General features: G+C 32.1%; 6 protein-coding genes across 6 annotated transcripts in view; 4 read left to right on the forward strand and 2 right to left on the reverse strand.

Moving 5' to 3' along the window:
• Positions 1 to 1,533, forward strand: part of LOC134680799 (toll-like receptor 2) — a 2,497-nt gene extending 964 nt beyond the window's left edge. The window contains exon 1 of the mRNA XM_063540033.1: positions 1 to 1,533. This exon is cut by the window's left edge and continues 964 nt beyond it. Within this exon, the coding sequence (XP_063396103.1) occupies positions 1 to 1,222 (1,222 nt within the window). The 3' untranslated portion in view covers positions 1,223 to 1,533.
• A 4,083-nt stretch (positions 1,534 to 5,616) lies between these two features.
• Positions 5,617 to 7,303, forward strand: LOC134681818 (leucine-rich repeat-containing G-protein coupled receptor 5-like). Its single transcript, XM_063541456.1, has one exon. It carries the CDS (start codon positions 5,621 to 5,623, stop codon positions 7,163 to 7,165), a length of 1,545 nt encoding a protein of 514 aa, XP_063397526.1. The 5' UTR covers positions 5,617 to 5,620; the 3' UTR covers positions 7,166 to 7,303.
• An 8,928-nt stretch (positions 7,304 to 16,231) lies between these two features.
• LOC134681819 (toll-like receptor 13) lies at positions 16,232 to 18,548 on the forward strand. Its single transcript, XM_063541457.1, has one exon. The coding sequence runs from the start codon at positions 16,241 to 16,243 to the stop codon at positions 18,377 to 18,379; it is 2,139 nt and encodes a 712-aa protein (XP_063397527.1). The 5' UTR covers positions 16,232 to 16,240; the 3' UTR covers positions 18,380 to 18,548.
• A 5,774-nt stretch (positions 18,549 to 24,322) lies between these two features.
• LOC134681820 (uncharacterized) lies at positions 24,323 to 25,312 on the reverse strand. Its single transcript, XM_063541458.1, has 2 exons — positions 24,973 to 25,312; positions 24,323 to 24,446 (listed from the first exon to the last, which is right to left on the reverse strand). The coding sequence occupies exons 1-2, from the start codon at positions 25,259 to 25,261 to the stop codon at positions 24,367 to 24,369; spliced, it is 369 nt and encodes a 122-aa protein (XP_063397528.1). The 5' UTR covers positions 25,262 to 25,312; the 3' UTR covers positions 24,323 to 24,366.
• Positions 25,313 to 30,627: 5,315 nt separating this feature from the next.
• LOC134727567 (uncharacterized) lies at positions 30,628 to 41,244 on the reverse strand. The gene is made up of 7 exons (XM_063591947.1): positions 41,229 to 41,244; positions 39,809 to 39,901; positions 38,714 to 38,860; positions 33,179 to 33,367; positions 32,543 to 32,689; positions 31,381 to 31,442; positions 30,628 to 30,747 (listed from the first exon to the last, which is right to left on the reverse strand). The coding sequence occupies exons 1-7, from the start codon at positions 41,242 to 41,244 to the stop codon at positions 30,628 to 30,630; spliced, it is 774 nt and encodes a 257-aa protein (XP_063448017.1).
• A 4,168-nt stretch (positions 41,245 to 45,412) lies between these two features.
• Positions 45,413 to 59,366, forward strand: LOC134681821 (ketohexokinase-like). Its single transcript, XM_063541459.1, has 8 exons — positions 45,413 to 45,625; positions 51,126 to 51,238; positions 54,315 to 54,431; positions 55,032 to 55,169; positions 56,273 to 56,345; positions 57,294 to 57,420; positions 57,988 to 58,102; positions 58,680 to 59,366. The coding sequence occupies exons 2-8, from the start codon at positions 51,150 to 51,152 to the stop codon at positions 58,945 to 58,947; spliced, it is 927 nt and encodes a 308-aa protein (XP_063397529.1). The 5' UTR covers positions 45,413 to 45,625; positions 51,126 to 51,149; the 3' UTR covers positions 58,948 to 59,366.
• Positions 59,367 to 59,573: the final 207 nt, after the last annotated feature.

Consider the following 59,573-nt stretch of genomic DNA (forward strand, 5'->3'; position numbering starts at 1 on the left):
GCAGATACTACATCTGTACCGGAATAACTTTCGATATAGTAAGAAAAAATATAAGGAAGAACGATTTAATCCGCAAACGATTTTTCAAACTATACCAAATTTGAAAGAAGTGGATTTATCTCATAACTATTTAAATGAGTATGCAATTGTACGAGAACTATTTGCATCAACACGGAATATTCATAAACTTACTTTAGCTTCGTCAGATATAACGACAATTCCAGAAGAATTATTACGAAATATGCCTAACATCGAATCGTTGAATTTACAAGGAAATGAGATAGAAAGATGGAACGAATCCCTCTTCGATAATTTGTCATCCATACGCGAACTGTATCTTGATGGGAACAATATTCACGTTATTAACGAAACGTCGTTTCCATCGAATCTATTAAAATCTTTAAAAGTACTAGAATTATCCGGTAATCAATATCGATGTACATGTGAAATGAAATGGTTTTTAGACAAAATTCGATCAACGAATTTTTCAACAAAAATGCGGGAAAATTGGCCGAGTCGTTACACTTGCTACTATCCGGAACATCTACGATTAACCCTTCTTGCAGATTATTTTCCAACAATTGCAGAGTGTAATTCTTTTAGCATTGTCTACCTGATAATAATAACGGCATGTTCGTCTGTTTTGATTTTGCTTTTCTTTGTCATAATGACATTCCAATGTCAGATAAATTTTAAGAATGCACTGTATTTATTTCGTTTAAAGCAACGAATGAAACGTGGGTACTTCAGTCTTGAATCGGCAGATGATTACGAGTTTGACGCGTTCGTTGTTTATTGCGATGCCGATCGCCTATGGGTCCATGGCGTTTTGCTTAAACATCTAGAAAGTTCCAACCTTAATGTTTGTGTTCATCATAGGGATTTTGATGTCGGAGAGCCAGTCCTTAACAATATTGGAAAATATATGGAGAAGAGTTGGAAGATTATCGTTGTTTTGTCTAATAACTTTGCTAAAAGCGAATGGTGTCAATGGGAGATTGATCTTGTTCAAGAGCGGAGGCGCCGACAGGGAAAAGAGGTTTTGATATTAATCATGTACCAACAGATTGATTCAAAACACATGATTACTCCACTAAAGACATTACTGGACACAACGCCATATTTGTCTTGTAAGGAAGGGTTTGGGGAGTCTTTGTTCTGGACTGCCGTTGTTAAAGACATAAACAAACCTTTGGATATACCTCCAATATCTATTTTCTAAATAATAGAATCGATGCAATATGTTTCTGTTTTTTTTCCTTTTATTACAGCCCAGCAATTTTGCTTTTTTGTACATACAACCGCAAATTAACATATTTCACGGATCTAACGGAAAGATCTTAACGGCATTATTAATCTGAGAAAAACATGACACAGCGCAGGGACTTTCTATACTATATAGAAGGTCCCTGCAAAAAAAAACCCAACGCAACGATATAATGCAGGACCATATTGGTTCTAAAAACTGTTTGTTTTATGTTATGTATTAAACTATTTAAAATATGACAAATTTTGATACAGACAAAGAAAATATTCAAAAAAACTAAAGTTCTACATTGTTAAATTGATAACATGTAAGAACAAGTTGCTTTCTTTAAAAAAAAAAAAAGAAATGTAATCGTAAACCCAAATGCTTGTTTGGCATTACATTTTAGATAATTGTTTAATAAAAATGATTTTTTTTATATTACTTTTGTTGTATAAGAATAAGAAACTGACAGTGATTGTACAAACACAACCGCATACGTTTAAATTAAAGTCGAACGATCTCGAAGCGTATGCAACGTGCCCTAAACGTGTCTCAAACTTATCTGTAGCGCGTTAAACGCGCTTGTAGCGTACAGGTATACGATAGACACACGCTTGAGCTGAATGAAAATTTATATGCTGCTTAAAAATATCCTCGAGTTGTAGCGTTCACCAAGCGTATTACTTTGTATTTCGACGTACTTCAAACTTATGCAACGCGCGTTTAACGATTGCTTAGCGTTCCTCTGGCGTGTAACTAGAGTAAACTGACTGTCAATTTTCTCTACATACGTTTGGCGCACGTCGGTCTTTACGCCAATGTGTGACGCCGGCATTATGCCCCAAAAAAAATTCATGGGGTAAAAGCGTTTACCAAAGCGTATACCTTTGCATTTCGGAGTACAAAAACGCGCGTTTAACGCTTGCCTAACGTTCCTCTGGCGCGCAACTTACGTATACGGACTCTGTTAGTTTTCTGTTTTAACTGATTGTGTTACATTGTCATTTCGGGGCCATTTTATAGCCGACTATGCGGTATGGCCTTTGCTCATTGTTGAAGGCCGTACGGCGACCCATGTTGATGATAGTTTAATTGTAATTGATGTTCTATTTTGGTCTCTTATAGATAGTTGTCTCATTGAAATTTTACCACATTTTTTTAAATATTTGATATTTTATCCCGGGGAGGGGGGGGGAGTACTTTCTATATTTTTTAGTGGTATGAGTGTGTTGCAAAACAGTGTTGCTTTTTCATGCCCTGTTGGTTTGCACAGGGTCCCTTTTTCGTGCCAGCTAGTTAGAACAGGGTCGCTTTTTCATGCGGTGTTTTTTTCAAACAAAGTGAAAGTGTTTAAATGTTGGTTAGAACAGGGTATGATCTGGCAAGTGCTGTCGGCACCGTTATACCCGACAGGATAGATTCTACCCCCGCGGGATTTTAACGCTTACCCTGTTGAGTCTGGTAAAATTGCATGCATGATTGATTTTAAGGTTATCAGTCGTAATTAAAGCGGCACGTTTAGTTCATTTTTCTGTCGCTTAAAGTGTTAATTCTTATATTTGCATGGTCAAACGTATTTTTTGCATGAACCCCCTGAGGGGTTCATGCTTATATATTGACGAGTTTTGTATTTGTCTATGGGCCACTCGATATCTCTCGGCCGGACGTCAGAATAAATTTCTCGGAACGTCTCGAAAGTTTTCGGTCATATATACAGGTCTTAACAGGTCGTTATCAAGTCTTTGCTGAGTTCCCTTGATGGCCCTTGACGATGCAATTATATTTGTTTTAAAACGACCACTGTACATTGTGTGTATCTAGGTCAATTATATCGTGGTAGTGTATGTTGTCTCGATAACATGTTAACTAATTATGTTTGAGGATTGAACCACGGGATACTGTGTATTTCATCATAGACTTACGAGAGAGAACATTCTGGTTAAAATATTAATATTAGATCAGAAAACAGAAAGATAATATTATTATCAAATTTAGTTAATTCAATTCGATTCAAAGAAATATATATACAATATATACTGTATTTATGTTTCTGAAAATTAACAATGATTGAAATCAGAATGTTTTCCGAGTTGCAATTAAGAAATAAGTATTTTAAATGACAAGATACTCTATATTTTTATAAGTCTCTTCACAAGAGGTCCCAACCAATTGCATGCCACAGGTTTCATCGCAAACAACATCTACCATGTGAACAAAATGTAAAGATATGATAGATAAAATAAATGCATCCAGAATTCTAGATTATAAAGCAAACTGAGTGCATAAAAGAGGACGAAAGATACCAAATGGACAGTCAAACTCATATATCTAAAACAAAATGACAAAGCCATGGCTAAAAATGAAGAAGACAAAAAGACAAACAATAGTACACATGACACAACATAGAAAACTAAAGAATAAACAACACGAACCCTACCAAAAACTAGGGGTGATCTCAAGTGATCCGGAAGGGTAAGCAGATCCTGCTCCACATGTTGCACCCGTCGTGTTGCTTATGTGATAATTTATATTGCGATAGGTTTGTGCAATTTGCATAAATCATCCGGTTAGTAGAAATTAGGATTTTCCATAGGGTTATAATTGGAAAAATTATGTACATTAATAAGTAATAAATAAAATAGTCGAGCTTTAAAATAACTATTTAAATAGACGCTGTAAATATAAATACTTTTAACTGGCTCCTTCTATTCACAGTCAATTATTTCAATTCAAATGCAAACACAAACTCAGGAACAATCTTTAGGTGACCCGGCAGTCAGCGGTCTTAGGTTCATGTATTGCGTTTCTTTTTCTAAAGAAAGCAACTTTTTTTTTAAATCTATGTAAGATTAAAATTTCAGTTTTAGTTAGGTTTTTTTTCATTCATATTAACTACCTACTTATCAGTCAGTCACATTTGATGACGAAAAGGATCCAGAGGTTAAGTGACCTCCTTGTTTTAATAAAAGTAAATCATGTCGCATGCAATACTTAAACAAAGAAAAGAACTTTAAATTTGAAATCAGAATGTTTTCCGAGTTGCAATTAAGAAATAAGTATTTTAAATGACAAGATAAAGTAAACCAACTAAATTTCGCGAGCGATTTATTTCGCGACTTTCGTGAGTAGAAAAATAACGCGAAATTAAATCGTCGCGAAATTAAATAATTAGATCTTTCCCTATCAAACTACATTAAGTTAATAAAAAAATCCGGAAATTAAATCGCCGTGAAGTTGACTAGTTGGGTATAAACGTGAAATAAAGTATCCGCAAAAATAAGTTGGTTTACAGTACTCTATATTTTTATAAATCTCTTCACAAGAGGTCCAAACCAATTCGTGCCACAGGTTTCATCGCAAACAACATCTACCATGTGAACAAAATATAAAGATATGATAGATAAAATAAATGCATCCAGAATTCTAGATTATAAAGCAAACTGAGTGCATAAAAGAGGGACGAAAGATACCAAATGGACAGTCAAACTCATAAATCTAAAACAAACTGACACAGCCATGGCTAAAAATGAAGAAGACAAAAAGACAAACAATAGTACACATGACACAACATAGAAAACTAAAGAATAAACAACACGAACCCTACCATAACTAGGGGTGATCTCAAGTGCTCCGGAAGGGTAAGCAGATCCTGCTCCACATGTTGCACCCGTCGTGTTGCTTATGTGATAATTTATATTGCGATAGGTTTGTGCAATTTGCATAAATCATCCGGTTAGTAGAAATTAGGATTTTCCAAAGGGTTATAATCGGGAAAATTATGTATTAAACTACATACCTAAGTAATAAATAAAATAGTCGAGCTTTAAAATAACTATTTAAATAGAAGCTGTAATTATATACATTTAACTGGCTTCTTCTATTCACAGTCAATTATTTCAATTCAAATGCAAACACAAACTCAGCAACAATCTTTTGGTGACCCGGCAGTCAGCGGTCTTAGGTTCATGTATTGCGTTTCATTTTCTAAAGAACAATCACACTTTTGCATTGCGGTGTCAGATATTTTGTATTGTGTCGTCAACATTTTACGGGAACCTGTGTGATATCCAGTAATGACGGACAAATAGCGATAAGTTTTCTTGGGTTGTTATACAGACATTTATTTACATGCATTGTTTGGGTTTGGTGAAATATTCAAGTGCTAGACGAGTGTCAAATGAATATTCAAATGAATATGTTGCCATGATATAGATGGTACGCAAGTAAATATCTCAAAGCGTTGAAGGATATACGTAATTATCAAGTGGTAAATTTTCACCATTCAATTTGATAAATATGTATATATATATATAAACTAAAGTGTTAAGGAAGTATTTAAGATAATAATACCCCAGGAAATTTTGTTTTTAGATGTCTTTTCATTGTAATATGACACTTTGCAGTGTAAAAATGTCAAATTTACAACTAAAACTTGTTTACAGTTTATTCAGTTTTATCGTTGGCTATATTGCCTTCTGCTGTGCAAACAAAATACCATGTGGACAATGTAAGTGTACAGAAGTTAGAGCAAAATGCTTTGGTTTGAACTTTATACCGAAGTTGCCACCAACAATCAATATATTGATATTAAATAATAATATTCTTACGCTGATCAATCGCCGTAGTTTTAGGAATATTTCGTCAATCAACCTCACGACATTATGTTTTGATAATAATTCAATTGAGATTATTCAAGCTGATGCATTTCATGATTTTAAGTACATTGCTGAGCTAAATATAACAGGAGAGAGGTTTTTGAATAAAACATCGTTAAAATTTTCGTTCCTCAGTTTGACTATTACAACCATTCAAAAGTTGGGATTAGAGAACAACAATTGGAATGAACTTCCGAATGACATGTTTAAATATTTATCAGGAGCTAACTTGACTGTGTCGCTTAGATACAATTTATTCAATACACTAAATTCAAGTGTTTTCTCACCCATTTGTAATCTAAAGAAATTGCAAGTTACATACAACGAAATTGTGAATGTCGACGTAATAGGTCTTAGGACAACTGAGTACCTGGATCTATCGAATAATAACATTTACTCGATACCAAACTTTTGCAAAACCAGCGATGAATCTTTTGTTCCGCATCTGCAATATTTGTCACTTGCATACAATGCCATAAGGACAATTAACAAAGAGTCTTTCAAATGCCTAAACAGTTTAAAGGACCTTATAATGGATGGGAATCGTTTTCGAAGACTGGATAATAATATTTTCGCATTACTACATAATTTGAGAAAACTTGCCATGGGAGTTAATCAACAGCTGAAACAGATTGCTCCATACGCATTTAATAGTTCTTCATTACAGGTGCTCCATTTGTACTCGAATCATTTCCAATATAGTGAAAGCAAATTTAAGAAAAAGCGTTTTAATCCGCGAACAATTTTTCAAACTATACCAAATTTAACAGAATTAGATTTATCTCAAAACTATATGAATGATTATGATATAGTACAAGAACTTTTTTCATCTACACGGAATATTCAAAAACTTACTTTAATTTCGTCATTTATATCAGCAATCCCCGAAGAAATATTGCGATCAATGCCGAACATCAAATCATTGAATTTACAAGGAAATGAGATAGAACTATGGGACAAATCACTGTTCGAAAATTTGCCTTCCTTGCGTGAATTGTATCTAGGTGGAAACAATATCCACGTTATAAACGAAACGTCGTTTCCAGCAAGCTTGTTAAAATCTTTAGAAGTACTAGAATTATCTGGTAATCAATATCGATGTACGTGTGAAATTAAATGGTTTTTAGACACAATTCGAATGACAAATTTATCCACCAAAATGCAGAAAAAATGGCCGAGTCGTTATACTTGCTACTTTCCGGAACATCTACGATTCACCCGTCTCGCAGATTACTTTCCAACAATTGCTGAGTGTAATTAATTAAGCATTGTCTATTTGATTATAATAACTGGATGTTCGTGTGTTTTGATTTTGCTTTTCTGTGTCATAATGACTTTCAAATGTCAGATAAATTTCAAGAATGCACTGTACTTGTTCCGTTTAAAACAACGTATAAAACATGGGTACTGTCGTCTTGAATCGTCTGATGATTTTGAGTATGACGCGTTCGTTGTTTATTGCGATGCCGATCGCTTATGGGTCCATGGAGTTCTACTTAAACAACTAGAACATTGTAACCTTAATATTTGTGTGCATCTAAGAGATTTCGATGCTGGGGACACAATCATCAACAATATCGGTAACTATTTGGCGAAAAGTTGGAAGATCATAGTTGTTTTGTCCAATAACTTTGCTAAAAGCGAATGGTGTCAATGGGAGATTGACCTTGTACAAGAGCGGAGGCGCCGACAGGGAAAAGAGGTTTTGGTTTTAGTTATGTACCAACAGATTGATTCAAAACACATGATAACTCCACTAAAGGCATTACTCGACACAACGCCTTATTTGTCATACAAGGAAGGTTTTGGCGAGAAGTTGTTCTGGACTGCTGTAGTTAAAGACATACACAAACCATTGAATATTCCACCAACGTCTATTTTCTAAAAAAAAAAAGAAGTTTTTTTTTGTATATTTGTTGGATTTCAATTGTGTTGTATGTCTGTGATGCTGTTAACACGGGTTTGACTTATTGCCATATTATCTAATAATGTCTGTTTGAGATGCTTACACTTGTTGTCAATAAAAGGGAACTATAAACAACTGTCATAAAAGTGGGATATTTACCTAGATTTAAACCGAAGGACACACGTAATGAAATAAAATAAAGACCAGTTTACATGTGAACATCAGAGAAACAATGCATATCTTTAAACAGTCAATCAAATACTTCAATGGTATGAAAAGTAGTGAATAATTACATTGTAAAAGGAATTTCATTACTTTCAAAGAAGCTAAGTTACACATTTATTTCAATTATTTTGGAATTTGTAATTAGTAACATAGAGTTACTTTAGCAATTTAAAAAATCCCAGATCTGCTCATTTCATTAAAATTGTTTATGAGAGGCGTATTTGTTTGAAATACCTTTTTATTCCAGTTGGTTTCCGTTCGGTTGTATTGTCATTCAAAAGTATCCTTTCAGTACTCTTTTTAAATCTGTAATATTCGCTGTTCTACCATTAGCCCAGAAAGATTTCAATGAAAATTAAAGATGAATGAAATTTTCTGCAGTGTCTGGTATTTCTTTATTGCCTTCATTTCTTTGCTTTAAGAAATCTAACATAGATATAGCATGTATAGGAAGATGTGGTGTGAGTGCCAATGAGACAACTCTCCATCCAAATAACAATTTAAAAATTAAACCATTATAGGTTAAAGTACGGCTTTCAACACGGAGCCTTGGCTCACACCGAACAACAAGATATAAAGGGCCCCAAAAATACTAGTGTAAAACCATTCAAACGGGAAAACCAACGGTCTAATCTATATAAACAAAACGAGAAACGAGAAACACGTATATATTACATAAACAAACGACAACTACTGTACATCAGATTCCTGACTTAGGACAGGTGCAAATATTTGCAGCGGGATTAAACGTTTTAATGGGCCCAAACCTTCTCCCTTTTTCTGAAACAATAGCATAACATCACAACATAGAAAAACATACGATAAAATATCAATTGGCAGACTTAACTCAATCAAAAAACGTATGATTACACAATGAACGAATAAATTTGATCTGCGATATCTGAATACAATTGCACAGTTAATTAAATATTAGAGACAAACATTCATGACCAAAAGGCTAACAAACAAATTCAAACACACTGAGAAATATTTAACCAATCAATGTTCACTTTAGAAAAAAACCGTTTTTTATAATCTTGAAGTTTATACAAATGTTGTAAGAATAAGTGAAAAATTGAAGATATTACAAATAATCCAAGCTGGTATAGACAAGATCCATATAAATAAAAAATGACAAAAAAGCATTATAAACAGTATCAACAGGTACATGTATTTGTGTACAATTTTATTGTGAAACAAAACAACAATGAAATATATAATAACAAAAACAATAATATTTCTTAATATACTAAAAACTACATTAGATCATCTTTGAAGATCAACTTTTGTGGTTTACATCCGAGTCAAACATGAGTTATCTTCCTTGACTTTAGACCACATTGTAGATGTCTGTATTGATCGCTTAAAATATTGCAAACGGCAATGAATTAAGAGTTTGTATTTTCAAATTGTCATAAAAAATATTTACCATGTAGTCAATGACAAAAATTAGTTTTCAGACAATCCCTTTCTGTATAAGGCTTTATTCCATCAAAATAAAAAAAAATCGTATCTGGACATCAATCTAATGTTTTGTATGCAAATTTGTCAAAGACAGTATGTCGGTTTTGATCAGATTTTGAAATTACTTTTCCACCCTACCACACCCTAATAAAAGGAGTAAAACTGTAAAAGAGAAATAGCTTTCTCATCTTGAAAATTGCAGACCAGAATTAAAAAAACATGCGCTGTTAAATAGATTGAATCTTAATAAAGATTACATATTAAAAAACTTTTGAATTTAAGAATTAGGACCTCTACATAACCTTTTAAGTGTATAAAACCAAAATTATACACCCAGAACATGACTAAGTGTATTGTAATATATAAGATTGTATTACTTGTGCAAACTAAAGTTTCAAATGGGTGACATCATTGGTAACACATATTTTGTTCTCAAGCTTTGCTATACAATAACAGACTTATTGTCTGTATGCTTGTATAAGTGTCTCTCTTAGAAGAAACATTGCAGTTTTCAGATGGATGCATGGTTTAGTTTAAATATGTAATTAAGAAATATAAGATTAATGCCTCTATACAAAAATTGGAATTATTCCAACAATATATGGGTTGTTGGATTTGTTCCAACTTTTTCAACAGGCTTTACACGAGAAAAGGATGTCAAAAGTTTATAATAAAAGCAGCATATTTCAAAGAATTCTTAAGATATATAAAGCTGTAGATATATATGCTAATTACACTTGAACTATGTGCGCAAAAACAGTTTTATCTCCTTGTGTCGATGCCGATGGTTGATGAACATTAAATAATCCATCCTCTTATTCAATATTGGAATATCAATTTTCCTTAGAATAAACGACTTTTGTTCAGTATAATAAGAGTTAAAACTAAATAGTAGCTCAAGGTACCATACTTCTTAATCAGTAATGAACCATTATTTTATTGCACAAACATCTAAAATATTGATTACAATTTACCGAGAGTATAGACGATGATTTACAGAATATAGAAAAATAGGCATAAAAAATAGAGCTCACAGATAAGGTGAAATCTTAAGAATACGGGAAAACAAGTAAACGAATTAAGGTTAGGGAACACGCCATTAAGAGTTAAAAATACACTTCACCTCCATTCCTTAATCCAGACCATTGATTTAGTAAAATAAACTTTTGATATTATACAAATATAGCCTTTGTATGAGGTCGATACAAGGATATATTGACCTGAAAGAAGTATATTGACTGAGGACGAAGTCCGAGGTCGATATACTTCTTTGGGTCGATATATCCTGTATTGACCTCATGCAAAGTCTATATTTGTTATATTATTAATTTCCGACCATATTTTTATCAAAATCGTCATTTAGGTTTGTAAGAATTTTACAGATATTACATTGTTTCATTGACAATAACAACAAATTAGTTGTTATTTCATTTACTTTTTTTTTTTTTTTTACATCTTATGTATTTGAAGATTTTTATCGTCAAATAATCGATCACAGATATCATGTGTTTCAAACCGTTAAACAATATCATGAAATTCATTACATGACGTCACAAAGTATATCGGTTTTTAGATATTCTAAAAATAACCGTGCGATATGCCTTTTGCTATCCGCCGTTTTCTTGCTACCTTCGAAAATATAGTTTAACATGTGACTATCCCTAAACGAATCAAATTTCTTAAAATATACGAATTAAAAATATACATATATACTGCATGTAAAACTTTCAAATAAATCAATAACGCAAATGTCGCAAATTGAAATAAATATAATTTAGGCGAAAAGACTTTAGAATTTAAAAAAAAAGAAATATCACATAAGTCATATTACAGACCATAACATTACTTCATCAGAGGATAGAATTATTGTATGTTCTTTGTTTTGTTTTACAACCGAAGTCAATTCTTTTCTATAATCACAGTCTTGTTACCACCAATGTATATCACTGATTGTCCTGGCTAAGATTAATATTAGATTTCTGCACGAGTTTTCTATGTTCCTTGTTCTGTTTTACAAGCGAAGTCAATTCTAGCCTATTATCCTAGACTTATTACCGCCCATGTATATCAGTGATTGTCCTGCATTATATTAGTTTTAGATTTCTTCAGACTAATTCCTTTGTTCTTTAGAACAATCCTTAGTTGGAATTTAGGTTTCTTTTTCATTGGTTCGTTAAAGTCATTTTCAAGTTCAAAATTATCATTCATGTCTGATTTAAGTTTCGGCTTTGTGCTTTTCTTTGTTCTGAGCGTTTCCATTTGTTTAATAGCATTGTTGATCATCTGTAGAAATATTTGGTCATGTTTTGCTGGACTAGTCTGTTCAAGTAGTGTCTGTGTTTCGTCTTGTTCAAGCAATGCAAGTTTTGTGGATAATGACTGATGTGTGGATATCATTTTAAATTTCAATGGTTGCTTGTGAAATGATCCCAATATTAAAATCTGTGAATCTCCCTGATAATCATCGGTAACAGGTTCACTATACTTTGAAAAAAATGCTTTACTTACAGTAACATTTTTAAAATCTTTATCAGTAACCACCGTCTCGTGCATGACTTTGACCTTCTTACAAAACCTTTTTAGAATGTATTGACCAGGCTCTATTTTGTCGATTAGAATACATATAACCTTGTTTGACTTTAACAGGACATAGGCAGGTTGATTTCGCTCAGATTCAAGTGAACTCTTCGGATCATTAAAATGTGTTGGCATATTTTCTGGTAATAATCGTTGATCACTGCCATCAGTCATTAAGATTTGAATATCAGTCACCGTGGACGATGTTTTATTGGAACTTCCAGTAAGAACAGTAAGTCCTTGGCAGTATCTTACAACAGATGGATAAAAATTTCTTAGATCAAGGAACTGATTTGGAGTGCTGGTTGTGCTTGTATCTGAATCTGAAGGTTCTGTACTGACATTGTTAAACATGCCATCTTCAGATAGTTCGGTTGATAAAGAGATGACTGATGTCTGGCTGTTTGTTTGGGATATAGAGGTTGTAGATAAAGAAATAACAGACTTTTGACTATCAGTGTATTCAGTCGAAGTGCATAACTCATGAGACTGTGATGATTCTACTGACTGTACGGATGGTGTCTGGTTTTGAGACATTATCTTTTCTGTTGGGTTCCCTGTTCCACTCATTCTTTGGTCAACCGATGAGCTACTCTTCCCACTGACTGATGTTTTGGTCAGCTGTTGTTGATTTATTGAAGAACTGTAATTGTGCAAGATGTACACTCAAATTTCCTTTCTTAAATCAGCTTCTGAGTTCTGAAAATAAACATGATATTTGCAGAGATTATACATATGGTGCTACACTTTAATTTCATTGTGCTAAATATTCACTTGGGGTGTAATTTGTATTTGATAATGATGGAAAACTATTTCTTTTATCGACAGAACTGTGGAATAATTTGAGTAAATATTGCAGAAACGTGTAAAACAAGAAATAGTCTGAAACTAGGACAAATATGTGGGAACGTTTTTCTCTGTACAATTTGTTTTACTAGAGGGGTCAAAAGTATCTATATATATATATATATTGTTTTTACATGTTTAGACCATGAACATATGATATATCTTAAAAAAATTGTTTCCGTGATTTGCATTATATTTCCTCAAAATAAATTGTGTTTTAATTTGCAAAAATACCGTTGACAAATGATAAATAGTTTTTATTTGTTCCATTTTCGCTGAACTCAACTTATATACTCATGTCGTTTACATTATTATTTTCAGAGAGACCATCTGAATCCGGACTACGTGTGCATGATTTTTTCGCTGTGTTGAAGATGATCAATTGTTGATCTTGCACTATTTTCTGCTCTCTAGTCGGGCTATTGTCTCTCTTACACATTCCTTGATTCCATTTTCAATTTTAATCATTTATTTTAAAATTCGGGTTTCCCCGTCTGATATTTGTAATGCTTATTAAACAAATAGTTCCACAACACTACTTACTTAGGGGGCAAACATCAATTTGGTGCTTGTACGGGTTTGGATTTATAGTGCTTTATTAAGTTCGAGATTTTAGTGTATTAGTGTCAGGTTTACACACGTGATCGCAATGACGACGACACGAACTTGTTCAGATTTGTCTACAGTTACTGCTACGTTTATTCATTCTATGTACCTTTATTATTATATTTTTTGAATACTAGAATTAAATCTGCACAATTAAATATTAATTTGTATTGCAAAATAAAATAAGAAGAAACTGCGACAAATTAATGCTATTTATGTTTGTCTTAATTAAAACCAATTGAATAAGCATATGATTTCTTTTTAAGTTCGGGCAAGCAGGACTAGGAAAAATGTATCACTTGTTGACAGTCTATGGCTTTTGGTATTCGTGTCAAGTAGATATGTCCGGGTTTGTTTTAAATAAATTCAATTTCAGAGATGAGAGAAATTTTCCGAAAAAAAGAGACATATCAGGTGTTCAAACAGTGTTTTTCTCATTGTTACTAAAAAAACCTTTATTCCACTTCAAATTGAATGATGAATTTATTCTATTTACTTCCGTGAGAAATATACGTTATTAAAATTTTCTGTAAGCATCGGTCAACTTAATTTCCTTATACAAAACATTTCTAGGCGAAAAAATTCTGTGACATTTGTACATCTTTTGTTTAAGCTATCCTTTATACATAACCATCCTGAACAATCGATAATTATAGTTTTAGTTCATATCAGTTAAAAATATACTATGATCTTTAATAGTATCCTTCAATTCTAGTGAATACAAGAAATTAAATTCCGAATTTGAATGCAAAACGTTCACATGCATAAAAATACAATATATAAAATTGAGAAAGAAAATGGGGAATGTGTCAAAGCGACAACAACCCGACCATAGATAAGACAACAACCGAAGGCCACCAATGGGTCTTTAATGTAGCGGGAATTCCCGCACCCGTAGGTGTCCTTCAACTGGCCCCTAAACAATATGTAGACTAGTACAGTGATAATGGACGTCATTCTATTATCCGAATTATACACAAGAAACTAAAATTAAAATGACTTCAAGACTAACAAAGGCCAGAGGCTCCTGACTTGGGACAGGCGCAAAATTGCGGCGGGGGTAAACATGCTTATGAGATCTCAACCCTCCCCTTTACCTCTAGCCAATGTAGAAAAAGTAAACGCATAACAATACGCACATTAAAATTCAGTTCAAGGGAAGTCCGAGTCCGATGTCAAAAGATGTAACCAAAGAAAATAAATAGAATTACAATAATACATAAATAACAACAGACTATTAGCAGTTAACTGACATGCCAGCTCTAGCCCTCAATTGAACTGATTGAAAGATTATGTCGTCATCATATGAATATTAGGCACAATCCGTTAAGTATCATACTATCATAAAATATATGAGAAGAACATAACCCGTGTCAATCTAATACGTTGTTACATACACGAGCGGATCGTACAAGTTGAGATATATAAACACCATAAGATGGTGACAAGGGAACGTCACCATCTAAAAATGGATAATTTACGATAGAAAATGAAAAATCATCTCTTTTATCATAAATTTTTGAATTAAGCTTCCCGTTAATGATATAGATATCAAGATCGAGGAAAGGACAGTGGTCATTATTAGTATTAGCTTTATCTAAAGTAAGTCAAACAGGATAAATTTCTTTGGTATACATACTGAAGTCGTCATTATTGAGAGCCAATATATCATCCAAATATCTAAAAGTATAGTTAAATTTTTGTATCAAATGGTGTTTCGATGGGTCTTTGCTAATTTTATTCATAAATTGTAACTCATAACAGTACAACAACAGATCTGCAGTAAGTGGTGCACAGTTAGTCCCCATTGGAATTCCAATTACTTGACGATATACGGAATTTCCAAAGCGAACAAAAATGTTATCTAGTCAAAATTCAAGCGCATATATAGTATCAAAGCATGTCCAATTGACATAGTTCTTTTGTTTATTGCTACTAAAAAATGACCTATAAGAGTTCGAATATATGTACTCGCATTCAGACTTTTTAAATGCCCAGTTGATTAGCGGTGTGACTTTTTCAATATAAGAAAATTATTTTTTTTAGGTATAGAGACTACGCTTTGTTAATGGCGAAGTCATCAAATCCTTCAACAGTTTCGAATCAAAGAAATAAACTTTTTGTCAGTTAAGAATTATTTTGTATCAAAGGGCTTACGTTGCAAAGTATTTATAAAAATGCATAGCTTTGGTTTGAATATAAAATTTCAGTGTTAAAAGACTTCAAAAGAATATTCAAATGTATATGAACCCATGATATAGAGGTAACCAAGTTTCCAAAACAGTCAATAGCTATCAAAGGTGTCAGACTTATAATTTAATACGCCAGACTAGCGTTTCGTCTACACAAGACTCATCAGTGACCGTTCAGATCAAATTAGTAATAAAGCCTAACTAAATAAAAACAAGTATAACGTTGAAGAGCATTGAGGACCCAAAGTTCCAAAAAGTTGTACCAAATACGGCTCAGGTAATCCATGCCTGGGATAAAAAAAAATCCACACTATTTCGAATAATTCATAATTTTGCAAACAGTTAATTTATAAAAATGACAGATGTACGTAATTATGAAGAGATCAACTTTCACAGGTACGAATATATAAAAAAAAAATCTGAAGTACCAAGGAAGTTTTTTCCAATACTAATGTATCGGGAAGTACTGTTTTGGTTTCAGTGTCATTTCCATTGTAGTATAGCACTTTGTAGTGTAAAAATGTCGCATTTAAAATTAAATTGTGTTTGCATTTTACTTTGCTTTGTCGTTGGATGTACTCACTTTTGCTGTGCGAATGAAGATTCATGGGGAAAAGATAAAGAGTGCAAGTGTAAAAATGTAGAAGCAACCTGCTCTGGTTTTAATTATATCCCGAAGCTGCCATCAAACATTACAAAATTAATATTGAAAAATAACATTCTTACGGTGATCAATCAGAGCAGTTTTATGAATATTTCCTCAGTCAACATCAAAAAATTATGGTTTGAGAATAATTCAATTGAGATAATTCAAGATAATGCGTTTTATGATTTTGAATATATTGCCGAGCTTAGAATAACAAATGAGAAGTTATTAAACATTACATCGCTGAAATCTTCGTTTCAAAGTTTGACTATTGGAACTATTCGAAGTTTACATTTAGAGAAAAACGATTGGAATGTACTTCCAGATGACATGTTTTATCATTTGTCAGGATCTAAGATCGAACTGTCGCTTAGAAAAAATTTATTACACAAACTAAATTCAAGCGTATTTCTACCAATAGCAAACCTAATGGAATTGCAGGTTGAAGAAAACGAAATTGTGAATGTCGATTTAAACGGCCTAAGGACAACTAGGTTTCTAGATTTATCAAACAATAATATTTATAAAATACCTATTTTTTGTAATGACAGCGATGAAACGTTTGTTCCGCAATTGAAACAATTGTCACTTGCATACAATGCTATAAGGAAAATTTCCAAAGAATCTTTCAAATGCCTTGATACTTTAGAGTCACTAAATTTGGATGGGAATCGTTTTCGAAGGTTGGATAATAATATCCTCGCCTCACTTCATAACTTGGCGAAACTTATCATAGGGGATAATCAGCAGTTGAAAGACATTGCTCCGTTCGCATTTAACAGTTCGTCTTTACAGAAGCTACATTTGTATCGGAATCATTTTCGATTTAGTAAGAAAAAATTAAAGGACAAAAAATTCAATCCGCAAACAATTTTTCAAACCATACCTAATTTAACAGAACTGGATTTGTCGCACAACCATTTAAATGACTTTTCAATATTATGGGAACTATTTGCGTCTACACGGAATATCCAAAAGCTTACTTTAGTTTCGTCAGATATAACGACAATTCCAGATGAGTTGTTCCGAAATATGCCTCACATCAAATCGGTGAATTTAGAAGGAAATGAAATAGAACGGTGGAACGAATCACTCTTCGATAATTTGCCGTCCATGCGTGAATTGTATCTTGATGGAAACAATATTCATATTATTAACGAAACGTCGTTTCCATCAAACTTATTTAAATCACTAGAGGTACTAGAATTATCCGGTAATCAATATCGATGTACGTGTGAAATAAAATGGTTTTTGGATACAATTCGATCAACGAATCTTTCAACAAAAATGCAGAGAAATTGGCCGAGTCGTTATACTTGCTACTATCCTGAACATCTCCGATTAACGCTTCTTGCAAATTACTTTCCATCAATTGCAGACTGTAATTCGTTAAATATTGTCTATCTGATAATAATAACTGCATGTTCGTCTGTTTTGATATTGCTTTTCTTTGTTATAATAACGTTCCAATGTCAGATAAATTTTAAGAATGCACTGTACTTATTTCGGTTAAAGCAACGTATGAAACGTGGGTACTTTAGTCTTGAATCGTCAGATGATTACGAGTTTGACGCGTTCGTTGTTTATTGCGACGTCGATCGCCTATGGGTCCATGGCGTCCTGCTTAAACATCTAGAAGATTGTAACCTTAATATTTGTTTACATGATAGGGATTTTGATGTCGGAGAGCCAATCCTTAACAGTGTTGGAAAATACATGGCGAAAAGTTGGAAGATCATCGTTGTTTTGTCTAACAACTTTGCTAAAAGCGAATGGTGTCAATGGGAAATTGCCCTTGTACAAGAGCGGAGGCGCCGACAGGGAAAAGAGGTTTTGGTATTAGTTATGTACCAACAGATTGATTCGAAACACATGATTACTCCACTAAAGGCTTTACTCGACACAACGCCATATTTATCATATAAGGAAGGGTTTGGAGAGTCTTTGTTCTGGACTGCCGTTGTTAAAGACATTAATAAACCTTTGGATATTCCACCAACTTCTATTTTCTGAATAATAGAATCGATGTTATATGTTAATGTTTCTTTCTATCATTGCAACCCAGCAATGCTGCATTTTTGCACATACAAAGCAAATTAATGTACTCAAACAGTCTTCACGATAAACTTTTAAATCTACAGGCCCAGAGCTCAATTGTGGGACAAAAGTTAGATTCTGTTGAAATGATTTCCAGGCCAAAAAAGCAGTTTTACAAGCCTGGGCTGCTGGGGCTGTGGTTCAGCGTAAAGAATGCTTCAATGAATAGACAATTATCTGCCTGATACCAAAGAACGAGTATGTAATGAACTTAAGTGCATTGTGCAGTCATATTTAAATCTCTGTCTGTCAGTGCACCCACATTGAATATAGTGAAATACCGCATAGACAATCTGAGAAAAACATGAAATTGTACAAAGATATAATCATGATAATGCTGTACCATAATAGGTACACACAACTATTTGTTTGTGTTATGTATTAAACTATTGAAAAGGTAATGAATAAACTTATCATAGATACCAGGATTAAACTTTGTATTTACACCAGACGCGGGGTTCGTCGACAAAAGACTCATTAGTGACGGTCGAAAAAAATATTCAACAGGCCAAATAAATAACGAAGTAAATTATGATACAGTCAAAGAAAACATCCAAAAAATTTAAGTTCTACAATGACAAATAATAAAATTAAGAATATGTTAGACTAAATTTAATCAGAGGACCAGTTAGTAAATGCATGGGTCGCATCTTAACTTAGAATCTCTATAAATAATGTCATATTCTTTAAGGGCATATGATACAGTTTTGTACCTGTATTTACAAGTTGATGAAAATTTGCATTTAGGCTACTTTTTACCTGATTAATTCAAATATGTTATGAAAAATATACCTTCATGTGCTTCTTTTTGAGTAAAAAGAGGTCAAAATTTTGTATATTTGCTCAAAATTCAGATTTGTGGCCGTATTTTCTTTTTCAAAGAAACACATAACTTTTTTGTTAAATAATCGTTAATTTCTGTATTTTATAAGTATCCTTAAATATGCAATTTTTATTTAAGGAATGACTGTAATATTTTTTCTGTCTAACATAAAAAATTTGGTGCACACTGAATAACGCGCGCAGCGGGTTATTTAACAGTGTGCATCACATTTTTCATGTTATTTCGAATAGACAGAAAAAATATTACAGTAATATCTTGTAATTTAATTCTAAATTTCATTTTAAACCGTAGAAAACCAAGAAAAAACGTTAATGACGTCACGGTCACATGACTTAATTATGTCTATGGGCTCATAACAAACCAAGGTCAGCCAATCAGAAGGCGAGTTACATCCAAAATTAAATTATTCAGAAATAAATCAAATGTACAAGAATAGAGGTAAAAACGTAATTTTTTGCCTCATGTTTATCAAAATTAAAAAAATTGCGCTATTTACACTTTTATAAAATGAGGGTCACATAATCTCCTTGCAAAATGAAACAAATTGCCATTTAATAAAATAGTGGTCCATGCACTCGTTTTTGAATTAAATAAGTTTGAATGATAAAAATCAGTCGAAAAATGCATCGGTTCCCGATGTCATAGTTTGACGTCGCGAAAATAACATTTTGCGTTAGCAACGTCATTACCTCCCCTGTAACTGTATCGTATGCCCTTAAATACGGTTGTTATATTCATTGAAATAAATATCATGTCTTAATTCATTGAAATGAGAATCTTGTGAATTTATTCATTTATTGAAAAAAGAGTTAAAAAAGTTCAATTCGATTTTTACCGTTTATAATAGATTGACAGAGCAAAATTCCGTTTCATATTAACCAAACAGTTCATTTATTTCTACCAGTCATCTTTATAAAATTTTGAACTAAGGTATTTCAAGATTTTGGTAACAAAATTCGATAAAACAAGAATGTGTCCATAGTACACGGATGCCTTAATTGCTGGCACTATGACTATTATTTTCTATGTTCAGTGTACCGTGAAGTTGGGGTATCAAAATTATAAAGATCATATCATATGGAACATTGTGTACTAAGTTTCAAATTGATTTGATTTCATCTTCACCAAAAACTACATTGACCAAAAACTTGTATCTCACCCGAGACGGACAAAAGAACAAACGAACGAACGGACGGACGCACAGACCAAAAAATTATAATGCCCATAGGTGGGGCATACCAAAAAAAGGGGTTACCGACTGCATTCGTCACTTTAGCATCCTCTGACAGTTACGGGTTTCCCTAAAACAATAGTTCCATTATGTAGAACCTACACCACAATTATTGTTTACCACATCAAACGTAAGATTTTAATCTATCAATAAAACAATCTAAAATTTAGTTTCGAAGATATTATGATCTTGAAATTATTTTAAGATTTAATTCATTCCCGCCCAAAAATATCTACCAGTGATTTCTACAAGGTAAGGCAACAAAACGTATGTGTGGTTCAAATTACTCGATCTTTCCTACTTTTTAGTCTTAACAATAGATTACCCTTAACTTTAGCAGGTGCTGTTAAAGTCAGAATATTGCTCTCATAGACTCAATGTAAAAAAAACATAAAATTTAAAGAAAAAAATCCCTACCCATCTACCTTTTAAGTTCCTTTATTTTTTTACTATTTCATTTGGCCTAAGTGCTGTGTGTATTCAAATTAAGACTACAGATGTGTGCTTCTCCCGTTTGTGACTTACAGAAGTTTTTTTGGTGGTTTTTTTTGCAAGGCGTCAGTTAAGCGTGTAAACTATAAGCGCGTGTACTTTGAAATCGTTTATTGTCAAGGTTAAAAGTGGTATCTTTTCAGTTTTGTAATCATTTTTGTATGTTTTTCACTAGCTATTTGTCAGGCTCAATCCAAGTTTGATTTTACAAAACGTTATTTTCGACTTAATAAAAAGTAAAATCACAAAAATACTGATCTACATCATAAAATCTGTCAAATCCAAAAATTGAAAAGTTCAAAATAAAATTTGTTGCTTTTTGCGCAGAAAAAAATAAGGAATTTTATAACCGTTCTGTCGAATAAAGCGATACTGAAATTTATTGCAATGAATATTAACCATTACTAAGTCTTATACACCAAATCTAACATTACAGTATCCAGCATCGAGTATACATGTATTTGATTCCAAATTATACCAATAATTTAGCAAAAATAGCAGCAAAAATTTCAAGTTTTCTAAGGTACAATTTTTTAAAAATTTTATTTATCCTTTGAAAAACATGTTTAAATATTCACAAAACATTCACAGTATACTATAGGTGCCATTATGTTACCCTCACGTTAAATTTCAAGGTTTCATTCGCATATAAAATCGCATTCACATGTGTATGATGTCTATACCAACGTCTGGTGTAATATGTGTAAATCACGTTTATTTTCTAGAGTAAACTCTAACATATTATTTACGCTAAACATTTTAAGGGATAACCAAACCCGGCTGTCCCATTCGTAAGGTGGGATGGCTGAAACAAAGTTTGGCTACTGAAGATTTATTAAAATGCGCTAAACATGATGGAAACTTTAAATGTTAGATTAGTTAGAGGATTGGGTACGGGCATGGAAACTCGTGTATTTTTCTAGATTTCTGCATTGTCTAGTACAGAAAAGGTAGAAGACTCGTATTTTATATAATACAAAAACCCATATAATATCTACCATAACCCTACAATAAACATCACGTGTTTTATCTAAGTCAGGAATCGAATCATCTTGTGCATATTCATGTACATGATATTTTGCACTCTCTCTGGTTATGAGAATAAAGAAATTGGTAATATTTTTTCCCATTAAGAAATTGAATGTTGAAAATTCGTGATAGGTTGATTAACAATGCAAAGTTTGATTTCCTTTAATTTATAGACATTTTACTAGTGCCCTTTCTTCTTCCTTGCCATATACTCTCTCTGTACATTGTTGGAAAATATATAATTAACTTGTACAAGAAGCTTCACCATTTCAACTAAAATATTTATCAACAACATATTGCAAAGTAAATTTGTGAGCAAATTGTATAAAATACCTACCATAATATGAAGAACTGTCTGTCTCTAAAGTTGTATTGTGTAATTTCCAATAATTTTAGTAGGTGTCATTTTTAGAGGGTGGTAATGGGTTATTTTCGTGCAACTTGTTTTGCCATTTATGTTCACCTGCACTGGCTGCAGCCGTGAAAATGGTTAGCTATTAATTTACCGTGTTCCGTGAAATCGGCAAAAAGATCACCGTGCAAGACATTTTTAATTGTTTGTTCATCGTGAAATGGCAATTCTATTTCGCGTTCTTCCATGCACATACCCCTCCCCCTTTTCATTTTCTGATTAATTCAACACAAATGCAAGATTTTATGATTTGATTTTGGTTAGAATGTAAAACTTACTTTCCCAAAAATATGTTGTACAACAGCGGTGTCGGATCTAGTCCAAATAATTATGACGTCTGGCAAGGCTATTTTAATTTTTTTTCTGGGACGCCTTCCTACTTGTAGGAAGGCGTCCCACAAAACGTGTAGGAAGGCGTCCCAGAAAAAAAAAATAGCCTTCCCAGACGTCATAATTATTTGGACTATGTCGAATCCAGTGATTTTCCTTAAAAAAAGGGGGTGGGCGCTGACATTACTTAGACTAAGAGCCTAGAGCCCTGAGGGAACCCACTTCAACCATTTTTTATTCTTATCGCAGATATAAGAGCACTATTCTACTAATATTTCAGACCACAAAGAAAAATCACTGTAAAAGTAAATTACAATATTTAAAAACGACTTTCGAGCTTTTTGTATCGTCAACAGTGCTAGTGGGACGTTGCAAAGGTGACCCCTTTAAAGTATAGAAATACAAAGAGGGAAATAGAAGAAAGGAAAAAAGAAACAACTTTATAGTGTATATTATTTAGCTAGGATCCTAAATATGTAGAACTTACGTCCAGTTTAGTTTCAGATGGTGCAGTCTAAGGCAGACGACTAAGTTCCGGGTGCTCTCTTTCGCGTCCGCTTCGACTGGTATGGATAAAATATGTCCAACAAAACTCCGATATAATGTAGCTCAAATATTCATTACAACTATTATTATTTTTAGATTTTTGAAGATAAGTTAAATCCTTAACTTGGCTCAGTCTTGTACGAACTCAAAACTGATAAATGAAAGGAAAAATGAATAGGGGTCAACGATTTCATTTTACTGTTTAAAAAGATTTAGCAGAGACATAACTTTATACTACACTTTATCGCTTTTCCCGCTTAACCTGAGAATCTGTAACGCTAGATTTTTTGACGTCATACAACAATCAATTTTCCATTGTGGCATCAGATATTTTATATTATGACATCAAAATTTTTCTGGAACTTTGGCGGACGAATATCGATAAGGTATATCCATGTTTGTTGGTGTGCAAGATATTTTTCGACTATTTAGTATTTAGCGTTCATTATATAAATTTGACATTCAACTTACTATAAAAATCCGTCGTCGCGTGTGATCCCTGAACATTGTTCAGATGGCAGCGTGTATAAATCTGAACGTGTTGAACTTAATAATAAGTCATTGAAATGTGCGACCCTAGTTTAGCGATGTTCAGCTCTACTTAATCGATAAGGATAAGTAAGACAAATCTAAACAACCAACATTAACCCAGGAGTGAGACCAGGTCTGTCGACAGTCAGGACTAGTTTCTCCTGATATGCATGCATCACCAACCATGCAAATTCACACTCGGTAAATATGTCACTATCGATAACAGGACCCAATCGGTAAAATGAAAGACCACACGACTATACTGGTATATAAAGATTTAAGACCGCGAAAACATGTCGCTAGTGACTTGAGACACCGACACATCGCATCGGTCAACCAATTCGTGACATTCAACCCATACGCAAATTTACATGAGTTTTTTTGTCAGCATCACCAATGAATGTCGTGAAAATTCTTGCATGTAAATCAGTAAAACAAAAGAAGTTATTTTGATAGAGTATAATATAACAACTTTTTTTTTTATAAAATCATGAAGATTCAAACATTTCACTCATTGAAGAGGTATAACTGCAAAACTGTGACGAAACTGTTGCTGTTTCTGTTTCTTCTGAAATAAAAACATACAAATATAAGAACAATATCCTAAAAAAAAGGACACATGATTCACACCGAAAATACCCTAAATAGCTGCATTAGCTATATGTAATTATTCGATTTTAGAAAGATAAAGCATGAAATGAATAATTTCAATAAATAGAGTCAACAAGAATTTCAAGAGATAGAAAATTTAATCGTATTTTTCATGTTTAATTCTTTTTTTATCCTTCAATATCTTACAGAGATCCGACAGATACCAAAGGGAAATTGAAACTAATATGTTGAAAATAAACTGAAAACGTAATGCCCCAAAAATATCAACCAAAAGACAAACAGCAGTACATAAAATACATTATAGAAACTGAGACTGAGCAAGAGAACATCGCCAAAAACCGTGGGTGATATCAAGTGAACCGTGGGGGATTTAAGGTGACCCGGAAGGTTAATCATATCCTGCTCAACATGAGGCAACCGCTGTCATGTAAGAATATGTAAGGAGAATAATTCCCGCAAGTAACGTTGTAAAGTTCTTTTACCTGAGGCCGTAGTTGTATTTGAAGGTGATGTACTTGGGTCAGTATCGTTGGCTGGAATTATAACTGCTGACCAGTTCTCATCTAAGTATGCCACCATACTGATGTCCTGTCCCAAACTAAATGACTTGTCGTATTGTTTTACTTTGTCTACAAGCTTCTCTATGAGCTTGTCTCGGCGATACAGCTGAAGTTCTAATTGTAATACTTTCGTTTTCTGGTGCTCCAGCTCCCGTTTGTCCCAGTCAGTGACATTACTTGCTTTTGGGAAAGTTCCATTGTTTAGCATCATTGGTGTCTGTGGTGTTGCAGTAATAGACAATTTTCCACTAGGTTCTTTATCTAAAATGACGACAATTTAGTTAAAGGCTACCTCCGTATATGTTGTTAGACCTAAAACTCTTAAACTTGTCATCAATTTCCCAAAGACGCATGGAACTTTGAAAGTCATCAACCATTTTTCCACCATTTTGGTTTGAAAATAGTAATGCTTACATTTGTAAAACCAAACCTGTGTATTTTGTTTATTCCGAAAACCCAAGGGGTTATAAATAATATTTGTTCAATTTTTGATAGCCTTATAAACACCATTAAAAGTAACTCAGATGATTTAGCATGTTTAGATATAAAACAGAACAACCACACAATATTGTTTACGTCATGTGTTGTCAGTATTATTGCATTCATTTTTTACCGTCACAACATTTGTATTCTGTAGAAAATTCGTCAGAAAAGAAGAAAAAATCGCATTAGTTTTAAGTATACTATGTTTGAGGCTCTGTGTGCACACGAGGTCTTCATTCTGTATTCCTTATTTTTTGTAACCAACTCTCTTCATTATAATTTTGAACCATTATCCTCTATTCTTCATAATTTCGCACTCAAATGTTCTCTATTCTATTTTTGTTTGTTTGAATTTAAAAAAAAATAATTAAAAAATCTGTTCCACTCTATTTTCTGCCCGCTGGCTCTTCGTCCATTATTCTATATTCTTTAAACACTACCAGAACACCATGGTTTTTTTTTATCATCTATTATTAACACCCATAGAGAAATGCATACCTGTGGATATACTAAGCATATGTGAAACGCACTTGAAAGAAACTAATAAAATTGCAATAGATGGTTATACATGGAAAGGACATAATAGAAATAAAATACATCTTAATGCGCCGAAAGCGTCTGGTGGAGTTGGTCTACTAATTAAACAATGGATACTTGAGGAATACAAATATGAAACAATAGATATGTGTTACGAAGGAATACTCTGTGCTAAATTTACGTCAACAAATACAGACTATAGTTTTCTTGTACTTTCTTGTTATCTACCACCAGAAAATTCCGTCTGGGGTCGGTACTCGCAGGGATTTTTCGCTCAAATTCTATCTAACATTTACGTACATTATACTTGTGATGCTATATTTGTTTGTGGGGACTTTAACTCCAGAATAGGAAACTTCAACGACTTTACCGAATTTGATGATGTACCCACCCGTTTCTCCCTTGACGGCAACACCAATCAACACGGAAAAACCTTCTTAGAATTTTTAAATGAATCAAAAATGTGTGTATTAAATGGTAGAATCGATGTTCAAAAAGATAATTTTACTTATATATCGGGAAGAGGAAAATCAGTGGTGGACTACATATGTGTTCCGCATGATGTTCTTGAACAGTTAGTTTCTTTTGAAGTTATAACAACGTGCTCAATTGTTGAACAATCAAATTTGTTTTCGTTGCTTGGAGAACGAAGTAAAGTTCCAGATCACTCAGTGTTAATAGCATAATTTAAAACTACATGTACGTACTCAACAAAATCACAAGTTCCACAGGAGTGTGTTGAAAATAAACGTTACAAACTCAAGTCAATTCTTAATGATTTATTTGCGTCGGATTTATCTAAAATTGCACTACAGTCAATTATAACGCAAATAGAAAGAACAAGGGAAACACAAACAAACATAGACGAAATATATTCAAAACTTTGCGATGTCATAATCGAGGAGATGAATGATAAAATTCCACGTTTTAGTACAAGCACAAATACCAGAAAATGCCATAAAATGAATAAACCGTTTTGGAACGACGACCTTAGATTATTATGGGATGACATGCGCACCAAGGAAAATCAGTTTTTAAAATTCAAAGGAAAAGCTAGCGTTAAATCAAAACTACGACAATATTTCAAATTTGCACAAACTATATTCGATCGTAAACTACGAAAATGTGAAAGACAACATCGACAATCGTTTTGTATTGAAATCGAAATCATGACTACGAAAAACCCAAATGAATTCTCGGAAAAAATTAAAAGGCTAGGACCACGAAAAAATAAATTGATTCCAATGGAAGTATATAATACTGAAGGTGAAATCTTGATTGATGAAACTAGAGTTATTGATAAATGGAAATCCGACTTTGAACATTTGTATACTAATGATCAATCGGAAGAGGATTTCAACAGTGAATTTTATAGGTATGCATTATCTCATAAAACAGTATTAGAAGACATAATTTCGGATCCATTGTACAATGACGACGAAGAATTAAATGGTGACATAACACTTGAGGAAATAGAAACTGTAATGAAAAGTGCGAAAAATGGAAAATCAACAGGGATTGATCAAATACCGTACGAAGTTTTAAAATTTCCAAATGTCTTTCAAGTGATTCGCTCTCTCTTTAAAGTGATTTTTGACACCAGTTGTATACCGTCAATCTGGAGAAAAGCAGTTATTTTTCCGATATTGAAGGATCCCTCATCTGACCATCGTATTCCGCTTAATTATCGAGGAATAAGCTTATTGTCCTGTATATCTAAGCTGTACAGTGCCTTCATAAATAACCGACTATCGACTTATCTAGACGAGAATGAGGTTCTTGCTGATGAGCAAAATGGATTCAGGAGACATCGTTCTTGCGAAGATCACGTCTTTTCTCTTAGTAGTGTGATTCGGAACAACGCTAATGTAATTGCAACATTTGTGGATCTAAAGAAAGCTTTTGACTTTGTGGACCGAGATATGTTACTTTATAAGCTTTTACTAAACAATATCGACGGCAAAATGTACAAATCTATCAAAAACATTTATTCCTACACAACAGCTAGTATTCGTGTCAATCAGAAGATGTCGGATTGGTTTGTTTGTAACTCTGGTGTGAAACAGGGAGACAATTGTTCGCCAACTTTGTTTTCTATATTCATTAATGACCTTGTGCAAGAAGTGAACAATTTGGATCTTGGTATAAATATCGAAGACACCAAATTGTCTATGTTGTTGTACGCAGATGACATTGTACTACTAGCATACAACGAGACGGATATGCAAAAGATGTTGGATAAACTACACGACTGGTGTAAACGGTGGCGAGTTCTAATAAATACAGATAAATCCAAAGTAGTGCATTTCAGATCTGGCAAACGACAGCGTACAACTTTCCAATTCAAGATTGGAGACAATGAATTAGAGGTTACAAGTCAGTACAAATATTTGGGAGTAATATTCAACGAGAAAAAAGACTTTGCATCAAACGCAGAAAATCTAGCAAAAGGTGGTGGACGTGCTCTAGGAGCAATTATCTCAAAACTTCACAATCTGAAGGAATTTGGATTTAAGACATTTGAGAAGCTGTATAATTCTTGTGTGGTACCAGTATTAGACTACAACTCCTCAGTTTGGGGATACAAAGTCTTCTCCGGAATCGATAATATACAAAACAAAGCAATTAGATATTTTCTTGGAGTACACAAATTTGCACCAAAACTAGCCATAGAGGGGGATATCGGATGGCTACCTTCTAAAGAACGACGATGGCTCAACATGATAAGTTACTGGAATAGACTGTTGTTAATGGATAATTCAAGGATTTGCAAACGTATCTTTCAATGGGACTATAGCATATGCTCAAACAACTGGTCGGCAGAAATAAAAACTATAATGACAAACATTGGAGTTATGGAAACTTTTCACAATAGAAAGAGTTGTGATATAAATAATGCAAAATCAGCACTACTTGAACAGCATGGTCTTGATTGGTTAAAAAACTTAGATAGATATCCAAAACTGCGAACATTCAAAACTTTCAAAAATAATTTCTGTGCTGAATCATATGTGAACCTTAATCTACAACGCAACGAACGGTCGATGTTGGCTCAATTTAGATGCGGCATTCTACCTCTAAGAATTGAAACAGGACGGTATAGTGGCGAACCTGAAGACAGCAGACTTTGTAAAATGTGTTGCAAAAATGAAATTGAAAGTGAAACTCATTTCCTTATTAACTGTGATTTTTATAATGAACTTCGGAATGAACTTTACTCAACCATACCAAGCAAAGAAACATTTTTATCACTGCCACACTGTGAACAATTAATACAATTTTTAATTTATTTTCCAAGAAGAACAGCTAAATATATTTTACAAGCATTTACAAAACGCAGACAATTCATTTATGTAAATAATTGAACTACATGACTCTACTATGAAATGATTTAAAGATTTATATTTTTTAAGTGACTTATAGGTCCAATGGGCCGGGTGTACAAATATTGTATTGACAAATATTATTATTATACTGTATATATACACAATGTCACTATAATAAACAAATTCGTATTCGTATTCGTATATTGTATGTGACGCATGTATTTAATATATCGTGTCCTTTAGAACTTTCGATTTTGAAGAATTTTTTCATTGCGATGATAAAAAAAGAATCTAGACTTTATGTTCTTTTCGTGTATCTTACTTTTGTTTTGGTAAATTATAAATTACTTACTGAAATATCAAGTAAAAAACCCGCAATAATTGCTTGGACAAATGAAATATCAACTTGGACAAAATGGCTACCGCTTGAAAAACGACTGTGCAGAGATGGTTTTATAGAATCTACAATTTTTGAACTCACGAACAATGAGGCAAATGTTTGTTCTTTCGGTAGATGTTATATTTATCTCATATTTTTCAGACATTTTTAGCTATGTCTACTTTTAAAACTACCTTTTAGTCGTTAAGTCAACGAAAAACGTCATTGGACATTTTTCTTATTCCAGCTTAATATGTAGCCACCGAGTCAAACGAAATTCGACAAAAGAACGGCTTTAACCTAACCGAGAACTGACACACTTCGTTGCTTCTGCCAAGTTTCGGGAAGATCAGAGAATAATAAATAGGATCACTATATATAAGAGATAAAACAGTTGTTCAAAAATGTAACGTTGGACATCCGTTTTTTTCATATAGCTTTGTTGTTTTAATCCTCAAATATAGTATATATTACTAAGCATATGACCAAGACCTAAAAGAACATAAAGGGAAACATATACTGTATTAGTTTTTATAGTGGTTAGTGTTTGTTAACATTTTATTTTGTTTTGCGGAGGAAATTTCGAAGATTCTGTTTTAAATTATAGGGGTTGTAGGAACAGCGTGCGTGACGTTTTAACTTTCGTTTTGATTTGTAATTATGTTTTGTTTTGTTTTGGATTTGTAATTATGTTTTGTTTTGTTTTGGATTTGTAATTATGTTTTGTTTTGTTAATATAAGCTTTGTTCTTGTTTCACTTTTTTGCCTTGGTTTTGTTTTGTTCGTTTATGCTTATATATATGTTTTTGTCTTTTGTTTGTTTTGGGAGGTGGTTGTTGGTTTTTTTAATGATTATTTATGGTAATGATTTTTACCTGTAAGTTGGTCCCTCTCCTTCTTTAGACCAGTTATATGTAAAAAGCAGATATTCAGTTTGTCTTCGTAAAATTTTGATTTATGTCTGATATGTTCCTAAATTTAAAAAAAAAACGACTTCAGATATATAGCCAATAAGTATAAGGAAATTATATGCCAAGAACATTTGAATTATCAAACCTTTATGATTATTTATACACACCCTTTAACAGATACATGTTATAATTATTTATACATACCCTTTAACAGATATATGTTATAATTATTTATACACACCCTTTAACAGATATATGTTATAATTATTTATACACACCATTTAACCGATATATAATTCATACATCAGGGGCGGATCCAGCCATTTCAAAAGAGGTTCCAAACCCAGGACAAAAGGGGGAGGGGTCCAACCACTTGTCCCCATTCAAATGCATTGATCGTCCAAAATAGGGGGGTTCCAACCCCGAAACCCCTCCCCTGGATCCGCCACTGTACATTTTGTCTTTAGTTCATCTTGTTTCAATATTAAATTGTAATCCAATTTATGTTTGTTACATCACATCGTACACATGAATTGTTTAAAACGACAAATAATTTGAATTTTGAAGGTTCATGAATTTCTATACTACTTTTAAAACTAGTATAGAAAGTCTATGTTTGAAGTTAATTAGTTTGAAGTATATTAGAATACGAAAAAGAAGATGTGGTATGTTTGTCAATGAGAATATTTATTACCAAAAGCTGTGCCCGTTCTTCTTTCATATTCTCGATTCTGTTTTCTCCATCTCCAATTTCAACTAAGAAAAAAATAATAGTGTTACCACAGCTACCGCATGAGTATCTCTGTGACTTTCAAGATCGTATAATGATTAACAATTTAGATTGTTTGCTTTTCAAATGATTGATCAAACGTGTATATATTCCCCATTTCTATTTTCAATTTAATGATGAAGATGATTCCCAAAAACACGTGTTGTGTGTAATTAATTCTTGTCTTTTCCGACGATTTTCATTGATATGTTTGTTACATTTGTAAATAAAAAAACCAATTTCCTTTTTACAGAGAAACTAAAAGGTCTAGTAAAAAACAACTTTTAAGATGATACCCAACACTTTAACAAAAATTAATTTAGCTCGTTTAATTTTCATAAAATTTTGACAAAACCGTATTTACTTTGACCCTTTAACAAAAATGTAAAAATTTGAAAAACTTTGAACCAACCGTTTTTTCAGAAAAATTACACTGGTGATATAGCAGTTTGACAAACACCAATTTTTATCATTAAGATGATTACTATTCCATTTACATCACAACGTAATAAAACGTTTAGCTGATTTTACAGAGTTATCTCCCTGTAGTGTTAAGCCAATGTAACAATTACGCAATACTGCTGATCGTGCATATTTCGACTGAAAAAAATGTATCATCTTGTAAGGGTACAAGTAGACTATCCTTTGCAAAATCAGATCATACCAAACATACAAATACGACGGCAAGTATTTTATTTTAATGATTTTACTGGCTATACAGCCCTTGCACGGTCGGCCCTGGCTTGCGCCTTTTTGGGCATTAAATAATTTATATTTTAACCATGAATTATTTAATGCACAAAAAGGCGCAAGCCAGGGCCGACCGTGCAAGGGCTGTATAGCCAGTCAAGGTCGTTAAAAACTTCCATTTGTTGTTGTCTTCAAGGTATAACCATTTTAACGACACGTTAATATGAATATATTTGGCGATTGAAAATTTTAAAAATTAGAAGCAAAATTGGTAAATATTAAAATAAACGAATATTATAAATCAAAATTTCATATCTTTGGAATAACTTGATCATTGAAATAAAATACTTGCCGTCGTATTTGTATGTTTGGTATGATCTGATTTTGCAAAGGATACCTTGAAGACCAGATATGTTTGCCTTTAATAGTTGTACGTCGACAGATAGTTCTCGTATGACATCCTCTTGTCTTTGTATCTCTAGATGTAAATCCATCTTCCCATCCTTCATGTTGTTAATGTTGTTCTTAGACTTAACCAGCATATCTGAAATGTTACTTAGATTGTTTGATAATTTTCAGAACTGAAGACTTTATTCAAAATCGGTACATGATCAATAGCAAATCCAGTGTTGTAAGAAAAGGGCGCGTAAATATCGGGAAAAAAATAGGATGTGTGGCGAATAAAATCATTTTTAATGAACGATTTTATGCCGAAAAGAAGTGCTGTAAGAAAAATAGAGTTATTATTGGAAAATAAAGAGGGGAGCGTAATGAATCACTATTTCTGTCTCAAATAATTTTTAGACCACAAAAATACATGTATATCTAACAAGGGAGTTTCGAACGCCATCAGAGCCGCGGTCAAATCCAACACTGAATTTAAGCACAATCGGCAAGAATTCTCCATTTTACTATACAGAATCATAAAGTTGAAATATCAAAACTGATGTCATGTTTTGAATATCTGAAAAGTATGAGGTAAATATTTAAATCACCAAAAAAAAATCCATAAAAAAACATACAAAGCATATACCTTCGGCTCTGTCTAGTTTTCTATTTGCTTGCTCTAGGTCGGATATCATTCTCTGAGAGTGAGCTTGAAACCTGCATAGTTCTAGCTCGACTGTCTGTTTTTCTTTGTACGTCTGTTTTAGCTCATCTGCCAATGCGCTTTGTTCTTTTCGTCCCTCACTAAGCTGGCGCTTTAAATCCTCGTCGAATTCTGTAAATGTATGCAAATTTTATAAATTCAATTGTAAAGAGCATACATGATAAGCAGTTAATGACACTTTATTTGTTTGTTCTCGTTAGTTTGTTTATTGGTGTTATTCTACAGAGGGAATGTCTATATTTCTTACTTTTTCTTAATCGTCTTTGTTATGTTGCTTGGTTGATTTTTGTTTTATTGTTTGTTTTTGGAAGTTAACGATGTAAAAAAAAAGAAAGAAAGAAAAAGAAAAAAAAACACACACAAAGATAACGATTTAAAAAAAGAAAGAAAGAAAAAAAAACACACACAAAGATAACGATTAAAAGAAAGAAAGAAAAAACACACACACACAAAGCATGACATCTCACGGAACCATGTATTTCACATTCGTCTAAAATCAGTTGAAACTTATGGAACGCCACAACTGCCTTATGTTAATAATCAGCATTATACGCAGTGTTCACAGCATTATATGAAGTGATCACAGCATTATATGTAGTGCTCACAACATTATATGAAGTGATCACAGCATTATATGCAGTGCTCACAGCATTATATGCAGTGTTCACAACATTATATGAAGTGCTCACAACATTATATGAAGTGCTCACAACATTATATTAAGTGCTCACAACATTATATTAAGTGTTCACAACATTATACGTTTTTTGTTGTATGATTAGATTGATGTATGATGAGATTTATGAATGATGAGATCATTCGGTAAACTTCGTTTTTTAGCGGAACTTACCGAAAACATAATTGGTAAATTACGGTAAATTAATGCCCAGCAAACAAATTTAAACAGTTATCTATACTATTAAACGAGAAGACCTCATTTTGGGTGTCGCTTCTCTTCCTTCCACAATAAATCAATCATCATGCCTCTGTGTCCTATAGGTAACATGCATAGTCGCATTTGTCATCCATTCTTATGATTATTCAGATTGAGTTATTTTGGGAGAAAAATGACAAAAAGGAGTCCGGAAATGATTCCGTCATAAGACTGACTTTTAGTCATAGATAAGACTTCCTGTTTGAAACCTACACAAATGCAACCAATCGTATGATAGATAACAAAAAAAAGAAAAATAGATAAGCCAATCAGAGCGTTCTCCATGTCATGGTGTTTAGATCGCAAGAACCACAACTATTATACCTCCTTAGAGAGGACAATTATTTTTCGCGTTTATCTACATGTAAACTACGATTATACTTCTTTAATATATAGAGAATCTCTGTATTATGTCTACTGTTTTTTTTAAATGTTATAACATTATACTATTCAAGGGGTCATACCAGTTGCATTTATATTAAAAGCGTTTATCTTCATGTAAACTACGATTATACTTCTTTAATATATAGAGAATCTCTGTATTCTGTCTACTGTTTTTTAAATGTTATAACATTATACTATTCAAGGGGTCATACCAGTTGCATTTATATTAAAATAAGTAAAACATGTGACACAAGTACAACCAATCGTAGAGCATTCTCCATATCATGGTGTTTAGATCGCAAAAATCACAACTATTATATCCCTTAGAAAGGACAAATATTTTTCGCGTTTATCTACATGTAAACTATGATTATACTACTTTAATATATATAGAGACTCTCTGTATTCTGTCAATTCTTCTATATATTATTTATTGTTAAAATGGAAAATAGTGATTTGGCAAAAATGAAAGTAAGATAGAGATTTTTCGGGGCGTCGGGATCGGGAGTTTTTAAGCTCGGGATTTGGGGATCGATCCTCACGGGATCCGGGAATATATTTTTCGATTTCGGGATATGAATTTCTTTAAAATCTGCATCTTGGGATTTCATGGTTTAAAGCCCGGGATTTCGCGATCAGGACCCCTCCGATTGACAACCCCTCAGATTAGCCTTAGTCGGTATTTGTTATTTATACATGATTCAAATCCTACCATTGGCATGTTAATATTATAAGGCTCTCTCAAAAAAAAAAAGCACTGATGGATTATCATAGAAGCATATTTTTTAGACTAATAATGGTCTATATATAAGCAGTTACATTTATTTCATGTTTGAAACGGTGCAAATTTTTAATTTGATTTGGCTTTTACCAAATGAAGCATTGTAATTTGTAGCAAAGGAGAAGAATAGTTGTGTTCGTAGGCCAGAAACACGAATATAATTGAATTTAGCAGAAAGGAAACAAATATCGAACTTTGAAAAAAAAGAGATACCTTTTATGTAATTCTCAATACATAATATCTTTTACAAAAAATCATTCTACAACAGTTCATAAGCTGTATATGTCCACGATTTCGCGGGTGTGTTCTAGTTATTATATATGTGATCATTAAGGCAGTATACAATATTTAAAACGGATTGAAATAAGTAAATTAAGAAGTATGATCCGATGATGAACCCAAGTTTATTCCACACCATGCAGGGCATTTTAAACTTATTTTGAGGATTAGTTTCACCATATTCACATATTTACTAGAACACATCCGTGATATCGCGGTCTGTGACTGAATTAAAGAATATAACTATGCGTAAGCCTTATTTTAGTATTGGTATTGTCATCTGATAAAGTCATGCCGATTATAAGATGAAGTTTTCTCTGCTTTTAACATCTTTCTGTTTGAACCCGTCGACCTGGAACTTGTCAATTTAATATTGGTATTATTGATTTTGTTTGGAAAACAAAAATCTCTGGAAAGGAGTATTTTTTAATCAACAGCTTTGTCCTTTATGAGTTATGAATAAAATTGAATCTTTGATTCGCTGTTTTACGTCTAACAAATTGAAAACTGTACATGCTGTACCTATACGCCTTATTTTAAGTCCAGATTTTTATTATTCGTATTGCCATCTTAGAAAGTCATACTGATTAAAGTACTACAATCTAGAACAATGTGAATGTGACAATGATTGAATTAAGTAGTTTCAACCCTGTGATTACGACCCGTGTATATAGCAAAATTTTAAATACAGCGTTTCGTGGTACTCCTGTCAGATGCGGAACGTACAGATAATGTATTAGTTAACAGGTGAATATATTATTGGTATCGATTCGACCCGGAACTTCTTAATTATTGGCAATATTAATTATGTGGAAAACAAAAGGGTCTGGAGTGATGTTATTTTTAATCAACAGCATGGTACTATATTAGTTATATATACTCTCAGATCAGTACTTATAGTGTCTTTTTATTGTTGGGATATACAAGTACCCGCCCACATGCACGTTCACTCTATTTTCTTGTTAGATCATATGTATTTATATTTGTACCCATCTAATGAGTTAATATAAAAAAGAAGATGTGGTATGATTGCCAATGAGACAACTATCCACAAAATACCAAAATGACACAAACATTAACAACTATAGGTCACCGTACGGCCTTCAACAATGAGCAAAGCCCATACCGCATAGTCAGCTATAAAAGGCCCCGATACGACCATGTAAAACAATTCAAACGAGAAAACTAACAAGCCTTTTACAACTGATTTTCATAATTCGTTCTTATGTTGTTCTGTTACGCCACTGTCCCAGGTTAGAGGGAGGATACCAACATCCCGCTAACATGTTAAAACCCGCCACATTTTGCATATATGTGGCCGTCCCAAGTCAGGAGGAGCCTTTATTTCAGTGGTTGTCGTTTGTTAATTAATGTGTTATATACATGTTAGTTTTTCGATCGTTTGTTTGTACATAAATTAGGAATATTTTTCGTTTATCATTTCGGGGCCTTCTATAGCTGACTATCCGGTATGGGCTTTCCTCATTGTTGAAGGTCGTACTGTGGCCGTTTATCTGTTTAAAATTTCTGTGATGTCATTTTGTCTCTTGTGGAAAGTTGTTTCATTGGCAAGCATACAACTTTTATATATATATGTACCGTGCAAACTGACGAACAAACGTAGTAAACGTTTTATTCATCCCCACAAACTCAATTTTCATAAGAGATGATAACTTTAAATGAAAATGTTAAACAGGGTCTTGAAAGGGTAATTTTTTCTATGAAAGTTTAAATTTCTATATAAGACTGCTGATCATATTTAGAAGACAATCTTAGTACTTGCCGTGCTAAAAAGCTTGTAAAAAAATGGAATAATTGATGTAAAGTTATGTTTAACACCTACAGTGAAATGCTTTAAACTGCATTTTCCATATCTGTTAGATACTTATTCATGTAAAAATGCCAAATTCTGAAAATCGATGCCAAAAATGACTCTATCATGACATATATAAGCTAGCGTAATATGGCACCTATGTGTTATAGAAAGCTGACTGTTTTATTTAAAAGGTAATTAAGCTTTTTAAAACTGAGCACGGACTATAAAGTGGCACCTTGCTAAATTTCTTCAGTAGGAAATGAACTCGAGAATATATCATACAAATTTTCCTACGATATTTCATTAAATAAACTTTTTATTATTTAACTTACATTTTGCCATTCGTATTTCTTACGACGAACAGAACTACTTCACTCATTCACCTCTCAGTTTCATCTTTTCCTTACTTATTTCAATCAGTTTTAAATATTGTATGCTACCTTATGATAACATGATTTTAATAACTTTTTAAATTTGTTTGCTGGGCATTACCGTAATTTACCAATTATGATTACGGTAATTTCCGCCAAAAAAACGAAGTTTACCGAATGATCTCATCATTCATAAATCTCATCATACATCAATCTCATCATACAACAAAAAACGTATAATGTTGTGAACACTTAATATAATGTTGTGAGCACTTAATATAATGTTGTGAGCACTTAATATAATGTTGTGAGCACTTCATATAATGCTGTGAGCACTGCATATAATGCTGTGATCACTTCATTTAATGTTGTGAGCACTACATATAATGCTGTGATCACTTCATATAATGCTGTGAACACTGCGTATAATGCTGATTATTAACATAAGGCAGTCGTGGCGTTCCATAGAAACTAGCAAAATGCACATAATGCTGGCAGATCAAAATGCTAAAAGTAAATAAAAAATCAGTTTGATGTTGATAGTCTTAGACATGACAAAAATCAAACAACAAAACCACGTTAGTTTCAAGTGGTTCTCCTGAGAGTCACCAGTCGTATAATGCTAGTATTTTGTGACATCTGGAAGTATTTGTATTTGTATATCAATGTAAAACAGTGTCCTCATGCATTGGACCATCAAACAACACTACAAAACATCAAATTTTTTGAGTGGCACATATGCGCCTTGCAGATCCACCTCACAATGTGCCACTTCACAAGTCATTATCAACATTGCCTCATCTGATATCACAAGTTTGTGGCTTCACATATATAATACATATAATAACCAAAAGAATTTAGGTATACAGACATTATAAACTTATTTTTCTACCTTTTCTAAAATCACTTATAGACACCAGGTCAGCTATTTTGCTTGTTAAATCAGCTATGCATTTATTTGTAACACCGAGCTCCTCTAGTGCTCCTTTTCTGTCGTCTGTCAGCGTGGTTATTTTACTACTGAGGACATCTTGTTTCTCTGTTGAAAAAAAAAATAAAATCAGCAAAATGTTCGGGTATAGATAACAAAACATGTTTAGGGGCCATTCAGCATTCTTTCGATGTAGATAGATACAAAATTTCTTTTCGTACAGGTCATACATATTTCTAGTGAGATACATGTATATGAAGTTAGCATATTGGTGCCTTTGGAAGGTATAGTTTTGAAAAGTGTAAGGTTTTTTTAAAAAATAAAATGGAATGATTGCTATCCTCCGCTGTTATCTATGTCTTGAAGAATTAGTTTTGAAAAATGTATTTTTTTTATTTATTTTTTTAAGTTGTGATATATTTACAAAATGAAATGAAATATGTTTCATTAACCTCTGTATTACAGATGAAAATAGTCGTTTTTTCTCAGATTTTTTTTAATAAATATACGCTAAAATTTGCAATTATCATGTTTGAAACTTAAGTTTGTTTCATTTTTTTTAAAAAGTTCATAATTTTCCATTTGTATTTTTTTTCTCTCGTCTTGTAAAAGACATTGATAATTTGCAATGCATTACAATACCTCAAATGATTTGAGGTGGCCTTTGCATATTACCATATCAAGTTGCAACGATTGTTTTTTTTTTTTATCTCATGGGATATTTTTTTAAATGATCTTACACTATAGTAAATATTAAGATGTTAAGGTGGACTTGTTTGATAAATTCAAAATGTTTTCATGTTATTTTGACTTTTAAAATATCCAAAAGGAGGTTGGTATCTTGCAGTCAGTGCTTTTGTGTATTATTGGATTTACAAATTGGTAGCCGAGAGATAATCCCAAAATGACAAATCCACTCTCTGCCTGCGCGGCAGTGGAATTATTGTATCCTGAATGCGCAATGTCTAAATAAATATAAAAAAATCAGTGCATCATGATTTGCATGTATCAAAGGCAAAAAAATAAATTTGATATTATTAACCTTCGTGGACAAACCTAGAATATTTTGAATAATTTTCTTCTTTTCGCTTGGTCGACGTTTCAAACTAAACCATTTTCTTCTTCCTTGTGTTTTACCTACGTGACTATCTAAAAAATATAAACAATTTACTAAATGAGTATAGGGGCCTACATGAAATCGAAATTAATATTTTTAGCCATGGTGATCTATCTAACAAATTCAAAATTGAACAGAAATCTGTACCATGCAAATGCGATTCTCTTACCATCGCAGACAATATGGTGTAAATTCATGTAGCCTAAGCATGTTCGTGTGAGATAGCGACTCTGGTCTTCCCTAATACAGACAGTATTATTGTGTAATTCGTGGTGCCTAACAGGCATTTTTATGTAGGTGAGAGTCTCTGACCAACCCTCAAACAGCTAGACACTATGGTATTATACAATTAGCATAAAACAAATTCTCAATATATGCTCTTTCTAAAAAGAGGACATCAATGTTTTATTTTTAACCGGGTATTTTACTTGATGCTTTGAACCTTGGACATAATTTGAGGATTGTACATGCACATGCAACTATTCTAAGGTTTGACATAGTTCAATGTAAGGCACTGTAGGAGGATTTTGGGTGGGCTTTACAAAATATAGAATATTTAGCACACAAAAAATAATCAATAGACACAAATGCAGTGCTAAAATATAAATAAACTGAGTTAGAATTGTTTAGAAAAAAAAGAATGGAGATTATGATGGCATAAAACTGAAAAGAATAGAAAGAGTAAACCCTTCCCCATCTCCAAACCAGTTTCTCTTATAGATTTTGTATTTTAATCAATGATGTGCATATATATAGTTTTACCAAAGATAATACATCAATATTTTTTTTTATAAAAAATGACATTGCATATAACCGTACAGAAGGAGGCAAAAAATGAAACAAGAGTCGGAATTAATATATGTCAAAGTGAAATCCAAAACGGCTCATAGTCAAACTAAACGGCATGGCAAAACCAAACACCAAAAAAACGATGAAAAGAAAATGAAATCCGTCCACAAAGTAATAGCCTACATAAAAAGAACTTGCCGGAAAGTAAACATCAGTACGTTGATGGGTTTCTGTAACAAAAGAAGAGAAAGAAGAAAACTGAAGACTGAGCAACACGAATCCCCCTGAATTTTAACTGTGGTGGTGATCTCAGGTGCATCATGCAGGAAGAGTAAGCTGCAACTGCAACACATGTGCACCCACTGTGTAGCTCATGTGTGCCATAAAACTATCTCCTTCGTGTACTAAGTCACCAGTGACCTTTTCAACAATATTCCTATATATGACCATTTCAGAATAAGACTAATCTTAATATACCAACGCATGAAAACTGTGTCTAGAACTACAATATAAAACGGGAAAAATGGCCTCAGATACTCAATATATATATAATAGTAACAATATACTAACCATCTAAAGAGCCCATGGCTGCGATGTTCGTCGTTTACTCAATGGAGACTAAGGTGACGTAATTATTCGGCGGGAAGACGTTAATGTCCAAATGGTACACTTTTTTCCAGAATGTGATAATGGCTGTTATAAATTAAATCTTTTTTCTTGTCCAAACGCCAACCAATAATGAAAAAAAAATATCATTTTGCTGACCGGATAGTATAACTTCTTCATTCGTCAGTATTGCAGACCTATTTACTAATTTCATTTTTATATTGAAAAAACGTAAAATCACAAAAATACTGAACTCCGAGGAAAATTCAAAAAGGAAAGTCCCTAATCAAATGGCAAAATCAAAGGACAAAACACATCAAACCAAAGGTCAACAGCTGTCATATTTCTGGATTGAACCTGGTTTTATAGCGCTAAACCTCTCAATGTTATGACAGTTGCATCAAATTTCGTTATTTTTGCAACGATGCTTGAACAAAACCGACATAATTGGTAAAATAGTCAAAACATACAAACTGGGTTTTTTTGGTGGTTTTTTTTATTTATTTTTTTTTATCTAATTTGTGTTTCCCGGAATGATTCTTTTCATGATATTATTCACCGGTATTCTATGATGTAAAACATGATAATTGTATGATGTAAAACATAAAATAGTGCAAAAATGACAATGTAAGCCATCGTCGTTATAAATAATGTGTCCACAACACCTATGATAGTAGAAGGCATACAGTTTTTTGTTGTGTGCGTCCGTTTCTGCATTCGTCCGTCTGTTCCGTTTCAGGTTTATCGGTTTAATTTGAAGTCTGTACAATAATAAATTACATGTAAACTCATCATATATGCATTGATTTGCTCCAGACTTTTTTCATCCAAAAGACTCATCAGTAACGCTCGAGTAGAAAAGGTAAAAAAGAACAGATAACGTAAATGATGAGCATGACGGACCCACAATTTCGAAAGGCTTTTCCAAATACAGCTACGGTAATCTTTTTACGGGGTGGAATATCCTGAGTATTTATAAAACAAATCATTTTTGTAAAACAATTAATTTATGATTATAGGCATATCAATAATATCTCATGTCAGTACAGTGACCGTAAAAGAGTGATTACGATTAGTTTGGTATAATAAGTCTTTATTGCAAAATAACACCCATAAGAGTCAAGCAATACAATGAAACAATTTTATACAACGCAATGCAATAAAATGTATTTATAGAACATATTTTAAGAGTTCAATTATAATTTATGTAAAAAAGCACCATAAGCTTGGCTGAATGACCTTTTCATTTCTCGTGTAAGAGTCATTCATATGTGAACAATTTAATCTGACCGAGTAGAGGACAACTAATATACACATACAATCAGACGGACATTACCAGCATGGCATGCTATGGCACTACCATGTATGTAATTGTAAAAAGTCGTTTACCTAGATAATACGGATACAGAATTATGTACATGTCTATTCACAGACATCCAAATTACGTCCGACTCAGTGGCGGATCCAGAAATTTTCATAAGTGGGGGCACACTGACTGCCTAAGAGGGGTCCGCCCCGATCATGCTTCAGTGACTCCCTATATAAGCAACCAATTTTTTTCCTTATAAGGGGAGCGGCCCCCCTGCCCCCCCCCCCCCTAAATCCGCCTCTGTGACTTAACAAAGTTATATACAATTTTTCTAGAAAATATGTACTAGTATCTGATATATACTGCCATGAAATAACCAATATATGCATAATTGTCGTACTACACACAAAACTTTTTTCACTGATTAATAATTATCAAATATCCTCAGACATGGCTAAACCAAATGACAACAGAAAACTAAGAAATGCCATGTTGAAAGATCGGGAAAAAAATCTCAAAACTCACTCAGAAGGAAAACTATGCACATATGTTACCTTTAATTACTATTAAATAAAATTTTGGTTGTGAAAAATATCTTAATATTGTTAAAAAAATTGAAGATAGACGGAGTCTAACAAGATTTCGCATATCTGCTCACCATTTACTTATAGAGAGAGGTAGATATAGTAATACTCCCCGACACAATAGAATATGTAAGAGATGTTGTAGTAATGAGGTCGAAGATGAAACACATTTTCTTTTCAACTGTTTTAGTTTATCGGACCAAAGGAAAGACATGATAACAATGATAAATAATTGCTGCAAGAATTTCAAAAATCTTGACCCTAACCAAAAACTGATATGGTTAATGAATAATGATGAAGATGAGAATCTATTATCAGAATTATGCATGTTCATTAAGAAATATGAAAAGTTTTAATGGGATTTATCTCCCTCTACTACTTGTAATTTTAGCTTTATAGTTTCTCTATAGTGAGTTCTAGAGCACCGTCCCTTGATGAATATTGCCCAATAGCAATGTCAACCATTGCTGCTGTGCATTTGTCATGAGGCGAATCACTTTTGGAGTATAAATCTCATGTATCTGTAGCTAGTTCTGAAGGATCTCCCCTTGATGACCTTTGCATTACGGTTACCTATAGCTGTTAAATAAATGTTTGTGTCATTTTGGTGTTTTGTGGATAGTTGTCTCATTGGCAATAATACCACATCTTCTTTTTTATATTTGCATTGTTGTGATGTAAAAGTCCCTCCCTGCTGTGCGGTGGTCATGAGGAGAACTACTGCAGAATGAGATATTATATTCCCGGTTCTATTTTTACTTTTTTTTTCTGTTTCCGTATTTAAAAACTTTATATCATACTTTAATATTAAATCGGCCTCATTAAACTCAATGCCTCTTACCATAATTATATCCTACATTGCTCATATTATCAATTTAATATTTGTGTTATAAATATCTACAAAGATAAATGACTCACTACGCAAATACACAACAGAGACAAATGAATACATGAGCTAGCCGCTGACAAAGACAAATGACACTCTCACATTCAAAAGCAAAAGAAACTCTTGGAAATCACATTCCAAAATATATGACACTCAGAGAAACATGTTTCAAAAACAAATGACACTCTGGGAAACCACCTTCCAAAAACATATGACACTCTGAGCAAACACTCTACAGTAACATAGACATGACACTCTGGGCAAGGACCTTACTTATTGTGTATTTCACTGTCTAATGTTTATATAATCATTGTATTATGATGTTTTTGTATCTTGCCCGACAAGGGCCCATAATTGGTATAATAAAATAATGTTTAAATTGTCATGTCATACCAATCAGTCAAGTAATGAATAATCAATTAATCAATGAACAATCAATTAATCAATGAACAATCAATTAACCAATGAACAATCAATTAATCAATGAACAATTAATTAATCAATGATCGTACAATCAATCAATCAACGTTCAATCAATCAATCAACATTCAATCAATCAACAATCAGTAAATCAATTAATATTCAATTAGTCAATGAAAAAACTATTAACCAATCAATTAATTGATAAATAGACAATATAGACAATATTTTATTCGCACAAACACATTTACATTAAATGGTTATGGCATACAAAATTAAGACAATAAACTTACAATAGTTAAATTGATTACAATTATATTAGAGTGACAGTGGTATTCACAGCAAAGAAGAAAAAAGGCTACAAATATCAACAGTTAACACATTATTAATGTCCATGAACAATTGAAAAAAGAACACAAACAAAAATTAGGTTGGCATTGCATATTAAAAGAAATACAAGTTATACAGATGTTCTTAATAAAAGACAATCATTAATATACTTTATGGCGATTTTTATAATGACTAAAGATTGCTATCTAAAAGTACAGTCAAATGCTTAAGTGTTATAGTGGACTGCAATTTAATAAAATTGAAATTAAGATTTTTATTAATATTTTGTATATAGGTATCCCTTAATGATGTATAGCATGGACAGATTGAGAAGAAATGGTATTCATCCTCAATTTCTTGTCTGTTACAGGATAAGCAAATGCGTTTACTTCTTTCAATGTTGGTATAACGCCCTCTTTCAATTGCTAGGGAATGTGCACTTAGTTTAAATTACTGAAAACTGATCGGTCAGTTTTGAATTTACATATATCAATATATGGGGGCCTTTTTCTAATTCTCAACAAATCACAGGTCAATATTTACAAAACGTTAAAATAGTGCAATAATTTTGTATAATTAAGTATGTGGTCGACATGAAAATCAGAGAAAATATGGAATGGATGAAATTGAACAGGAAATGAGACGACCGAACATACTTTTGAGATCGGGATCGTTATAATTAATTTAACTTCAAGGGACATAACACTGCTGGGAAGAGAAACAGCTGCAAAGAGTTCACCTTCAAAACCTGCGCAAAACTTGTGATTACACGCACTTTGCTTAATGATTAGTGTTTTACTAAATCGTGAATATTATAATTGGTAATATAAGGGTACGTATATTATTTAATCCTGATGACAATACAAAATAATTAAGCCAGACGCGAAAAAGAAAAAAAGGGGGAGGGTACGTGGTTGAAGTTCTATATTGTTCAGTTGTTGTCTAGTGTACACATCAATCACCTGGAGAACATTGTTAAATTCTAAAAATTCTCAACTCAATCGTTTTCATTTTTTTTTACAATTATTTTATTTGTCTATTAAAGTCAAATCTGCAGTTGATTATGTTGTAACTAAGGAATTAGTTTTAACTGCCTGATTCTAATATGACAATCTATATAATATCCAACCATAACAACCTTTATATGTATAGATTATAACATGTCTTTTTCCATATTGGCCCTGGTACTGTCCTGAGACTCCCATACAGGCATCAAGGCTTTAGCCAAGGCCCGATATGGGTCGAGGGATGATACCAGGGCTAATTTGGAAAAGACATGTTATAATCTTTTTATCACATATTTAAGTTTTTCAGAAAAGAGAAAAAAAAATCAATTATAACAATTTAATGAAACATACCAGGTAAATTTTAATTATTTTCTTTAGATAATGACGCAATGACATCATGTCATTTGGAATAGGGACACAATATCAATAAACTCTTTTTTTGCCCTGGGCAATTTTGAGGTTATTGCATATGCAACACCTAATGTATTCATAACAAATATGTGATGAATATATCTACTTAGCTCAATATACACATTCATACTCAAAATTTGCAAAAATTAACAACAGATAGATAAGATAATTTTTTTTTTTTTTTTTATTTTTTATTAACCAATCATGGTGCCCAAAATTTGAGCTATACAATCAAATGAATGAATTACAAAATAAAGCACAGAAAATGATTAGAATGATTAAAGTACATTTAGACAACAAAAAATAAAAACAACACATGAATACACATTTACACTAATTAACCTGATATAAACCAAGTTATTAACAAAACATAGTTGTTATGGGTGCCACTGTGACCTGGAGAAATGACATAATTCTTTATAGTACTAGGTCTATGGGAGACAACTCCTGATCAATTTTATTTCCTATAATTATATATCTATCTATATTTTTCTTCTATTTATTTTTTTTTGTTTTTGTTTTTTTAAACAACAATATTTTCTATAATTTTCTTTCGTTCTTCAAAAAGGGAGTGCAATAAATTAGATAAGTTTGAAGTTACAAACAAATCTTCAGATGAAAGAATCCAAACAAATTTCATTTCATCAGATAATCTTGAAAAATTTTTGAATTTTGAATTTAAATTAGATAGATGTTGAGATCGAGTATCTTTTAGAACAGGACATTTTAAAAGAAAATGTAGTTCGTCTTCAACTGCGTTCTTACATAGCTTACACTTTCTGTCTTCAGCTTTAATCCCAAAATACCTCCCTCTTTCGATTTCAAGATCATGACAGCTAGTTCTAAATCTTGTGATTATTTGCCTGTCATTTTTTGAATTCATTTTTAAATATGGTTCAAACATAAAAATATTTTTAAATTTTCTGTAAGTTCTTAATTTATTGCCAGATTGTGAATTAGTACACTTCCCAGAATTGCTTTCTAAACTAGCTAACCAGCTTTCTTTAAATTTAATAGTTAAAGATGTTTTTACCTTTTTTAGAATATGGTTTTGTTTAAAGTTTGACTGGTTAACAAATAGATATTCTAAGTCTAGAAATTTAAATATATGTTTAATACTTCCTATCCAAGATTCCTGGTTATGTTTGACCATAGAATGAGACAGATTTATGGCTTCCCTTAGAATAATATTTGAAGGTTCAATATCTTTCATAAGATGGATCCAATATTTTATCATATTCATTATTACATAATACAGTGTAGGGAGTGAACCTAGTTCTCCTCTACATGCCATATTTGATGTTTTTATGTTAACTCCAAGTGAAAATTTACAAAGCTTAGTATGAATTTTCTCTAGTACAAGATAATCAGTTTCTTTTGATATAAAGTTATCCAAATGTATTTGTTTCTTATGTGGTATATAACCCCAAATTTCAGATCCATACAACAAGATTGGTCGGATTGTATGGTTATAGATGTGTAGTAAAGTACTAGGTTTTGGGCTTTCTACTGAAAAGGTCTTCCTTAATTTGAAATATGCTTTCATTCCTTTGTTATAAAGTTCTTTCTTTGCTTTTTGGAAACTCCCAGATGATGAAAAATTTATACCTAAGTATGTGTAGTTTTGTACACATTCTAAAGTCTGGTTTCCTAATGATATTTTAATATTTTTAAGTCTTCCTGATTTGTTAAATACAAGAACCTTGGTCTTTTTTGTTTAACTGTCATTTTATAATCAACTGTAAATTTATTTAATTTGTTAACACAATTTTGAAGTCCTTGCTCTGATGATGATAAAAGAACTACATCATCAGCATACATTAAAATATTTAAGGGATGTGTATTTAATGGGATTGGATCACATGTTTGGTCAAAATAGGTTGGCAAATCATTTAAATATATATTAAAGAGACAGGGACTGAGATTATCCCCTTGTCTTACTCCTATATTTGATTTAAAAAGGTTTGTCCTGTGTTGGTCTATTTTTACACAAGTTTCTGTGTTTTCATACATACATTTTATAATGTCATAAAATTTTGTTCCAACACCTATACATTTAAGTTTATAAAAAAGGTGGAGATGTGAAACTGAATCAAATGCACGCTTAAAATCTACAAAGCATGCATACAGAGGCTTCGAATTATTTTTCACAAATTTTTGAATGATGGTATTTAACACATACATATGGTCAGTTGTGCGACATCCTTTAGTAAAACCAATTTGCTCACTTCTAATTATATTTCTAGTTTTTAAAAATTTTGTCAACCTATTATTTAGAATTGAATTAAATAACTTGCCTATGTTATCAGCAATAGTAATGCCCCTGTAGTTTGATGGATCATGATTAGATCCAGACTTGTGAAGGGGGGTGATAAAGCCTTGGCCCCATAATTTTGGGTAAATACTACTTGAAAATACTAAATTAAAGAGTTTTTGTATTAGAGGGATACAAACAGTTTGGCTATATTTTATCATTTCATTTGAGATCATGCTGAATCCACTCGATTTAGAATTCTTAAGATTTTTTATTGCTTTTTCTATTTCCTCAGGTGTTATTAAGTAGTCAAGTTCATTAAAAACATTTTCATTTTGAAATGATTCAAGTTTCTTCTTAATCAAATCATCACTATATTGTTCATTCTTATTTAATTTTTGAAAGTATTCCTGCCATTCAGATGGGTCAATAGTATTCTCAGATTTGTTTTGACTATTATTTGAGATATTTTTAATTTTATCTAGTAGTTGCCAATAGGCTTTGGGATTTTGATCATACAAATTATCGAGTTTATTCATGATGTCTTGTTTGAATTTTCTTATTTTTGCTCTTCTTTGTTTTCGATACAATTTCAGGCATTTAAAAAAGGACCCTCGTACATAAGGATCTGTGTTGTGATTTTGCATTAATTTGTATTTTCGATATAAGTTTTGTTTTAAATTTATTATATCTTGATCTTGCCATTCTCTATTCTTTTTAATTTTCTTCTTCTTGCTTTTTTTTGGTTTTCTAATAATTTTCTTTAATGATAAATCTGCAGCTTTTAGGAAAATCTTATTTAAATCTTCTGCAGCATTATCAATTGAATCTTGGTCATAACTTTTATCTTTATACTGTCTAATAAAATTTTTGATTTCATTTGAATTTATGGCATCTTGAAATGCTGAGACTGAGTTTTCATCCCATATATATTTATCTGGCATTAAAGCTAGATTTAAGTTTCTTTCATAAATTTTTGTGTTGCATTTTAACATGCATGAGATCTGACAATGATCTGACAAATCAGGTAAATAATTATGAGTGTGAAAATATGTGAAATTTGGTAAGAGTTCCTCAGATGCTAAAAAATAATCGACAACACTACTTCCTAAAGGTTGGAAGCAAGTGTGTGCACCCATTAAATCACCCATTGTTCTGCCATTAAGGATACGCAATGATGAAGATATACATAGAGATAGGAGTTGTCTGCCCCTAGTGTTTATAGAAATATCTTTACTTTTTCTTTGAATTAGACTAGAATCACATTTATAATTGTCAAATAATGGAATATGTTTGTCTGAATCCATTTGGATATAATCAATTTCACAAGCAGTTCTTGCATTTAAATCTCCTGCTATCATGATTTTTCCTGATTGGGAATATTTTACAATATCATTTTCAATCATTTCAAGAATATTATAATTCAATTTTCTATAGTAGGAAGAATTTTCAGGTGGATTGTATACAAAACAAATGTATAAATCTTCCTGAAACCCGAAAAATGTTCTGTCTAACTTTAACCATATAAAATCATTTGTGGCATGTTCTAAAAATTTAACACCTAGTCTTATTGTATTAAGTATATATACTGACAAGCCACCATGTCTTTTCCCACTAGGTTTGGTTCTAGGTCTTATAAGATGAACCGGTCTTTGAAAATTTGGAAGTTCTAAACAATTATCCAGATCACAGTGGGTTTCTTGCAAGCAAAAAATGTCTTGCTGTAAAAGATTGTCAACAAAAGTATCATCTTCAAATTTGTTAAATCCCTTACTAATATAACCATTGATATTCCATGTTGAAATTTTCAAGTTTTTTTTTTGTATAAATCATGTGTGCTTACAATGATCAATAAAATAAGCATACACTAAGACCAGCAAATATAAGTCATAAAAATATGAGTTGCATGTAACTGTGTACTACAGCGATTAGTGATGTATAAAATGAAGTACATATACATAATAATAATACATTTGTTTATATTCATAAAATTGTTCATTTTCTTAGGAAATGTATACATATATCAGCTGTTGCGTATGTGTACATACAACAGACGTGACAACATTAATAGATGACATCACCATAAACAAAAAGACATGACAACATTAATAGATGACATCACCATAAACAAAAGACGTGACAACATTAATAGATGACATCACCATAAACAAAAAGACATGACAACATTAATAGATGACATCACCATAAACAAAAGACGTGACAACATTAATAGATGACATCACCATAAACAAAAGACGTGACAACATTAATAGATGACATCACCATAACAAAAAGACATGACAACATGAACCCTCTATGAAATTCACTAACCCTTTACGGGTTCATAGGGGGCACCATGTGACAGAGTGATCGAAACAAATCACAATGTGATAATTTATCCTGGATGCGATAATGTCTATATTATATTGCAAAATTACAAATCAGTCCTTTCTTCTATTATTTTGGTGAGAAATTTCATTGAAGAAAATTTCAGGATTTGAAGTTATCGTCTTCTACAACTAAACGTCAAGATGACGTACCTAAGCATGCTAAGTAAAGATAATTTTCACTCCAAAATACATCAACATTTATCATTACTCAAAATTGTAAAAATATTCCATCAAAATACATTTTGTATTTCATTTTTTTTATTCATTCAGTGACAGTAACATGGAATAAAGAATATGAGTAAGAGAATACTGGTAGTTGGTTTGGCATGTGTGGATATCATCAGTGTAGTTCAAGATTATCCAGTGGAGGATAGTGATCAAAGGTTTGTACATCAAAACTGCAGTGGATAGTTTCCTCTTAAATTTAGCAGTTATAATCCATATCTTCTGTACTGTGGATTCATAATTATTTGTTGTATACCAATTTTCATGGATTTTGTTGTCACCAGAGTTTGATGAATCCTAATAATAAGAACATACATGTATGCCGACTTTGGCAAAGTATGACATCAAATCACAAAAATGCAAGCTTTTCTCCATTCATGAAAGTTGTTATTATTTGTACTTGATTTCATGGCTTAAACAAATTCAGAGGGCATATATATATATATAGAATAAAACATGGCAAAATCTGTATCATATGTCGTATCATCCTGAGACATCAATATCAGCCCAAGGGCCTTTAGGCCCGAGGGATGATATTGGTCGAGGGTGATATGGCATGTGATACGGATTTTGCCATGTATTTTACGCTTTATCATATATTTCAACAGAAGAGTAACTGTTTTCTGATCCATAGCACTGGGTTACCTTCAGATCTGCTTTTGTCTTGTTTCAACTGCTCAATTATTTATACGAAGCACCTGGGTTACCTTACAATCTGTTGTTTTAAAAAATACTTTGTTTATTATTGTATTTTTTTGAGTGTTTTGTATTTTTTATAGTTGCATTTAGTGTGCCAAAAAAATATGTTGTGAAAACTTGATGTTTGTGACGTCACATATAGAATATGAAAACTTGACGTTCGTGACGTTACATACCAAACAATGACATCATTCAAAAAATTGACCTATTTTGAGGAAATATTTTCTTAAGCAAAAAACCCAAAAAACTGACTTTATCATGTTTATATAAAAAAAAAAAAAAGGAAAAAGGTAGGCGATTCAGGTTTTACCATGCGATACGGGGTATGCAATACAGGTTTAGCTATGCGATACACTCGGACAGGGTAGGTGATACAGACTGGAAAAACGAACCTTTATTAGATATACAAAATAGCTGTATTTTGTACTAAATATATGATAAATAGAGAATATCATATGGCTTTTTCAATATCACATCCGTATCAACCCGAGACACCAATATAATCCCAAGAGCTCTGCTCGAGGGATTATGGCAGATTCCATGTAAGAAATGGAAATATCTGTCAAAATGAATAAATAAATAAAAATAATAATTACTGTTATTTGAAAGATAGTCTGTGAATGTTTTGATGAATAATGATGATAGATGAAATTATAAAAATAATTTTTGGATATGATAGTTTCTGTTTAAAGTAGAAATTATTAAAACAAGTTGAAAAAATGCAAAAATTTTGACAGAATTAACTCCCATTTTTTTACACAATGTTTATGTGTCGCAATGCTTTATGTTGACACTTGTATACTGGTATTTACTAGTGTAGTCATGTTATTCAAACATCCCTGTTTCCAAATCTGTTACTTTTTTTAGTCAAAAACATCTGTGATTTATATTTTTTTCACTTTCAAATATCTTGCTTTATAGCTCAGTGTCTGTCAATAAATCATATATGAGGAACATCGCTGTAAAAACTTTCAAAATCATTGTTGGTTCCAATATATGCCATTTAAAACTGTTAATCATGAAGTGCATAAGAAAAAACACATGTTGATTCTTTCATTTAACTTTATTCAAGCAATAGTTTTAACTTGTATGTTTCATACGTATAAGATCTGTCAAACTTGTTTTCTTATGTCTGAAACATTTGAATGTGCTAACAGTTAAAGTTATTTGACCTGAGGTGAAATCTTGTGAAATGTTAGGCTGCAGTATTTTCCATGGGTTTTGAAAATGACTTTCAACTAGGATTTGATTTCCAATGTCAGTAAAAAAAACAAATTTATATTGTCTGTCAAAATATCTTATGTATGAAAAATCTTATGTCAGAATCAAGTCTGTCAAAATCTTATGTCAGACACTCAATTTGTCTGTCAAATCTTATGTCAGAAAAATTAAAGTCTGTCAAATCTTATGTATGAAAAAGTAAAGTCTGTCAAATCTTATGTATGAAAAAATAAAGTCTGTCAAATCTTATGTATGAAAAAATAAAGTCTGTCAAATCTTATGTCAGAAATAATTAAGTCTGTCAAATCTTATGTCAGAAATAATAAAGTCTGTCAAATCTTATGCCAGAAACATAACATTTAAGGCTTCATTTATTTAAAAAGGATGATGCTGAAAATTTTTTTTTTGGATCAAATTATCTTTATCTTTATTAGTAAAGCATGTATTCAAAAACTGAAGTTCATTGCTTATGATTTTTGCCTAACATGCTTATGGGAGTTGTTTCACTTTCTTACATCATGGAATCTGCCTTATATTGGTTGAGGGTTGATACGGTGTGTGATATTGAAAATGCCATATCATATACACTTTATTATATACATATACCTCAAGAAGATGTCTTTTATGTGACATGACATCATACAGATAAGGAGGTTTGAAATAACATCATACAGATTATAGGTTTGACATGACGTCATACAGATTAGGGATTTGTGCAACAGTGACTGCAATCTATGACGTGACGTCATACAGATTAAAGGTGTGATAAAGCTTTTGCAACCGTGCTGATATCGATATCCTCACGGGTGGCAGATACAGCACACTTGCCATTGATTGTATTACACATACAATTTATCTGAATTTACTACTAAGTATATAATAAATATATATATTGTATTTGGTTGTTATAACTCTTTAAAAATTTGATGTTCATCTATGCTGACAATATCCACCAAAAAATTGTATGCACAGCATGAACCATACAAATTTTTTGTGGATATTGGTACTTTGGATACTTTGCCATGTGGGTATATGTTATAACTAATTATGTATTGAGTTAAAAAACCTTTCTTTTAAGCAAAGGGTAAGACATGTACAAAATAATGATATAGAAAAAATATGTTTATCTGTTGACAATTTTATTTGATCAATTTAGTATGAAATCACTTGACGTCTTGTGAAAACACTTTTAGATCTTCAGCCTGATTTAAATACTACATGTACACGTTAGTTAAATATCTGATTATCAATTAAAATGTGAAGTTTCAGTTAAAGGGTTTGTCAAATATGATTCATTCCTTACATTTTTTCCAGAGTATTGGATTATTACTGGCAAAGGGGAGGTAATGCTGCAAATACCAGCTGTGTGCTCTCCCTGCTTGGAGCCGGGTCCGAGTTCCTTGGCACATTTGCATCAGACAGAGAGGCTGAGTAAGTCAGGTACTAGCCGTTATATATAAATGGTATTTAAAAATATTGAAGAAGTTATCAAAACTCAATGAATTGTAAATTTTATTCCTGATAGAAGGAGGATGTTCAAATGTAGTTTAATTATTACTTTGGTATAAATACTTGGAATTTAAAATGACTGGTTTTTATTTCTTATTTTACACAGTTCCTGACGAAACTCTTTGAGATGGAATAAAATTTCTACAGCAGTATGAAATACAAAATTGAAATGAATGAGTATTTAAAATAAAAATAAGAAGATGCGGTATGGTTGGCTGTGAGATTATTTATCCACCAAATTTCAAATGAAATGGATGTAAGCAATTATATGAAACCATAATACATTTAACAATTAGAAAAAACCTATAAGTCTGTTTTATACAAAAAAAAACTATTTACTGAAATAAGGGGTTTTCTTTGAAAGCTGCATGGAAAACATTCAGTTTAACATTTAATTAATTTTTAAAAGATCTGTTTATTTTCTGATGACATTAATGCATATTTTGTATTTCATGTATTTTGATTAATTCTTTCTTTATATTCTATTAAATTTCTTATAAAAAGTGATGTATATTATTACAGATTTCTAAAAGAAGTATTCCAAAAGTACAATGTAATTACAGAAAATTGTGTTGCTAATACAGATAATGTTAAAACACCAACATCAATTGTCATAACCAACAGTAAAAATGGATCCAGGACTATACTGCATCATGGAAAGTATGTAACACCATAATAATTATCCTGCTTTAAAAAAGTGGGTATATACTGTTTTACCGCTGTTCATCCGCCAATTTGTCAGTTAGTCTGTCCAATGAATATTTGTCATTGCATCTTTCTCTGGAACTACCAGTACATTACTAGGATTTCTGAAATTTTGTTTCAGGTTTTATATGAGTCAGTTATACAGTGTGATGCATTTTCAGATTCACCACTCAACAACTTCCTGTTTAACTTATACTTTTAGTGAGTGGGGGTATCTTTAGTGGCAGTACGTAGCTCACAGATTCAATTGTTTGTTATGGTTTCTTGTGTAAATGTGGCAGATACTTGCCTCTCCAATCTTGATTGACTACCAGTAGATTGCTAGATATCTCTGTGCACTCTGGCTTCGTCCACCAATAAATACTGACTGCCACAATATAAACATTAGTGTTGAAAGTCGCATTATTAACATCAACAATCAATTAACCAATTAATGTTAACTTGGCAATTTATTAGAGAATAACATATGGTATTCATTGGAATACTGTTATGCAAAAATATACAAATTTCGGTGAAATTTTAGCAGCTACAGGTTTTTTGGGACCTCTGAATTTTCATCTCTAAATAATCATTTCTATTGTTCAGATTCAGATGTTTCAAAAACAAGATTAAAATTATATTATGGATGTTCGCATGGTTAGTGACCTATTTGGTGTATTTCTTTGATATTTAAGTCCAAATATGAATTTTGGAATCCATTGTCTTTAAGTTTTATGTCATTTTGATTTTGTTTAATTTGATATGATTCTTACGTTAATACATTTATAAGTATTAGAGCTTTTTTTAAGAAATTTTCGTATTGTTAGAATTGATTTTGAAATTCCCCACAACCACCTTAGTTCTATGGGAAATGTTGCATACCTCAAATGTTCTTACAACAACAAATGAACAACAATACAAAATTGAACTCCCTTTCTCTCCTTCCCACTTTAATTTTAAAGGAACAGCTCTAATTAATTATATTACAGAATCAAAATAATTATTATGTTCCAAGAGTTTTATTTTTGTCCCAGGGTGTCCCAGGTATATTTCCAATTTTAACCATGAATTCATTTCAGAAATTGGCCAGAAATACAACCAGAACATTTTAAAAAGCTAGATCTGATTCAGTATAAATGGATTCACTTTGAGGTTAGTGTATTTACTTTGTAGAAATTGAAGGAGATGTACAGTAATAGTGTTTGAGACAGCTACTAAACAAAGCAACCAATCAAAAAAAATCTTGATGTGAAATTACGGTTGTTAAAATACCTATACAAAATGCACAATATGTCAAACTCTTAAAAAACCCTACTTGAAATTAAGATAAAGACAACGAATGACAAGTTTTTTTTACTTGAGGCAGCCACATGAATGATGAACCAGTTTTAGAGTAAGAGGGTACTCTGGTTTACATATGTTCATCCCTCAATCAGTTGATGAGTAACCATGATTACACTTGTCAGTTGCATTTTTCTTTACAATTTTTTTTAAATAAACGACATTAAAGACAACAACACCCATCAATTACCGCATGGTGATTAATTTATTGTGATCGACATGTTTCGCCAACAAGCGTGGCATCTTCAGGACAATATTATACATGAAATCAAACAGTGAAGTACAAATTTTGCGGTTGTGTGGTTCGCCGAACAATAGAGGTTGTTATGACGATGTTATAGATATAAATAGAAAGTGAAAGTGAAAGTAAAATAAGAATCTAGTAATCGGTAATTGATGGGTGTTGTTGTCTTTAATGTCGTTTAATTGCTTTTATAGTGAAAGACAACTGTGAATACCGCATGGTATCCACCCGCTATTACCCAACCGCACGATAACCACTTCAGGTGTTGGTTCATCATTTTCCAAGTTGAAATTTTTTTTAAAGAAAGCTAGATCCATTGAGTTGATGCAAACCAGATTTTTACTGCAATCTTATTGTTAACAAGGGAGATAATTTGATTTAAATTAGATTGAAGATTATATTTGGATTGTAGAAATGTAGATTTGATTGAAAGGGGCTTAAGTGTCTAAATATGAGGTGTTGTATGTAGTTGTAACTTTTATAGATTAAAATAAAATCAAAATTTGGTTTTAAAGGGAAGACCATCATGTGACTATATTAAAGACATGTTATTGTGGATAGATGAGTATAACAAAACTGTCGATAAAGATGCAAGGATCCATACTTCACTAGAGATAGAAAAAACTACAAGAATTGGTCTAGGTAATAGAAGAACTCAATGTTTTAACTTTTTGTCATAAATTTTGTCATAGAAAGCTTGTGGCCAAAGCATATTTAGTATATGGTGTTTAAAAGAAGGACAATGTTTTTAAAGTATATTCCAGATCAGATGATTACATTTAAACAGCAAACAAAATAAATGAAAAACACCAAAAACTCAAAATAAATCAACTTCGTTACCACCCTCCCCCAACTCACACCCACGCACGAACTATTGTTCTTTTGAAGAGTGAATTTTCAAGTGAAAGTCATAGGTTTTGTGTAAAGCATCAGTGTAAAGGATAAGTATGGGACTTTCTAATTAAAAACATAAAGATTCCTATACAAAAATTCTGCTCTCAAATCTTGGACTCACACCAATGTTGTCTTATGTAAACCTCAAACCTATGTTATATGCTTTTTGAATTCATTAGGTCAGAGATATTACAGATTTCTATAGTTTCCTAAACACTGATATTGTAACTGATGAAATCGTCTAAAGGTGTTATTTAAACTGACTATAATCATGGAAATTGTTGTCATTACTTTCGTCTTTTTATATTTTGTTAGATGCACTCTTTGATACAGCAGACACAATATTTGTAAGCAAGGATTATGTCAAAAGTAGAGGTTATAAAACTAAAGAAGAAGGCGTCCAGAAATTATATGCCAAGTGCAGAGAAGGGTAAGATATGATTACTTTTTATCAGGTTTCTGCAAATGAGTACTGTAAGATATTAGCTTTAAGCAACAATATGAAGGCAAGCTTTGTGTTGCAGGTGCACAGGGAACTAGTTTACAAGGGCTTCATTTTGAATAGAGTTGCTAATATTTTGAAATATTAATTTGAAAAATATCTGATAATTGATTTTTATGAGTTTTTTTTTTTTGCATTTCCATTATATCTTTTCTATTTTTTTTCAAATTCTCATGTAAATGCTGTATGATGTATGCGTACTTTGTTTTAAACATGCCTATTTTTGAATATTTTGTTTGTAATAAAACAATATAAAAGCTATAAGAGATTATGTTTTCTGTTTATTGATATTCACATATATATATAAAGCTTTTGAACTTTCAATTTTAAACTTCTCTGAAGAAATTGTTATGAAATGTCTCATGAACCATATTTATATTTTGTATACATGTATATACAATGCAAGGTTTAATAGAGACACAGAATAAGTAGCAACTGAACTGTCTCTTATTGTTCAATTTTTGTATATCTGGTTGGTTATAAATTGTATCTTCACTATTTTTAGGTCTGAATTAATTTGCCCCTGGGGTGAAGAAGGAGCGGTTGCCATGGGAACAGATGAAATATTACATTCTTCTCCAGCATTTCCTCCTAAACTTTCACAAGGACAGAATATGGAAACTTTAGCAGCTGGTGATACATTTAATGCCGCCTTTATTTTGTCAAGGTCAAAAGGTCAAAGTTTGCGGGATGCTCTGACATTTGGTTGTCAGGTGGCTGGTGCTAAATGTGGAATGAAGGGTATTGATGGGCTAGATACATTTAAATCATGATAAAAGGCTGTGTTGTAAATTACTTTACTTTCTTTTATTATAGACATTTTCGTATAATTGGTAAACTTCTTAACGTCGTTTACCGGGGTAATTACGTAACTGTATATTCGACTTCGCTACTTAGCGACGATATTGTATTCCTACATGAAGTTTAGATAAAGATTTCGTTCAAGAAGACATTCTTCATTATTTTGTTAGAATATATATCAAATTGGTGCCGTGACAAAAAGAACAATGAGTTCTAAACTCATTTATGTTAAAATATATATAAATGATAATTAAATAAAGTATTTTGAGGGTTTGATGGGTTACTGGAAAAGAGCTTTTCAGGTGAAATGATAGTTATGTATGTGAATGTATTTTATAAATTTTATTGATATTTTCTAACAATAATGAGGAATTTTGAAATCTTCCATATAATAATATATTATGATTCAAAATAGATTTTTTGGATATAATAATAAATAGAAGTGAATAATTTGTCCTGTTCATGGACCCTTTCAAAGCTGCATTGTTGAATATGTCGAGATCTCCCATCAGAGATCATAAAAGCATTCAAAATCATGATATTAAGGTTGTCCTTTAATCCATGCCTTGTATGAAAGCTAAGATCAGCTAAGATAAAC

The sequence above is a fragment of the Mytilus trossulus genome, chromosome 8, assembly GCF_036588685.1.
Source record: "Mytilus trossulus isolate FHL-02 chromosome 8, PNRI_Mtr1.1.1.hap1, whole genome shotgun sequence".
Lineage (NCBI taxonomy): Eukaryota > Metazoa > Mollusca > Bivalvia > Mytilida > Mytilidae > Mytilus > Mytilus trossulus.

Coding starts and splice junctions, on each gene's coding strand:
- LOC134681818 (XM_063541456.1), top strand. CDS start 5,621: ATGTCTTTTCATTGTAATATGACACTTTGCAGTGTAAAAATGTCAAAT.
- LOC134681819 (XM_063541457.1), top strand. CDS start 16,241: ATGTCGCATTTAAAATTAAATTGTGTTTGCATTTTACTTTGCTTTGTC.
- LOC134681820 (XM_063541458.1), bottom strand. CDS start 25,261: ATGATGCTAAACAATGGAACTTTCCCAAAAGCAAGTAATGTCACTGAC. Junction 24,447..24,972: donor AAATACAACTACGGCCTCAG/GTAAAAGAACTT, acceptor TTTTTATTTCAG/AAGAAACAGAAACAGCAACA.
- LOC134727567 (XM_063591947.1), bottom strand. Junction 32,690..33,178: donor AAAACTAGACAGAGCCGAAG/GTATATGCTTTG, acceptor GTAACATTTCAG/ATATGCTGGTTAAGTCTAAG. Junction 30,748..31,380: donor AAGAACGGGCACAGCTTTTG/GTAATAAATATT, acceptor TTTTAAATTTAG/GAACATATCAGACATAAATC.
- LOC134681821 (XM_063541459.1), top strand. CDS start 51,150: ATGAGTAAGAGAATACTGGTAGTTGGTTTGGCATGTGTGGATATCATC. Junction 56,346..57,293: donor ATAAATGGATTCACTTTGAG/GTTAGTGTATTT, acceptor TTGGTTTTAAAG/GGAAGACCATCATGTGACTA. Junction 58,103..58,679: donor TATGCCAAGTGCAGAGAAGG/GTAAGATATGAT, acceptor CACTATTTTTAG/GTCTGAATTAATTTGCCCCT.